We start from the raw sequence: 72,089 nt of genomic DNA on the forward strand, positions 1-72,089 counted from the left end.
GAATCCCTTTATGATTAGGTGGGCTATATAAATGTTTTTCTAACCACTTTGGCCACATGGTTGTCAAATGAGAGATTGCTATTAACTTGGGTCCCCAGGTCCCTAATTACTTCTTCTGTACTTAATGGATTACCACCTATGTGGTAATTTGTGGGCACTTTGTTTTTGCCAAAGGGGATGACTATACACTTTTTGGCGTTTAGCTTGAGGCCATGGCTCTGGCACCAGTTGTCTGTTTCTATGAGGCCCTTTTGGAGGATGCTTGTGTTGGCTGGAGAGTCGATTATGGCAGCCAGTTTGCAGTCATCTGCGAACTTAGTCAGCCACAGTCCTTCCGTGTTGGATATTTATCAGAGGAAAATGTTTAATAGTCACAATAAAACAAAAAATACATAGTCTAAATAACCTAAGATGGATTTAACTTTATTGTCTTTGAATATCAATGGCTTAAACAATCATAGCAAGAGATCAAATCTACTGAAATATTTAAAACTGAACAAAGCACAAATAGCCTTCCTTCAAGAAACTCATTTAAAAACAAATGACAATTACAAATGGAATCCCAAGGAATATATGAATCCTAACATGGTATAAAAAAATCAGAGAATGGGATTCTGAATTATTAGATCTACAATCCAAACTTTTGTCATTAAAAGCTGAAACAAATCAAAATCATTTGGAGATGAAAAAGAAAGTAGAAGTATTATACAATAAATACACATAAAACTAGTTTAGCTTTAGAGAAACTAAAAGTGAATACCTTGGCCTTTTCTCCCAAATATCTACATAATTTATCCCCAAGAATTAAAATACAATCAAAAGCTAATAACATTAAAAGTATCTTCCATGAAAAGAAAGGGAAAAATGTCTCGGATATAGGTGGCATCCTTGATGCCTACAGAAGTCACTATATGGAACATTTCCAAAACGAAAATATATATATACATTGATAAATTAAATCTAGATGAAAAATGTTCTAATATAAAAAAGAAATAAAACTAAGTAGAAGTATTAAACAATAAATACAACAAAATTTTAACACATAAAACTAGTTTAGCTTTAGAAAAACTAAAAGTGAATACCTTGGTCTTTTCTCCCAAATATCTACATAATTTATCCCCAAGAATCAAAATACAATCAAAAGCTAATAACATTAAAGGTATCTTCCATGAAAAGAAAGGGAAAAATGTCTCGGATATAGGTGGCATCCTTGATGCCTACAGAAGTCACTATATGGAACATTTCCAAAACGAAAATATATATATACATTGACAAATTAAATCTAGATGAAAAATGTTCTAATATAAAAAAAAATAAAACTAAGTAGAAGTATTAAACAATAAATACAACAAAATTTTAACACATAAAACTAGTTTAGCTTTAGAAAAACTAAAAGTGAATACCTTGGCCTTTTCTCCCAAATATCTACATAATTTATCCCCAAGAATCAAAATACAATCAAAAGCTAATAACATTAAAAGTATCTTCCATGAAAAGAAAGGGAAAAATGTCTCGGATATAGGTGGCATCCTTGATGCCTATAGAAGTCACTATATGGAACATTTCCAAAACGAAAATATATATATATATATATATATATATATATATATATATATATATATATATATATATATGCATTGATGAATTAAATCTAGATGAAAAATGTTCTAATATAAAAAAAAAATAAAACTAAATCTGCAAGCCCCCATATCCTACAAAAAAAAAATACAGATACAATAAAAAAGGTAAAAATAATAAAGCTTCAGTTGTAGATGGTATAATTATGGAAACATATAAACTTTTCCCTTCAAAAACACTATCCCTCTTCTATAAAACTCTATTAGAAATTCAGTCACAAGCTTTAATACCACCCTCTTGGAGATATTCCTTAATCACACCAATCCAAAAGGAAAACAAATCCCCAAATGTTTGTACCTCATATAGACCTATATCATTATTAAATAATGACTAAAAGATATTTATGACAATATTAACTATCAGAATAAAAATACCACTATCCAAAACAATAAATAATGATTAAACTGGATTTATATATCATACACACACACACACACACACACACACACACACACACACACACACACACACACACACACACACACACACACATGACAATATTAAAAGGATACTTTATCTTATAGATTATATTAATAAAGAAAGTAAAGAAACACTCATAATTGGCTTAGATATAGAGAAATCCTTTGATTCCCTAAATTGGGACTATTTATTTAAAATTCTGGTGTTATTTGAATTTCCTCCTTCCTTTGTTCATCTACTAAAGAATATATACACAAATAATTTAGTGTATGTTAAGTTAGGTCCTTTCACCTCTGAATCTATACATATAACAAAGGGTACTAAACAAGGATGTCCCATGTCACTGATTCTATTTGCTTTGGCTATTGAAATATTGGCAGATTCAATACATAACAATACAAAAATCAAAGGAGTAGATGTTTATGAACAATACAATTCTAAAGTAATGCTCTTTGCTGATGACATATTATTAACATTATCCAATACAAAAGAGACATTAGAAGAATTAGACATTTTAATTGACACATTTTACAGGACTTCAGGACTCCATTTCAATAAATCAAAATCAAAAATTTTAAATAAAAAAAAAAGAATTGCAGATGAAGGTGAATCACATTATAGGGAAACAAGAATCTACTTTAAAATATCTAGGAATTGAGTTATGCAAGGATAATAATGAATTAGTTTTAAAAAAACTACAATAGTATCATCAATACAATTAAAATCTCTGTGGAAAAGTAGAACAACATAATATTAACATTTGAAGATAGACAACAGTTAATAAAAATGGTTTTACTACTCAAGATTCTAGGGTTCCTATTATATGACCCTTCAAATGTGTCTTGATCAAACTTAAAAGCATGAAACAGCAAAACAGTGAAACGGCATATAAGAGATTTTTTTCCATGGGAAAGAAATCGCTTTGCCGCCTCTGTTACTTTGCCGTTATCGTCACTGTAGTGTGATCTCAGAGTTGATATATTTAAGTAGGGGGGTGTGGGGGCACAGCCCTCCACATCAGGGAGTGTGGGTTGAAGCTCCCCACTTTATGTAATGTTTTGATTTTTTTTGTTTTTTCTTTGTGGAACAGTGATTTTTTTTCCCCCTGGGAAAATTGCTGTTACGAGTGTTTGGGATTGTAAGATTTTTAAAAGGTTTTATAAGGTTTTGTGTCCACACACTTGATGTAAGTTATATTTTATACCTATTGAGTTATGGCATTAATATTTCCTGTTGATTTTATTAAATGTTTTTCTGCATGAATTTCTTTGGCCTATAATGTAGGGATTAGTAAAATGTAGTTGATTGATTAATTAATTTGCATTACACTTTATTAAGTCATTAAACCAACTGTGCTGGGTTTAAATAGAACTAACTCTTCTGGTTTGGTATTATCTGATGAAGTCCTGTGTGGTAGACATGAAAACGCAGTGACTTTGTTAAGCGTTAATACTTCTGCATTTGTGTACTTGAATAAACTGGGCTACTTGCAGGATGTGGAGTGATTTTTTTTCTACACTAGCCTTTCAGGTGCCTTGGTTTGCTTATTTGGAAGTTTGGTAAAGTTGCAAGACACCTTATTCCTCCATATGCTGTTTGTATTGTTTTTGTGGTTTGAGTATGGAGGATTTTGGGGCTAGTGCTGTTTTTTCAATCAGAGTTACCAATGAAGCAAGTCCCAATGAGCTGCAGGAGATGAGCGGTCAGCTCACTTGTATGGAAGGAAAACTCTCACAGCTCACGGCATTTTTACCCAGTTTAAAACTGGAGGATTGGTTACATCATCTTTTTCATCTAATGGGGACAACAACACCTTGAATTAACAACACCTTGAACTCGAACCCTGGCAATCAGGAGGCATGGCCTTGGGATAAGGAGTTGAACGAGGACGTTGGACATTATGTTGGGCTTGCAAGCAGGTAGAGGAAGGAGGCAGTTGAGCATGGAAAGTACAAATGCTCAACCATGTACTTCAGACTGGGTAGATATAACTTCAGAATTGGGTAGCGGTCACAGGAATATGACCGCTAGTAACCAAAAGGCTCACAATAGCCAACAAGGTGACTCTAATAACTCATTATCGAGCCACAATAGTGGCAACCACAGGAAATACTTAGACAATGTGAACTAGGGGGAAAATTATACTGTATGCAATTGGTGAAAAAATCACTGTTCTTTTCCTAACTATTGGAATGACACGCAAGTTAGGACTAATGATAAATGAGCAAATTCTTACAGTAAAAATGTAGATTGTCTTTATGATTTAACTTTGAAATATAAAATGCTGTACATTGATAATAGTTACTTGAGGGAATGTATTGGGAGGGGTATCGTCCGTAAGAGACTATGTATTTGTAAATACCCTAACAATGTTAAGGAAAGCAGTGAATTTCACAAGGAGCTTATAAGGATTTTTAATGTGTGTGGACTTGATGTACTGAGAGCAATTATTAAAAATAATGAAAGGCAAATGGATTCATTGTACACCGAGATTGATAAAACTAATAAGGATATTATGTCAGATTTGTTGTTCACTGTGGAGGGTGAAAAGGAGAAATACTACGGTGTGAAAAGACACATAGAAGAAAAATGTAAATATATTTTCAATAGGAAATGTAAAAAGTTGGATAGGGATGTTTTAGAATACAGAGAGCAGGATGCCATTTAAGAAATGCCATTCTAACTATGTGGAATGGGGGGGAAATGGTGATGGTGGTTATAGAGAAGGGAACCAAAAGGAGACAACTTGCTTCCACCTAGGGGAAGGGGAGCAAGGCTACAACCTAGATGACCCTTTAGACTTCCCAGCAGTGAGACAATCGGAGAGGATCAAACAGGATGCCCCGGTGAATTACTACTCTAAGAGGTGGGAGTAGCAGAACAAGAGGCGGTACTAAATTCGGAGAACCACGAAACAACCATGGATGATGATATTACTGTGAGGGGTGCTAGACATTTTTATCAAAATTTTAGCATATACAACTATAGTAGTTTGGACAATTGATACAACTTACTATAGTCTATTTAGTAAGGGACTAAAGTTTATACCTATTTCCAGTAGTCACACTACTAACACCCTCACTGATTTAAAACTGTTTTAAGGAAGAAAAATTTAGAATTGTTGTTATCTATTGAGGGGTATAACACTGATAATGTCTCTGTTAAAAGGAATAGTACATTCAACCCTCCCCTCCACCCACAGTTGAGAAATTTCGAAACACAGGTAGAAATGGAGCTTAGGCAAAACAGCAACAGAGTTAAAAAATATTACAACTTAAGTAAGGATGAATACCTACTTTTGGACACCTTAAAAAATACCGAAAATGTTAGGGTTATGAAACCCGATAAGGGGGGAGGGGTGGTCATAATGGACAGTATTATATACTCAGGTAAAATGTTAGAAATTTTGAACAATGATGATAGATACACTAGAGTATCAAGAAACCAAATTAATGTGGGGTACAGGACGATTGATTTTATTTTAAAAGAAATGTTGGATGAAGGGTTGATTAGTCAGGAGACACATGCTTATTTGACCATGGGCAAACTCAAAATACCATCCATTTTTGGGATTCCCAAGGTCCATAAGGACATTGAAAACCCACCTTTCAGACCAGTTTTAGTGGCTATGGGGTCCAAAACATACTCCCTTGCTAAATTGTTGGACCTGAAGTTAAAACATGTATGAACTGAAAAGGTGGGGATCCTTAAGGATTCTTGGGATTTCCTAAGGAGTGTCACAGATAATCTGTACCAAGATGATTTCACTTTTGTTACTTTGGACATACAGTACTTATTTAATGTTATACCCCACAAACTAGGGTTAGATTGATTTGAAGAGGCCCTGCGTAGTAGGGATGGTTTTGCTGAGGATGCACTAACGATCATTTTGGACCTTATGGAGATGGTGCTTAAATACAATTTTCTTTTTTTTTTTGAAGGTGAATTCTTCAACCAGTCTAGTGGGGTAGCCATGGGGCATGTTGTGCCCCCATGTATGCAAATTTGGTTCTATCTACTTGGGAGGAAAAGTTTGTGTTTCACTCTGAGTATATGCAATATTGGAACTATTCTAGATATTGTTTCAATGACATCTATATTTTCTGGACAGGGACCGAGGAATTACTCTATGAATTTATTGATTACCTAAATGCTACTACTGAATTTTTAAGGTTCACCCATGACATTTCTAGTAAAAAATTAGAGTATCTGGAGGTGCTGTTGGAAAAATTTCCCGAAGTAACAAAATTTAAGTCTAATGTGTTTAGGAAAAGTACATTCTCTAACTCCTATTTATTTTTTACTAGTGCCCACCCTTTCAAACAGAACAAGGGGATCTTGAAGGGTCAACTAATTAGGAGTTGTAGAACGACCATCCTAGACAGTGATTATTTGACAGAGAGTTTAAGGGTAAAAGACATGTTTCTAGAGAGAAAATACTCAATTGAGGTGATAGAAGAAATTATGGATGAGGTCCAGCAGGAAAGGAGGGGAAGGTTTGCACCCATATTGGGTGTCCCCGAGTGCATTAGCACCGATAGGGACCCGCACACTAGCAAAGAGTGTAATTAGGGTAGTAATCTGGTTTTGAATTTTAACAGAGATGCACCTATCATTAAGAACATTATCACTAGTAATTGGAACAGGTTTGGGAACTATTCAGATTTAGATAAACTATTCAAGGACCCCCTTAGAATTACCTACAGGAAAGGTAGAAACAAGAAGGAGATGTTGGAGGGCCATAAAAAGAAATCTAAGAGACAAAGACAGGGAACTTTTAAGTGTGTCTCTTGCTCCCAATGTTTACACATCATACAGGGGGAATCAGTTTTTTTTTAAAAGTGAGAAACCTGGAACTTAGGACCAATGCCCATTCAAACTGTGACACCATAGGGGTGATTTATATTGCCATTTTCAAAGAATGTGGTGCTTTCTATATTGGAAAGAGCAACAGGAAGTTTAAAAGGCATATATATGAACATTTTAATGATATAAGGAAACATGATGGAAACAAATGCCCTGTATAAACACAGTTTAACTTGTAGCATGGCATCCTATGGTTTCTATGTGGTAGAAAAAGTAAACATTGACCCTAGGGGATGTCCTTGGGAAGCAAGAATATAATTTTGAGAGCTGTTCTAGCAGTTAAAATTGGAAGCAAATAAGCTTCCAGGTCTTAATGAGCACATTTTCTTGCCTCCAGTGTGAATGCTTCAATCTGCCAAACTTTGATTTTACAATGGAGGGAGGGTTCTATGGGTTTTTTGAGATATTTTTTTAAAACAACTTGTAAAGTGTTTTATAATGTTTTGTGTGTCCACACACTTGATATAAGTTATATGTTATACATATTGAGTTATGGCATTAATATTTCATGTTGACTTTATTAAATGTTTTTCTGCATGAATTTCTTTGGCATATAATGAAGGGATTAGTAAAATGTTGTAGTTGATTGATTAATTAATTTGCATTACAATTAATTAAGTCATTAAACCAACTGTGATAGGTTTAGATAGAGCTAACTCTTCTGGTTTGGTATTATCTGTTGAAGTCTTGTGTGGTAGGGATGAAAACGCAGTGACTTTGTTAAGCGTTGATACTTATGCATTTGTGTGCTTGAATAAACTGGGCTACTTGCATGACGTGGAGTGATTTTATTCTACACTAGCCTTTCAGGTGCCTTGGTTTGTTTATTTGGATTGTAAGCTTTCACTTACATTGGGTCGATAAATTAGCATTCGCTTTTCAAGCGTTCGCTGATTTAATATAGACCCAGATTCTATATATAGATTTGGCAATGCAGCTGTTACCAGAAAGGAACGTGCTCAAAGAAATAGACTCATGCCTAATAAAATTGTTATGGTTTCCCAAAAGAAACAGAATAGCTTTAACATATCATATCAGACCATGGAAACAGGGAGGATTAAACTTTCCTGATATAGAAACATATATAAAAGCATCACTATCTAAAACAATCTCAGACTGGACAAGCCCAAATTATTCTACAAATTGGAAAGAATTACTAACTGTAATAACAATAAATGAATTCGATTTCCAAAAAAAATTTTCAAATAACAGATAAAAACAATTTGCCATGGCACATATTATGTATTAGTATGCAATATAACATAACTAAGCCCAGTAAAACTCGTATGATTAATTATTACATTCACTCATTTAGGAACATTATTAATGCAAATATAGATTTAACAATCTGGTTTAATCTTTTAACACCATTCATAGATACAAAAAGCTATCCACATAAAACATACAGAGAAATAATTAATTCCTGGGAACAGGAAGGATTTGCTTGTTGGTTTCAATGTATCAAAGAACTAAAAGTTCTGGATATGTAAACAATAGAAACAACATACAAAATTCCACAACAAGATTGGCTATCTGTACAAAGCATTCTGAAGTATTTGCAAGATTTATGCAGAATAATTACTAATTCTTCATTTAAAGAAATACCTAAACTTATGAAATGCCTATACGAAATCATATATAATGATTATGACATGGGAATAGCATTTCAAAATTTTACAAGATATTGATAAATTATAAAACAACACCCACATCCTCATATTGGAATTATATAACAAAATGACAGTCATTACAGCTAACTCTAGAAATTAAATCAGATATTTTATTATCAATAAAACATACATCCTTTACACAATACTGGAAAGTTTTTAATTGGAAAGGATTGCATTCTTAACTCCAGATAGAATTATTAAAATTAAGTCTTCCACAAAGGGAATATGTTGGAGGTGTTAGCAAATACACAATGCAGATTGGAATCACATTTTTTCGACTGTGTTAAAAAGCCATTTTGGAAGGGTATTAAAAACTTTTTACAAGCTTTATTTAATGAATTGTTTAATCTAAAGCTCTAGTATTATTAAATGTGTACGAAGGTCCTCATTTGAATGAGTCAAATATGTATCTAGTTTGGACAATATTTGCAATCTCAAGGAAGTGTGTAACAAAAAGATGGAATACAAACACAATACCAACTTTGGAAGACTTCTAAAGCCTACTGAAGTCCACCGCATCGTTGGAGATTAAAATTAAAGACTTAAAGATTCATCCTAAGCCATTTATTAACAATCCATGGAAAAAAGTCTTATCATTGATTGACACTTTACAATAACTGAACAGATGTTCTCTGATAACTAGATTGTTATACCTATAAAGTAATTGTATATATTGAGCTCTGTTATAGTGTCAGGCTGATGTAAATAGTGTACATTGTTATTTAAGATGTTATGTAGAAATATTATGGAATTTATTCAACTGTATTTGAAAAATAAAAAAGAATTTGAGAAGAAAAAACTGATTGCATGTATACATCTGCAATCACAGGACTGCATACATATCTGTTTACCTCATTAGATCCAAACATTGTGAATGTTTTGAAACATAAAGAGATCAAGTCTAAGATGACATCCCCACTTTGTTTAGCAGAAGCATATCATTGTCAAGTGGGGATGGAAACCAAACCAGAAGTAGACAGAAATATGTCAGCAACTGAATGTGCCGAAAAATAGAAATAATATATTCAGAAGGATCAGATAAGGAGGCAAGAAATGTGGAAAAGGCATAAATATTGTTGCATGTACAGAAAACGTTGTTCAGGATCTGATACAGGAATGGGTAAGGAAATGTGAATTTAAACCAAAAGATGAAAGGTTAGTATTCCCAGTCAAGGAATCTGGACTACATCCACATTGGTTTATATAGTTCATTGAACATTTTGGAGAGACAGACATGCAGATTTTGTAAAACAGAATTGGAAACAGTTCTGCATCTTGTTGCTGGGTGTGATACACTAATGGCAGAGGTCCTGTATACTGAAAGGCATAATAATGTCACAAGACTGTTACATTCGGGATTATGCAAATATTACAGTATTGAAGTAGCTGAGAAGCATTGGAAACATTAGCCTCAATGGATTATAGAAAATTATAAAGTTTGTTTACATGGGATCACCCATTACCAACAGTTCAAAAACTAGATGAGAGAAAACCAGATATAGTAGTTCATAAAAAGAAGAGAAAAGTAGCATTGATCATTGAAATTGCTACACCCAGTGACTACAGAGACACAAAGTAATAGTATACCAGAACTTGTAGACAAAAATGAGAGCAATGTGGGATAAAGATACCCAGACAGTTCCAATAGCAGTAGGAGCTATAGGTGTCATAAAAACGAATTTATAGTCTTATTTAGATATGCTACTGACACATGTAATCCTGTATGAATTGCAGAAGGAGTCAGTTCTGGGCATATTGTTGGTGCTGTGAAAGAACACTTTTGGCTAACATCAAAGACTGAAACAATACTAATTTCATGAACTTTAACCATACTTTGACTTTGGAATTGGATCTATTCCTGTCATGGTATTACAAACCCAAAAACTTGGAGAAATTAAAAAGGAGTGAGTGGAACATCAGTGTGACCAGCAATACCCCATGCCCACCACAACACTATAGGCACTAGTGTCCTGAATGGTATAGTTTCAACACCAAGCAAATGACCACCCTGACAGATGTTGGCAAGGAGGTAGCGCATATGCTGTACGACTTTGAGCATATTGTTTTGTGCCAAGGAGTAAGTCACTTGTAAAAGGATAGCCATCATTTACAGTGATGTCATCTGACAATGTACCAACTCAGCTAGGACAGGAATAAAACATTCGTTCAGTACTGAAGAGAATGACTGGCCTTATCAAGAGTTTATTCCTTACATGGCTGATTATATTACTCTTCATAATATATTGTCAATATCAGTGCAGCTAGTGTGCATGGATTTGCTGCTATATTCAAGGGCTGGAACAAGAAATATGGAAAAGGCATAAATATTGTTGCAAGTACAGAATACTCCTGAACAAGCTCATGTCAATCAGGATATGAAGCAGGCGACAATGATGATGATGATGATGATGATGGTGATGATGGTGATGATGATGATGATGATGGTGATGGTGATGATAATGATGATGATGAGGATGATGATGATCATGATGATGATGATGATGGTGATGATGATGGTGATGATGATGGTGATGATGATGATGATGATAATGATAATGTTGATGATGATGATGATGATGGTGATGATGATGGTGATGATGATGATGACAGCTCAACAAGGTATCTTGAGGTACTGGGAATTCTGTTTGGATGGTTAGTGGGATATATCACTGGGCTGCATCTTAAAGCCATTCAGGTCAGTCTTTCATCATGGCAGCCACAGCAGTGTAACTGAAAAAGATACAAAAGGTGCATCCCTGTGAAGCAGCACATGGAATATACCAGCTAAGGATCCGATTATCCAGATTTCTGCCCATCAGATGCTATAGTTTTTGTGCAGTCATCATGGAGCACAGTGTCAGTTGTTGTGTCACCAGAGAGCAGCATACTGATATTCTGAGAGATGTTTTAAATTAACATGGCGGTACAAATAAATGGCCAGTAAGTTATTCTGTCAAGATTTATTAAGGTTCATGTGATGCTTTCAGTTTTATTTTAGGTTTAGAAAATGTAAAACCAAAAAAGGAAAATAATTAGTAGATTCAACCTGCTAGAAAGAAGAAAAATATATTATATTTATGAATTTAACTCTTTGAAATAAATAAATATAAAAATAAATAATATTTTCACTTGTTGTTTAGGAGAATTTATCTCTGTGTCATCACTGTGTTTCACATAAGTATGACACAGAAGGAGAGCATCATCTCAAAGTCACATCTAACACTAGCATTAAAAGTTACTGACTGACTGATCAGAAGCAGAACAGGATATTCCAGGCCATGCATGAGTATCCAAGATACATAAGCTGTGGCTTGTGCAACTCAGTTAGTTTAACATATGCTGACATGTCATTGTTATTTAATGTGCCTGTGGATGTTTAGATGCCATGCAAGAAATTCTATAGTAACATGTTGTAGTACAAATTGTTATCCAGCACCCTGTGGTCACTGTTTGCACCAACATTACATCATTTGCAATTCACATAGTCTTTCAGCTACATAGCTTCATGATGCTTGTGCAAACCATATACTGCTATAAGTACACTGTCTTCACTCAGCCTTTATGTTGCTTTTGTGGCCATTATATCATTAGACCTTCCCTTATGTTGTGAGTTTAAACTATCTCCATAGCTCAGTATGATAAGCCTCACAACACGGGGCGTTGCACTACAGTTGCAGTTCAGTCCATCATGTTGACTGTCATCCAAGTGCCTGACCTTATATGTCATCTTGACATGGCAACCTGGCAGGAAGCAGTTGTTTGGGTAATTTGGATTCCATGGTTGCTCCTTATCTTTTGGCTGATGACACCTTGTGTTCTGCTTGGCTCATGATGGCAGCAGGTCTATTCTGAACCTTTTTTTTCTTTCCCATTTGTATGCAGACCACTTGCCCAGTGTCTGCTCCATATTACTCATAGTGTCCATGCTTGAGAACATATCATGGATTTGCTTTAGGTGAACAGATGCTGGATATGCTGGATGATGTTAGGTATGCACTTGATGTTATAGATGATCAGGGTGTATAGATGGTAACTTCACTTCATATTCCCAGGCATTTCATTGAAATTGTGGTCTATGGCCCATACATGTCAGCTGCTATGATTTAAGCATAATGCTATCATACTGGACCTCATATTTAGTCTTGCTCCAATTAAATGCACTCATTCTCTTCATAGAGACAAGACTGTTTACTTTATAAAATAAATAAAGACTATAGATTCTTTATCACCATTAGGATAGGGTCTACTATACAATGATCTTCTACCATGCAGAAAAAAGTGCTCCTCTTTTTTGACTCGCTGTTATGACTTGTAAAAGTCAGTGCTATGATTTCGTAATGCGCAGGGGTTGAGTTTTATGCCCTGGACTTCTGGGACCGAGGCCAAGGTTTGCAAACTATGTTATGTAATGTACAGAGCATCATGTCTGAATTCATTTAGGCATCTGAAGAATATCTTCATGTGTTAAAGACACACTCTATTACATTCTTCATGTCAAATGGCACTTCAGGGATATTGTCTACACACACACACACACACACACACACACACACAAACACACACACACACACACACACACACACAGTGAGTGTGCATGTTGTGTGGTTGTTCACCACCTGCATGTCACAGAGAGGTAACTATATACATTCACGCATGCAGGAGGGTAGTCTGTGTCTGGTGCACATACTGCAATATGTCTAGTATCTATGGATCCTTTCTGCTAAAACATGGTCCCTACATTTTATCTGTGTTTTTATGTATGTAGGGCAATGTTGCTCTAGACACATTAGTATCTCATTCAGAAACCCACCGGTATATGTCTTTCATATATCTCAATAGTATTCTTGACTGGCAGTTGGCAGATGTTCAAAAAACAGAGTGAATGTCATTATGATAACTTTGCTTTCTAGTAAGCTGGGCTACCAAATTCTATAAATTAGACTTCCATGGTACTACAAACCTACTACAAAGTTTATACAGCAGACCTAGAGTGTCATAATCCATTTTTAGAGGCCCATGTGCACAATTTGAAACCTGAACTGTCAGTGTTGGTATCTGTGGAGAACTGCACCAGCTGGTGAAAACCGCTTGCCTACTATGGCTTCCAGCATCTTTAATGCATTGCAGTCCATGATTGGCACTCACAGTTTGTATTAGCCCCATTTCAAAAGCTTGTGGCATGGTTTAATCTCTTTGTAAGGGTACTGTGTGACACATCTTTCCTGAACTGCACTCATGCTTTTGTCTTGTGGCATGGTTTAATCTCTCTGTAAGTGCACTGTGTGACATCTTCCCTGAACTGCACTGATGCTTTTGTCTTGTGACATGGTTTAATCTCTCTGTAAGGGTACTGTGTGACATCTTCCCTGAACTGCACTGATGCTTTTGTCTTGTGGCATGGTTTAATCTCTCTGTAAGTGCACTGTGTGACATCTTCCCTGAACTGCACTGATGCTTTTGTCTTGTGGCATGGTTTAATCTCTCTGTAAGGGTACTGTGTGACATCTTCCATGAACTGCACTGATGCTTTTGTCTTGTGGCATGGTTTAATCTCTCTGTAAGGGTACTGTGTGACATCTTCCCTGAACTGCACTGATGCTTTTGTCTTGTGGCATGGTTTAATCTCTCTGTAAGGGTACTGTGTGACACATCTTCCCTGAACTGCACTGATGCTTTTGTCTTGTGGCATGGTTTAATCTCTCTGTAAGGGTACTGTGTGACATCTTCCCTGAACTGCACTGATGCTTTTGTCTTGTGGCATGGTTTAATCTCTCTGTAAGTGCACTGTGTGACATCTTCCCTGAACTGCACTGATGCTTTTGTCTTGTGGCATGGTTTAATCTCTCTGTAAGTGTACTGTGTGACATCTTCCCTGAACTGCACTGATGCTTTTGTCTTGTGGCATGGTTTAATCTCTCTGTAAGTGCACTGTGTGACATCTTCCCTGAACTGCACTGATGCTTTTGTCTTGTGGCATGGTTTAATCTCTCTGTAAGTGCACTGTGTGACATCTTCCCTGAACTGCACTGATGCTTTTGTCTTGTGGCATGGTTTAATCTCTCTGTAAGTGCACTGTGTGACATCTTCCCTGAACTGCACTGATGCTTTTGTCTTGTGGCATGGTTTAATCTCTCTGTAAGTGCACTGTGTGACATCTTCCCTGAACTGCACTGATGCTTTTGTCTTGTGGCATGGTTTAATCTCTCTGTAAGTGCACTGTGTGACATCTTCCCTGAACTGCACTGATGCTTTTGTCTTGTGGCATGGTTTAATCTCTCTGTAAGTGCACTGTGTGACATCTTCCCTGAACTGCACTGATGCTTTTGTCTTGTGGCATGGTTTAATCTCTCTGTAAGTGCACTGTGTGACATCTTCCCTGAACTGCACTGATGCTTTTGTCTTGTGGCATGGTTTAATCTCTCTGTAAGTGCACTGTGTGACACATCTTCCCTGAACTGCACTGATGCTTTTGTCTTGTGGCATGGTTTAATCTCTCTGTAAGTGCACTGTGTGACATCTTCCCTGAACTGCACTGATGCTTTTGTCTTGTGGCATGGTTTAATCTCTCTGTAAGTGCACTGTGTGACATCTTCCCTGAACTGCACTGATGCTTTTGTCTTGTGGCATGGTTTAATCTCTCTGTAAGTGCACTGTGTGACATCTTCCCTGAACTGCACTGATGCTTTTGTCTTGTGGCATGGTTTAATCTCTCTGTAAGTGCACTGTGTGACATCTTCCCTGAACTGCACTGATGCTTTTGTCTTGTGGCATGGTTTAATCTCTCTGTAAGTGCACTGTGTGACATCTTCCCTGAACTGCACTGATGCTTTTGTCTTGTGGCATGGTTTAATCTCTCTGTAAGGGTACTGTGTGACATCTTCCCTGAACTGCACTGATGCTTTTGTCTTGTGGCATGGTTTAATCTCTCTGTAAGTGCACTGTGTGACATCTTCCCTGAACTGCACTGATGCTTTTGTCTTGTGGCATGGTTTAATCTCTCTGTAAGTGCACTGTGTGACATCTTCCCTGAACTGCACTGATGCTTTTGTCTTGTGGCATGGTTTAATCTCTCTGTAAGGGTACTGTGTGACACATCTTCCCTGAACTGCACTCATGCTTTTGTCTTGTGGCATGGTTTAATCTCTCTGTAAGTGCACTGTGTGACATCTTCCCTGAACTGCACTGATGCTTTTGTCTTGTGGCATGGTTTAATCTCTCTGTAAGTGCACTGTGTGACATCTTCCCTGAACTGCACTGATGCTTTTGTCTTGTGGCATGGTTTAATCTCTCTGTAAGTGCACTGTGTGACATCTTCCCTGAACTGCACTGATGCTTTTGTCTTGTGGCATGGTTTAATCTCTCTGTAAGTGTACTGTGTGACATCTTCCCTGAACTGCACTGATGCTTTTGTCTTGTGGCATGGTTTAATCTCTCTGTAAGTGCACTGTGTGACATCTTCCTGAACTGCACTGATGCTTTTGTCTTGTGGCATGGTTTAATCTCTCTGTAAGTGCACTGTGTGACATCTTCCCTGAACTGCACTGATGCTTTTGTCTTGTGGCATGGTTTAATCTCTCTGTAAGTGCACTGTGTGACATCTTCCCTGAACTGCACTGATGCTTTTGTCTTGTGGCATGGTTTAATCTCTCTGTAAGTGTACTGTGTGACATCTTCCCTGAACTGCACTGATGCTTTTGTCTTGTGGCATGGTTTAATCTCTCTGTAAGTGCACTGTGTGACATCTTCCCTGAACTGCACTGATGCTTTTGTCTTGTGGCATGGTTTAATCTCTCTGTAAGGGTACTGTGTGACATCTTCCCTGAACTGCACTGATGCTTTTGTCTTGTGGCATGGTTTAATCTCTCTGTAAGTGCACTGTGTGACATCTTCCCTGAACTGCACTGATGCTTTTGTCTTGTGGCATGGTTTAATCTCTCTGTAAGTGCACTGTGTGACATCTTCCCTGAACTGCACTGATGCTTTTGTCTTGTGGCATGGTTTAATCTCTTTGTGTAAGTGCACTGTGTGACATCTTCCCTGAACTGCACTGATGCTTTTGTCTTGTGGCATGGTTTAATCTCTCTGTAAGTGCACTGTGTGACATCTTCCCTGAACTGCACTGATGCTTTTGTCTTGTGGCATGGTTTAATCTCTCTGTAAGTGTACTGTGTGACATCTTCCCTGAACTGCACTGATGCTTTTGTCTTGTGGCATGGTTTAATCTCTCTGTAAGTGCACTGTGTGACATCTTCCCTGAACTGCACTGATGCTTTTGTCTTGTGGCATGGTTTAATCTCTCTGTAAGGGTACTGTGTGACATCTTCCCTGAACTGCACTGATGCTTTTGTCTTGTGGCATGGTTTAATCTCTCTGTAAGTGTACTGTGTGACATCTTCCCTGAACTGCACTGATGCTTTTGTCTTGTGGCATGGTTTAATCTCTCTGTAAGTGCACTGTGTGACATCTTCCCTGAACTGCACTGATGCTTTTGTCTTGTGGCATGGTTTAATCTCTCTGTAAGTGCACTGTGTGACATCTTCCCTGAACTGCACTGATGCTTTTGTCTTGTGGCATGGTTTAATCTCTCTGTAAGTGCACTGTGTGACATCTTCCCTGAACTGCACTGATGCTTTTGTCTTGTGGCATGGTTTAATCTCTCTGTAAGTGTACTGTGTGACATCTTCCCTGAACTGCACTGATGCTTTTGTCTTGTGGCATGGTTTAATCTCTCTGTAAGTGTAAGTGCACTGTGTGACATCTTCCCTGAACTGCACTGATGCTTTTGTCTTGTGGCATGGTTTAATCTCTCTGTAAGTGCACTGTGTGACATCTTTCCTGAACTGCACTGATGCTTTTGTCTTGTGGCATGGTTTAATCTCTCTGTAAGGGTACTGTGTGACATCTTCCCTGAACTGCACTGATGCTTTTGTCTTGTGGCATGGTTTAATCTCTCTGTAAGTGGTACTGTGTGACATCTTCCCTGAACTGCACTGATGCTTTTGTCTTGTGGCATGGTTTAATCTCTCTGTAAGTGTACTGTGTGACATCTTCCCTGAACTGCACTGATGCTTTTGTCTTGTGGCATGGTTTAATCTCTCTGTAAGGGTACTGTGTGACATCTTCCCTGAACTGCACTGATGCTTTTGTCTTGTGGCATGGTTTAATCTCTCTGTAAGTGTACTGTGTGACATCTTCCCTGAACTGCACTGATGCTTTTGTCTTGTGGCATGGTTTAATCTCTCTGTAAGTGTACTGTGTGACATCTTCCCTGAACTGCACTGATGCTTTTGTCTTGTGGCATGGTTTAATCTCTCTGTAAGGGTACTGTGTGACATCTTCCCTGAACTGCACTGATGCTTTTGTCTTGTGGCATGGTTTAATCTCTCTGTAAGGGTACTGTGTGACATCTTCCCTGAACTGCACTGATGCTTTTGTCTTGTGGCATGGTTTAATCTCTCTGTAAGGGTACTGTGTGACATCTTCCCTGAACTGCACTGATGCTTTTGTCTTGTGGCATGGTTTAATCTCTCTGTAAGTGCACTGTGTGACATCTTCCCTGAACTGCACTGATGCTTTTGTCTTGTGGCATGGTTTAATCTCTCTGTAAGTGCACTGTGTGACATCTTCCCTGAACTGCACTGATGCTTTTGTCTTGTGGCATGGTTTAATCTCTCTGTAAGGGTACTGTGTGACATCTTCCCTGAACTGCACTGATGCTTTTGTCTTGTGGCATGGTTTAATCTCTCTGTAAGTGTACTGTGTGACATCTTCCCTGAACTGCACTGATGCTTTTGTCTTGTGGCATGGTTTAATCTCTCTGTAAGTGCACTGTGTGACATCTTCCTGAACTGCACTGATGCTTTTGTCTTGTGGCATGGTTTAATCTCTCTGTAAGTGCACTGTGTGACATCTTCCCTGAACTGCACTGATGCTTTTGTCTTGTGGCATGGTTTAATCTCTCTGTAAGGGTACTGTGTGACATCTTCCCTGAACTGCACTGATGCTTTTGTCTTGTGGCATGGTTTAATCTCTCTGTAAGTGCACTGTGTGACATCTTTCCTGAACTGCACTGATGCTTTTGTCTTGTGGCATGGTTTAATCTCTCTGTAAGGGTACTGTGTGACATCTTCCCTGAACTGCACTGATGCTTTTGTCTTGTGGCATGGTTTAATCTCTCTGTAAGGGTACTGTGTGACATCTTCCCTGAACTGCACTGATGCTTTTGTCTTGTGGCATGGTTTAATCTCTCTGTAAGGGTACTGTGTGACATCTTCCCTGAACTGCACTGATGCTTTTGTCTTGTGGCATGGTTTAATCTCTCTGTAAGTGCACTGTGTGACATCTTCCCTGAACTGCACTGATGCTTTTGTCTTGTGGCATGGTTTAATCTCTCTGTAAGTGCACTGTGTGACATCTTCCCTGAACTGCACTGATGCTTTTGTCTTGTGGCATGGTTTAATCTCTCTGTAAGTGTACTGTGTGACATCTTCCCTGAACTGCACTGATGCTTTTGTCTTGTGGCATGGTTTAATCTCTCTGTAAGGGTACTGTGTGACATCTTCCCTGAACTGCACTGATGCTTTTGTCTTGTGGCATGGTTTAATCTCTCTGTAAGTGCACTGTGTGACATCTTCCCTGAACTGCACTGATGCTTTTGTCTTGTGGCATGGTTTAATCTCTCTGTAAGTGCACTGTGTGACATCTTTCCTGAACTGCACTGATGCTTTTGTCTTGTGGCATGGTTTAATCTCTCTGTAAGTGCACTGTGTGACATCTTCCCTGAACTGCACTGATGCTTTTGTCTTGTGGCATGGTTTAATCTCTCTGTAAGTGTACTGTGTGACATCTTCCCTGAACTGCACTGATGCTTTTGTCTTGTGGCATGGTTTAATCTCTCTGTAAGTGCACTGTGTGACATCTTCCCTGAACTGCACTGATGCTTTTGTCTTGTGGCATGGTTTAATCTCTCTGTAAGGGTACTGTGTGACATCTTCCCTGAACTGCACTGATGCTTTTGTCTTGTGGCATGGTTTAATCTCTCTGTAAGGGTACTGTGTGACATCTTCCCTGAACTGCACTGATGCTTTTGTCTTGTGGCATGGTTTAATCTCTCTGTAAGTGCACTGTGTGACATCTTCCCTGAACTGCACTGATGCTTTTGTCTTGTGGCATGGTTTAATCTCTCTGTAAGGGTACTGTGTGACATCTTCCCTGAACTGCACTGATGCTTTTGTCTTGTGGCATGGTTTAATCTCTCTGTAAGTGCACTGTGTGACATCTTCCCTGAACTGCACTGATGCTTTTGTCTTGTGGCATGGTTTAATCTCTCTGTAAGGGTACTGTGTGACATCTTCCCTGAACTGCACTGATGCTTTTGTCTTGTGGCATGGTTTAATCTCTCTGTAAGGGTACTGTGTGACACATCTTCCCTGAACTGCACTGATGCTTTTGTCTTGTGGCATGGTTTAATCTCTCTGTAAGGGTACTGTGTGACATCTTTCCTGAACTGCACTGATGCTTTTGTCTTGTGGCATGGTTTAATCTCTCTGTAAGTGCACTGTGTGACATCTTCCCTGAACTGCACTGATGCTTTTGTCTTGTGGCATGGTTTAATCTCTCTGTAAGTGCACTGTGTGACATCTTCCCTGAACTGCACTGATGCTTTTGTCTTGTGGCATGGTTTAATCTCTCTGTAAGTGTACTGTGTGACATCTTCCCTTAACTGCACTGATGCTTTTGTCTTGTGGCATGGTTTAATCTCTCTGTAAAGGTACTGTGTGACATCTTCCCTGAACTGCACTGATGCTTTTGTCTTGTGGCATGGTTTAATCTCTCTGTAAGTGCACTGTGTGACATCTTCCCTGAACTGCACTGATGCTTTTGTCTTGTGGCATGGTTTAATCTCTCTGTAAGTGCACTGTGTGACATCTTCCCTGAACTGCACTGATGCTTTTGTCTTGTGGCATGGTTTAATCTCTCTGTAAGTGCACTGTGTGACATCTTCCCTGAACTGCACTGATGCTTTTGTCTTGTGGCATGGTTTAATCTCTCTGTAAGTGCACTGTGTGACATCTTCCCTGAACTGCACTGATGCTTTTGTCTTGTGGCATGGTTTAATCTCTCTGTAAGTGCACTGTGTGACATCTTCCCTGAACTGCACTGATGCTTTTGTCTTGTGGCATGGTTTAATCTCTCTGTAAGGGTACTGTGTGACATCTTCCCTGAACTGCACTGATGCTTTTGTCTTGTGGCATGGTTTAATCTCTCTGTAAGGGTACTGTGTGACATCTTCCCTGAACTGCACTGATGCTTTTGTCTTGTGGCATGGTTTAATCTCTCTGTAAGTGCACTGTGTGACATCTTCCCTGAACTGCACTGATGCTTTTGTCTTGTGGCATGGTTTAATCTCTCTGTAAGTGCACTGTGTGACATCTTCCCTGAACTGCACTGATGCTTTTGTCTTGTGGCATGGTTTAATCTCTCTGTAAGTGCACTGTGTGACATCTTCCCTGAACTGCACTGATGCTTTTGTCTTGTGGCATGGTTTAATCTCTCTGTAAGTGCACTGTGTGACATCTTCCCTGAACTGCACTGATGCTTTTGTCTTGTGGCATGGTTTAATCTCTCTGTAAGTGCACTGTGTGACATCTTCCCTGAACTGCACTGATGCTTTTGTCTTGTGGCATGGTTTAATCTCTCTGTAAGGGTACTGTGTGACATCTTCCCTGAACTGCACTGATGCTTTTGTCTTGTGGCATGGTTTAATCTCTCTGTAAGTGCACTGTGTGACATCTTCCCTGAACTGCACTGATGCTTTTGTCTTGTGGCATGGTTTAATCTCTCTGTAAGTGCACTGTGTGACATCTTCCCTGAACTGCACTGATGCTTTTGTCTTGTGGCATGGTTTAATCTCTCTGTAAGGGTACTGTGTGACATCTTCCCTGAACTGCACTGATGCTTTTGTCTTGTGGCATGGTTTAATCTCTCTGTAAGGGTACTGTGTGACATCTTCCTGAACTGCACTGATGCTTTTGTCTTGTGGCATGGTTTAATCTCTCTGTAAGTGCACTGTGTGACATCTTCCCTGAACTGCACTGATGCTTTTGTCTTGTGGCATGGTTTAATCTCTCTGTAAGGGTACTGTGTGACATCTTCCCTGAACTGCACTGATGCTTTTGTCTTGTGGCATGGTTTAATCTCTCTGTAAGTGCACTGTGTGACATCTTCCCTGAACTGCACTGATGCTTTTGTCTTGTGGCATGGTTTAATCTCTCTGTAAGTGCACTGTGTGACATCTTTCCTGAACTGCACTGATGCTTTTGTCTTGTGGCATGGTTTAATCTCTCTGTAAGTGCACTGTGTGACATCTTCCTGAACTGCACTGATGCTTTTGTCTTGTGGCATGGTTTAATCTCTCTGTAAGGGTACTGTGTGACATCTTCCCTGAACTGCACTGATGCTTTTGTCTTGTGGCATGGTTTAATCTCTCTGTAAGGGTACTGTGTGACATCTTCCCTGAACTGCACTGATGCTTTTGTCTTGTGGCATGGTTTAATCTCTCTGTAAGTGCACTGTGTGACATCTTCCCTGAACTGCACTGATGCTTTTGTCTTGTGGCATGGTTTAATCTCTCTGTAAGTGCACTGTGTGACATCTTCCCTGAACTGCACTGATGCTTTTGTCTTGTGGCATGGTTTAATCTCTCTGTAAGTGCACTGTGTGACATCTTCCCTGAACTGCACTGATGCTTTTGTCTTGTGGCATGGTTTAATCTCTCTGTAAGTGTACTGTGTGACACATCTTCCCTGAACTGCACTGATGCTTTTGTCTTGTGGCATGGTTTAATCTCTCTGTAAGTGCACTGTGTGACATCTTCCCTGAACTGCACTGATGCTTTTGTCTTGTGGCATGGTTTAATCTCTCTGTAAGGGTACTGTGTGACATCATGCCTGAACTGCACTGATGCTTTTGTCTTGTGGCATGGTTTAATCTCTCTGTAAGGGTACTGTGTGACATCTTCCCTGAACTGCACTGATGCTTTTGTCTTGTGGCATGGTTTAATCTCTCTGTAAGTGCACTGTGTGACATCTTCCTGAACTGCACTGATGCTTTTGTCTTGTGGCATGGTTTAATCTCTCTGTAAGGGTACTGTGTGACATCTTCCCTGAACTGCACTGATGCTTTTGTCTTGTGGCATGGTTTAATCTCTCTGTAAGTGCACTGTGTGACATCTTCCCTGAACTGCACTGATGCTTTTGTCTTGTGGCATGGTTTAATCTCTCTGTAAGTGTACTGTGTGACATCTTCCCTGAACTGCACTGATGCTTTTGTCTTGTGGCATGGTTTAATCTCTCTGTAAGTGCACTGTGTGACATCTTCCCTGAACTGCACTGATGCTTTTGTCTTGTGGCATGGTTTAATCTCTCTGTAAGGGTACTGTGTGACATCTTCCCTGAACTGCACTGATGCTTTTGTCTTGTGGCATGGTTTAATCTCTCTGTAAGTGCACTGTGTGACATCTTCCCTGAACTGCACTGATGCTTTTGTCTTGTGGCATGGTTTAATCTCTCTGTAAGGGTACTGTGTGACATCTTCCCTGAACTGCACTGATGCTTTTGTCTTGTGGCATGGTTTAATCTCTCTGTAAGGGTACTGTGTGACATCTTTCCTGAACTGCACTGATGCTTTTGTCTTGTGGCATGGTTTAATCTCTCTGTAAGGGTACTGTGTGACATCTTCCCTGAACTGCACTGATGCTTTTGTCTTGTGGCATGGTTTAATCTCTCTGTAAGTGCACTGTGTGACATCTTCCCTGAACTGCACTGATGCTTTTGTCTTGTGGCATGGTTTAATCTCTCTGTAAGGGTACTGTGTGACATCTTTCCTGAACTGCACTGATGCTTTTGTCTTGTGGCATGGTTTAATCTCTCTGTAAGGGTACTGTGTGACATCTTCCCTGAACTGCACTGATGCTTTTGTCTTGTGGCATGGTTTAATCTCTCTGTAAGTGTACTGTGTGACACATCTTCCCTGAACTGCACTGATGCTTTTGTCTTGTGGCATGGTTTAATCTCTCTGTAAGTGCACTGTGTGACATCTTCCCTGAACTGCACTGATGCTTTTGTCTTGTGGCATGGTTTAATCTCTCTGTAAGTGTACTGTGTGACATCTTCCCTGAACTGCACTGATGCTTTTGTCTTGTGGCATGGTTTAATCTCTCTGTAAGGGTACTGTGTGACATCTTCCCTGAACTGCACTGATGCTTTTGTCTTGTGGCATGGTTTAATCTCTCTGTAAGTGCACTGTGTGACATCTTCCCTGAACTGCACTGATGCTTTTGTCTTGTGGCATGGTTTAATCTCTCTGTAAGTGCACTGTGTGACATCTTCCCTGAACTGCACTGATGCTTTTGTCTTGTGGCATGGTTTAATCTCTCTGTAAGTGCACTGTGTGACATCTTCCTGAACTGCACTGATGCTTTTGTCTTGTGGCATGGTTTAATCTCTCTGTAAGTGCACTGTGTGACATCTTCCCTGAACTGCACTGATGCTTTTGTCTTGTGGCATGGTTTAATCTCTCTGTAAGTGCACTGTGTGACATCTTCCTGAACTGCACTGATGCTTTTGTCTTGTGGCATGGTTTAATCTCTCTGTAAGGGTACTGTGTGACACATCTTTCCTGAACTGCACTGATGCTTTTGTCTTGTGGCATGGTTTAATCTCTCTGTAAGGGTACTGTGTGACATCTTCCCTGAACTGCACTGATGCTTTTGTCTTGTGGCATGGTTTAATCTCTCTGTAAGGGTACTGTGTGACATCTTCCCTGAACTGCACTGATGCTTTTGTCTTGTGGCATGGTTTAATCTCTCTGTAAGTGCACTGTGTGACATCTTCCTGAACTGCACTGATGCTTTTGTCTTGTGGCATGGTTTAATCTCTCTGTAAGGGTACTGTGTGACATCTTCCCTGAACTGCACTGATGCTTTTGTCTTGTGGCATGGTTTAATCTCTCTGTAAGTGCACTGTGTGACATCTTCCCTGAACTGCACTGATGCTTTTGTCTTGTGGCATGGTTTAATCTCTCTGTAAGGGTACTGTGTGACATCTTTCCTGAACTGCACTGATGCTTTTGTCTTGTGGCATGGTTTAATCTCTCTGTAAGGGTACTGTGTGACATCTTTCCTGAACTGCACTGATGCTTTTGTCTTGTGGCATGGTTTAATCTCTCTGTAAGGGTACTGTGTGACATCTTCCCTGAACTGCACTGATGCTTTTGTCTTGTGGCATGGTTTAATCTCTCTGTAAGTGCACTGTGTGACACATCTTTCCTGAACTGCACTGATGCTTTTGTCTTGTGGCATGGTTTAATCTCTCTGTAAGGGTACTGTGTGACATCTTCCCTGAACTGCACTGATGCTTTTGTCTTGTGGCATGGTTTAATCTCTCTGTAAGTGCACTGTGTGACATCTTCCCTGAACTGCACTGATGCTTTTGTCTTGTGGCATGGTTTAATCTCTCTGTAAGGGTACTGTGTGACACATCTTTCCTGAACTGCACTGATGCTTTTGTCTTGTGGCATGGTTTAATCTATTTGTAAGGGTACTGTGTGACATCTTCCCTGAACTGCACTGATGCTTTTGTCTTGTGGCATGGTTTAATCTCTCTGTAAGTGTACTGTGTGACATCTTCCCTGAACTGCACTGATGCTTTTGTCTTGTGGCATGGTTTAATCTCTCTGTAAGTGTACTGTGTGACATCTTCCTTGAACTGCACTGATGCTTTTGTCTTGTGGCATGGTTTAATCTCTCTGTAAGGGTACTGTGTGACATCTTTCCTGAACTGCACTGATGCTTTTGTCTTGTGGCATGGTTTAATCTCTCTGTAAGGGTACTGTGTGACATCTTCCCTGAACTGCACTGATGCTTTTGTCTTGTGGCATGGTTTAATCTCTCTGTAAGGGTACTGTGTGACATCTTCCCTGAACTGCACTGATGCTTTTGTCTTGTGGCATGGTTTAATCTCTCTGTAAGTGCACTGTGTGACACATCTTTCCTGAACTGCACTGATGCTTTTGTCTTGTGGCATGGTTTAATCTCTCTGTAAGGGTACTGTGTGACACATCTTCCCTGAACTGCACTGATGCTTTTGTCTTGTGGCATGGTTTAATCTCTCTGTAAGTGCACTGTGTGACATCTTTCCTGAACTGCACTCATGCTTTTGTCTTGTGGCATGGTTTAATCTCTCTGTAAGGGTACTGTGTGACATCTTCCCTGAACTGCACTGATGCTTTTGTCTTGTGGCATGGTTTAATCTCTCTGTAAGGGTACTGTGTGACACATCTTCCCTGAACTGCACTGATGCTTTTGTCTTGTGGCATGGTTTAATCTCTCTGTAAGTGCACTGTGTGACACATCTTCCCTGAACTGCACTGATGCTTTTGTCTTGTGGCATGGTTTAATCTCTCTGTAAGGGTACTGTGTGACATCTTCCCTGAACTGCACTGATGCTTTTGTCTTGTGGCATGGTTTAATCTCTCTGTAAGGGTACTGTGTGACATCTTCCCTGAACTGCACTGATGCTTTTGTCTTGTGGCATGGTTTAATCTCTCTGTAAGTGCACTGTGTGACATCTTTCCTGAACTGCACTGATGCTTTTGTCTTGTGGCATGGTTTAATCTCTCTGTAAGGGTACTGTGTGACATCTTCCCTGAACTGCACTGATGCTTTTGTCTTGTGGCATGGTTTAATCTCTCTGTAAGTGCACTGTGTGACATCTTCCCTGAACTGCACTGATGCTTTTGTCTTGTGGCATGGTTTAATCTCTCTGTAAGGGTACTGTGTGACATCTTTCCTGAACTGCACTGATGCTTTTGTCCATGTATCTGTAGGAGGTAGGTTACATTTGTGAGCGCCTTATGTTATATGCTACCACATGCCTGCTATTATTGTTGCTTCCATGTACAATTATTTTTGAATCGGCCTCTCATATGGACTAGCTCATCTGTGCATTATCCTTATATAGTGCATTAAATTTACTTCCATGTACAATTATTTGTGAACCGGACTCCCATATGGAATAGTCCATCTGTGCGTTAACCTTATACAGTGCATTGCTTTTATCTAATCTTTAGCTGATGGAATATTATACTGCACTGGTGAAAGGGTTGCTGGTGTGAAGTCATTTTTTAATTATTTTCTGTGATATTCAGTATGTACAAATGAAGACATTTTTACCTGTTGAGAATGTCTGTTTAGGTAATTTAGCCATAGGCTATAAAAAGCACGTATGATCTGATAAGAATGAACTGTATCTCTGCTTTATCAGATAAGTACTGACTACTAATCATGAGTTATTAATCGGGTTTTGTTGATCTGATTGTAGTGTGCTAGAGAGAGTTAGATATATCCTCTAGCATGTGACTAATTGCCTTTGCAGTCTCATTGCCACGTCTTAAGTTGAACTTGAATCAATAATTTCAAACTCGCTGAGCCTCTGTTTTTAACTTTAGGTCTAATTAAGACAGTCAGATCTGTTAAGCTTGCTGCAATCCATTTCGTTTAATCAATCTTAGTCTTATCATGAAAGTCAGCTAAGATACCAGACTGACTTGGAAGTGTTTTCTCTTTTTTCAAGGCTTCTTTACTGGCCAGCAATCTCACGGTAACTTTGCTCTGTTCCTGTTTATTATGAAGGCTTTATGACAGTCTTAATGTGGGAAAAAGCATTCTCAAAATCATGATGGAAGGTTTCAAATTTTGATCAGCAACTTTCATATTTGGAAAATAATTTCTTATGATGAGGTGCATAATGTGGGAAGATAAAGAAAGGATTACTTGTTGAGGTGCCTAAGCCTAAGTACTTCACATTAAAACAAAAGCTGAAAACAGTGTAATAAAAAGGTGGTAAATAAAAATGTGGTAAAACAACAAATCAGGTAAACTATAATAACTCTAATTTATAGTTTTCAGATAAGTATTAACAGTAATGACTATACATTAGAAAGCTGATATACCATACTTCAGATATACCTTATTTTGTGTTTAACAAATTGATTGAATGCCTTGTTCACATAATACTCCTCTCACAGAAGGTAACAGCTATATTTAAACAGGCAGCACTTTATACCAGCCCCTTACTGTAAAAAAAACAAAGAATGCTATAGGAGTTTATTTACATTTTATTGAATAATGCTAACTATACAATACTTCTTATTTACAAGGATCAAAGCATGCAGCTCACAACAGGACATATACCTTATTTTTTATCTTATTTGTATTTATTAAATCAAGTAGATCCTTCATCCTAAAGTACAATTTTTAGGTTCAATTTGACCAAGAAACCAATAAAAAAAAGAAAAAAGATATACGTCAGAAAAATATTTGTCAGTCCCAGTCCAATATGTAGATAGAAAAGAAAAATTCTGCACCAGAGATTGCGTAATTTAAAGGTAATACGTCCTAAAGCATTACTGTACATTTCCAATACATGCAGCATTTACATTTTACATTTATGTTACATGGAAGACCCCATAAATGAGTACATTACATATGTTTAGGTTAGACTGAGGCATGGTGGGGGAAGGGGAAGTGGAAGTGTGTGAAGTGGAAGGGGTGCAGGAGAGGGTAAGGGATGAGCTGTGCTGAGTAAGTACCCTAAAGTGATAGCATGAGAGGTAAGGAGTTGGGAATGAATATGTGAGGGGTAACTGGAGACTCTAACGATAATTTTGAGTGGATATGTTAATTGCAGGGACTTAATGAGATAGGTGTAGTGCAAAGTATAATAGAATAAGAAGAGAGTAAGGGGTAGTCAGTGCTAGGTTACAACTGGGGAGTATAGAAGGGAGAGGACTTAAGGTAGCATGATAGGGACCAAAGGTGAAGGAGAAGCTTTGATATGTTGTAAGCAGATATGTATGTTTAGGAGGTAACTGTTCAGTGTTGAGCTGCTATGGAATTTACATAATACCTTGATTAGTTAAGCATTTATATGTTCTTTCTTCTTCAAGGGCAAAATTCAGTTTACTGAGTATTTGGTAAGATAATCTTGTTCTCAGTTTTGCTAGTAGTGATTCCCATATTTGCATAGTTATTACTGACAAGCATTGCTCTGTGTAGTAGAGTTCTTTTGATTTATTATTTTATTTTATTTTATAGATTTGTTGACCATGCATGCCCAAATGATATAATTATCACTTTCAGGGCTGACCCAGAGCACCGTCTGTTTAAGTGACTTAGAGTCACTCAAATGGATGTGGAAGGAATCACACCCAGGACTACACTAAATAGATTGTTACAACTCAGGTCCTTAATCATCAGCACTAATTCCTACTTGGTGGGCAGCTTTCATATTCAAAATGGCTACCTATTGGGTTATAACCATAAGAGTGCTTATGATAAGGGTGGATTGTGACATTGGGCTATAAGCAGAAGTCCGTTTAGTAAGGAGGGTACCAAAGAAATGAAATGTTTCTTAGTGCATTACTTTGTAGGTAAGGGAAGTGATATGTAATGTACATCTTTGTTTTATTGGTAGCCTTTTTGCTTTTGTGAGGAAGGAACAGTGGTGTTGCTTGTGAGAGGCAGATAAAGTGGTGAATTTACATATGTGGTTAGTTATGGTTTCTGCCTTTTTAAATCATCCATATGTTTTGAGTTCCTAACACCATGGCAGGAATTGACCCCACTCCTCAGCCGAGGTATGATTCAGCCTTGATGTTTGCCAAGAGTGTTCTTTTCAACATTCACAATGTACTCAGAATTGCCTTCTTATGTAGTTCATATGGAATTACATGTATTGGTAGCATATTTAAGTATGCTTGTACATTCTTTTTGTTATTAGCCCTGCTATTCTTACTGCTATTAGAACAGTGTGTGTGTCTTTTTCTCTGGTATTGCTCTTATTTCTGCTTTCATATGCTGGTGTTTTATGACTTACATAGGTTAAGGTAATCACTGAGTATAGCTATTTTAATGATTAATTATGCTTTTCTCCTTTTTGCTTGCTTATCTTTGACTACTACATCTGTTTTTTCTTTTTTCCTCAACATTTTTTTTATTTTTCAAATACAATTGAATATATTTCATAGTATTTGTATATAACATCTTAAAGAACTATGTACGAGTGTATCTGTTCAGTTATTGTAAAGTGTCAGCTAATGATAAGACTTTTTTCCAGGGATTATTAATAAATGGCTTAGGATAAATCCTAAATTCTTTAATTTTAATTTCCAACAATGCTGTGGTCTTCAGTAAGCTGTAGAAGTCTTCCAAAGTCAGTATTGAGCTTGTATTCCATCTTCTTGTTATACACTTCCTTGAGATAGCAAGTATTGTCCAAACTAGATACATATTTGACTCATTGAAATGAGGACCTTCATACACATTTAATAATACTAGAGCTTTAGATAAATTAAATGATTCATTAAATAAAGCTTGTAAAAAGTTTTAATACCATTCCAAAATGGCTTAATTTTAACACAGTCAAAAAAATGTGATTCCAATCTGCATTGTGTATTTGCTCACACCTTCAACATATTCCCTTTGTGGAATTTTACTAATTCTATCTGGAGTTAAGAATGCTCTGCACAAGCATTTCCAATTGAAAACTTTCCAGTATTATTATTATGTAAAGGATGTATGTTTTATTGATAATAAAATATTTGATTTAATTCCTTCAGTTAGCTGTAATGAGTGTCATTTTGTTATATAATTTCCCATGTCATAATCATTATATATGATTTCATATAGGTATTTCGTAAGTTTAGGTATTTCTTTAAATGAAGACTTACTAATTATTCTGCTTAAATCTTGTGAATACGTCAGAATGCTTTGCATAGTTAGCTAATCTTGTGGTGGAATTTTGTATGTTGTTTCTATTGTTTGCATATCCAGAACTTTTAGTTCTTTGATACATTGAAACCAACAAACAAATAATTTCTGTTCCCAGGAATTAATTATTTCTCTGAATATTTTATGTGGATAGCTCTTTGTAACTATCAAGGTATTAAAAGATCAAACCAGATTTTAAAATCTATATTTGCATTAATACTTTTCCTAAATGAGTCAATGTAATAATTAATCATACAAGTTTTAGTGGGCTTAGTTATGTTATATTGTGTACTAATACATATGTGCCATGGCAAATTGTTTCTATCTCTTATTTGAATTTTTTTTGTAAATCAAATTCATTTATTGATGTTACAGTTAGTAATTCTTTCCAGTTTGCAGAATAATTTGGACTTATCCAATCTTAGATTGTTTTAGATATTGATGCTTTTATATGTTTCTACATCAGGAAGTTTAATTGTCCCTGTTCACATGGACTGATATGCTGCATTAAAGCTATTCTGTTTCTTTTGGGAAACCATAAAAATTTTATTAGGCATGAGTTTATTTATTTGAGTATATTCCTTTCTGGTAACAATTGTTTTTACCAAAGCTATATATAGAATATAGGGTAGTACAACCAATTTTATTAACTTCAAATGTTAATATTATTTTGTTCCACTTTTCCACAGAGATTTTAATTGTATTAATGATATTATTGTAGTTTTTTGAGACTAATTCATTATTATCCTTGCATAACTCAGTTCCTAGATATTTTAAAGTAGTTTCTTGTTTCCCTATAATGTGAAACCCCTTCATCTGCAATTTTTTTCTTTTTTTATTTAAAAATAAAAATTGTGATTTTGATTTATTAAAATGGAGTCCTGAAGTCCTGTAAAATGTGTCAATTAAAATGTCTAATTCTTCTAATTTCTCTTTTATATTGGATATTGTTAATAATATGTCATCAGCAAAGAGCATTACTTTGGAATTGTACTGTTCATAAACATCTACTCCTTTGATTTTTGTATTGTTGCATATTGAATCTGCCAATATTTCAATAGCCAAATCAAACAGAATTGTTGACATGGGACATCATTAATTAATGCCCTTTGTTTTATATATATAGATTCAGAGGTGAAAGGACCTAGCTTACCATACACTAAATTATTTGTGTGTGTATGTATATATATATGGTTCCCTATCAGAAGCTTGAAACACTATAAGCCTGAAAATCAAAATCCTGAAAACTATAGACTGAAAGTTCAAAATCCTGAAAGCCCCAAATCCTGAAACTCAAAATCCTGAAAACACAAATAATGCTAATATGTCGCTATAAAGACACTAATATCTACCAACTGACCCTGACCCTAACTCTAACCCTAAGGTCCGTCACTATCGCACACTCACCTGACCCGTGCCCTAACCCTAACTCACTTAAACCACCCATATCCCCAATATTTGTCACTATTGCATACATGCCTAACCTGCGCCCTAACCCTAACTCACTTAAACCGCCCCTAACCCTAACATAAAACCAACCGCACACTTACCTGAACTCAACGCATGACCCAACATCACAGGGCTAACAATAGCAAAGCCACAATGACGTCAGTATGTCCATTTTGTGTTTTCAGGATTTTGAGTTTCAGGATTTTGAACTTTCAGTCTTTAGTTTTAAGGATTTTGATTTTCAGGCTTATAGTGTTTCAGGCTTCTGATAGGGAACCACACACACACACATATATATATATATATATATATATATATATATATATATATATATATTGTTTGTCTTTTGGCTAATGATTGGTAGTAATTTTTTTTTTACAAAACGCCGAAGTGCCTGCTCGATGCCCAACCTTCAATGAAGGCACACCCATTTACGCACACATGTCTTTCGAATGCTACCCAACCACGGGGAAGACATGCAGACTCCACACAGAAGGTACTCCCAAGCCAAGCCGAGAATCGAACGGGAGAACCTCTTGCTGTGAGGTAACAAATATATATATATATATATATATATATATATATATATTCTTTAGTAGATGAACAAAGGAAGGAGGAAATTCAAATAACACCAGAATTTTCAATAAATAGTCCCAATTAGGGGAATCAAAGGCTTTCTCTATATCTAAGCCAACTATGAGTGTTTCTTTATTTTCCTTATTAATATTAATCTATAAGAGAAATTATCCTTTTAATATTGATATGTGTGTGTGTGTGTGTGTGTGTGTGTGTGTGTGTGTGTGTGTGTGTGTGTGTGTGTGTGTGTGTGTATGATATATAAATCCAGGTTGATCATTATTTACTGTTTTGGATATTGGTAGTTTCATTCTGTTCGTTAATATTGTCATACATATCTTATAGACATGATATAGGTCTATATGAGGTACAGAGGTTTGGGGATTTTGTTTTCCTTTAGGACTGATGTGATTAAGGAATATCTCCAAGAGGGTGGTATTAAAGCTTGTGGCTGAATTTCTAATAGAGTTTTCTGGAAGAGTGATAGTATCTTTGAAGGGAAACGTTTATATATTTCCATAATTATGCCATCTATACCTGGAGCTTTACTATTTTTACCCTCTTTTATCGTATCTATAATTTCTTTGTAGGATATGGGTGCTTGCAGATCTAGTTATAATTTTTCTGTTTTTTTATATTAGAACATTTTTCATCTAGATTTAATTGATCGATATGTATATTTTCTTTTTAAAAATGTTCCATATAGTGATTTCAATAGGCATCAATAATGTTACCTATCTCCAAGACATTTTTCCTTTCTTTTCATGGAAGATAATTTTAATGTTATTAGCTTTTGATTTTATTTTGATTCTTGTGGATAAATTATGTAGATATTTGGGAGAAGTGGCCAAGGTATTAATTTTTAGATTTTCTAAAGCTAAACTGGTTTTATATGTTAAAATTTTGTTGTATTTATTGCTTAATACATCTACTTTCTTTTTCATTTCCAAATGATTTTGATTATTTTCAGCTTTTAATGACAAAAGTTTGGATTGTAGATCTGATAATTCAGAATGCCATTCCCTGACATTTATTATACCAAGTTAGGGTTTTACCATATATGTACACTTTTAATGAGTCCCATATCATTATTTTATTAATCTCTGTGGAGTAATTAATATCTAACAAGAACTGTAATTCATATAATAACCAGGGTCTGAACTCTTAATTTTAGTTTTATATGCTGGAATTCTGGTGTTAAAGATTAATGGTTTGTACCCATTTTGAAGTTTTAGTATTAAAGAATTGTGGTCTGAAAAGGGGTAGCGAGTGAATGTGAAATTAATGATTTTAGAGTGTAAGTCATGGGCAGCAAATATTTTATCTATTCCAGTTTGGGTGCCAACTCTGTGATCTTGATGGGAAAACAACAAAGAATTATCTTCTTTAAATTTGAAAGTATCTACAAAATGAACTGATTCTACCCACTTGTTTAAAGCTTTTGATACAGCAGATGTATACAGCGGTCTTTTATTTGCAGTTTCAGAAATATCAAATATACAGTTAAAATCTCCTCCTAATATTAAGTTGCTTTTATAATTGTTGGAAATGAAATCCAAGTGTCTTTAACAGTTCCTGATCCAATGCCTGGGAACCAGTATAGCTTGGCTAGGGTCCATATTTATTTATTTTATTTTATTTTATTTTACATTTGTTGACCGGGCTAGTCTAGCTGGATATATGTCCATTTTCAGTAGAGGCCTGGGGAGAAAAGCTCCATGTGCAAAACAATATGAATAATACAATAGACAACATATGATAGACCAAAAATAGAATAAAAACAATATATAATAAAAAACATTTAAGTATGGTCATAAAAAAAGTCTACAGAATAATAGAAAAAAAAACCACATTTAAAATATAGTCATGAAAAAGTCTACAGAAGAATATATGCAATGTATACGATGGTAAAGCAGCTAAACAAAGATGATAATAAAGAAGTAGTTATGAAGAATTCAGTCACAGGATTCATAGTAAGCAGCTTTAGAAGGGAAGGGTAGCTGATGCAGGTGGTTGTAGGGAGAAGAAACAGCAGTTAGTCAGGGATAATACAGGAACATAACCAGTGCTTCTTGAGATGAAGCTTGAGCTTCTTTTTGAAAAGTTTATGAGAGCAGAGAGTAGTAAGTTCAGTGGGTAGAAGATTCCATAGCTTACCAACGGTGTTACAGAAGAGGGAGTCGCCTGCTACATTGTTAGCTCTGCTGGTGTTAAAGAGTAGTTTATTAGCAGAGCGTAAGTTTTTAGGATTATGGTAGAGGGTGAGTAGGCTTGAGAGTATAGGAGTATTAGAGGGTTGATACATTCTTTTATCGGCAATAGTAAGCTGTGAAAAATGAAGATGCTGCAAAAATTCTAACCAATCAAATTGTGTAAGATTTAGACAGTGGTGAGTTCGGAAAGGAGAGGCAGCAGCAAATCTGGCAATATTATTATAGGATACAGTCAGCTTGTGTATATTGGTTTTAGAAAGGTTTGTATAGATGGGTGAGGCATAGAGTAGAGTAGAAATGAGATGAGTTCTGGCTATAGCAGTCCTGGCTGTTGGAGTAAGAAAGGGTTTGATTCTATAGAAGGGATCCAAGTTTCTTGTTGACTGTTTTTATTGTACTATTAATATGTGTGTCAAAGTTGAGGTTATTGTCAATAGTTATTCCTAGGAGCTTGGTAGTTGGGTCTGGAGGGATAACAGTGCCATTGTTAGATGTAAGTGTATATTCTGTTATTATATTTAACTATTACTAATGCCATCATGCCTTCTTTATCTTCATACTTATAAAGATTTCTTGGTTAATCACATTTGTTTTCCATAAAATTGTTACGCCTTTTGTCTTTGTCTTATAAGTGGATTGTGCCAATATCATATATTCCTTAGGATTCCATTTGTAATTGTCATTTGCTTTGAATGAGTTTCTTGAAGAAAGACAATTTGTGCTTTGTTCAGTTTTAAATATGTCAGTAGATTTGATCTATTGCTAGGATTGTTTAAGTCATTGTTATTTAAAGATAATAAAATTAAATCCATCTTAGGTTATTTAGACTATGTATTTTTTGTTTTATTGTGACTATTAAAAACATTTTCCTCTGATAACTATAAAATATGTGTTTGATCTTTTAAAGGGAATTATCAGTTTTATACTTTGAGTGTTTACCAATAAAGTCATGTTTTGGTCAGGCATACTAAAAATGTTTTTGTGAAATAAATTTAAATTAATAAATGTTAAAAAACTAAGATCTGCACTATCATTGGAATGAAAATCATTCCTAATCTGATGGATAAACCCAAGTCCATCAGATTGTCACTCATACCGTGACAGTCCAGAACATCTGAGCTCCATAAATTGAATTATCATATGAAGAATATTTGTAATAGGAATAAACCATATTAATATTATTTTGAACAGATATAGTACTATTGTAGATTAGACAGAATTCTAATACAATATAAATGTCTACTTATTGTATAAGCAATTAATATTTACATGAAAGATAGATGACAAGCAATTCAATCATAGTGAAGTAGGATGTATCATATATAAAACCTCAGTAAAAGATTATAGCACACAGTTATTTAACATATTCACCCTTACTGATGAAGTCTTTCAAACTTATCACTTAATATAAATAGATGGTAATAATATTTATACCTAATGTTTATAATACAATGTTTTACTGGATATATCAGATGTTATATTTCATTGTTCACCAGCATTTAAATAATCAGTTTGATTGTTAACTTACTTAAAGCATCAAGTTTGTTTTATGTAAACATTAATGAAAGTTAGTGCATTTATACCATTGGTTCATACTGGAATAAACTTCCCATAGAACTGACCACTCTAGGCTCATCACAACTTTTCAAAAAACAACTAAGAAACTATTTTAAAACTCACTGGCTATGCCCTTGCTCGAATCCTGACTGACCTCAGCTTCCATCTCTCTTTTCAGCTCTTTCCACTACTCTTCCTCATGTCCCTATCTCTACCTTTACCCCTCCTCTGTAGTTCACCTACCATCCACTTGGATATTACTTTTCCCATAAATTTACTTCTCCTTATATTACTGCAACCTATCATCTCACCTTGTATCTAAATCACCCAGCTGATGAAATCTGTTTCTTAAAACTAGTGCCCTGACACAAAATGTTTATCAAAATTGTTAATACTGTAAATAGTTGAATAGAGTCTTGTGTGAGTCATTGTTTTATTTCTTCTTTAATTACTCTTGCAAAGATTTTGAAATAGAAATCCTCACTCTATGTTTAGTTTTAATATATTACTTTTGCACTGTTACTATGCTACTTGGGAATAGTTCTTTACATACTTATAATTTCTATCTTATTGTGCTATTTTTGTCTATTTTATCATTATTATTTACTAGTATATAGTGGAGCTTTTCTCCTCAGGTCTCTGCTGAAAATGGACATGTATCCAGCCAGACTAGCCCAGTCAACAAAAGTAAAATATCTTCCCCCGTTTCCTACAAATAAGGATTTTCATATCTGTCATTTCTTATTATAAAATGAGTGAAATTATAGATTAAAAACAACAAATTCACTTATTGTGATTAATGATTACAAGTTCCCATTCCATATTCATAAATTGCCATTTTATGTCATATACCGAAAGTTTTTAGATTTAAATGGCAACATTTATTTTGTATAATCAGCAAAGGTTAAACTGAGTGATTATTGTCAATTTAATACTATTTGTTCAGAATATGATTGTTACATTCTGTAACATTTCAAGTTCACCTTCTATTGTTTCTCTTGAACAACTTTGTCAGTTTGATGTGTATAAAACACTAGTTACCTTGGTAACCACTTAAGTAATATATATGGTCAAGATGGGTTACAAAAACTGCAATTCAGGTTAAAGCAATTGCATGACTTGTTATGCATAATTACTTATATGAGAAAATCATCATGCTTCCCCTTGATGTTCAATGTAGTTTATGTAATTTATAACAAGTTAAGATAGTAGTGTTATTATACACAAGCCCATGTTATTAAATCCTGTCTTTAATATCTAAATTCAGCATACTGCTTCATCTTTTATGAAGATTATATATTTTATGTCTAGATGTACTAAAATCATACATTACATAACTATTGTGTGTGTGTTTTTTTATCAAGAATCAACTTAATGAGCTAAATGAAGTGTTGGGAGACCATAAATATGTGTACATGTGATTTAAAACAAACATTTTATTATATATTTTTAAAACCAAAAACGTAATTGCCGAGAATCATCTTGGAGGTTCCTCAGAGTCGTTAAGCATAACGGCAACAAATAATATCTGCCAGACAGAGTTGCATCCACATACACCATTGGCCAGATTCAGCAAGCTCTGCACAGAGTGCCTGAATAGTGCAAGAGCAGCTGCATGCAATATGTCCACTGAGCGTCTTAGGAACGAGGCCCTGAGAAGCGCACCTACACTATTCCCACACGGGCACCACTGCTATATGCTAATTACCTAATTTTCTAGTGAAATGCATGCAAATGAGGTGAATTAGTGATCCAGGATGCAGGCAAGTGTTTGTGCAGGAATAGAGTAACCTGAAGAAATTTATTCGGCTACTAACCGAATACATTTCTGCAAATTACAAAACGGAGGCATTACAGCTCTAAAGAAAGCATGTACTAAATGAAGTAGGCATGCCAATGGTCAAATATATGGCTATTGGCATGATAAATAGTTGCAAAATTATAAAAAATAACTCTTTTTATTTTCACCGATTTCAGACGTTTAAAGGTAGGGCAGTGGTGTGCAAATGGAATTGGGCTGAAAATAAGAAAAAAAGTTGGAAGTAAACTTTTTAACCCAAATCAGCATTTTGCCATAATAGTCAATGGCATGCATAACACAACAATACCAGCGAATAGTGGTTGTTAAGAGGGAAGGCTCAGTGTGAGTGTGGTAACTATGAATTAGCATTCTGTTTTATGCAAATGAGGGGATTGCTAATGAATCACAGATTTTCTCTCAGTTTTAACTTGCACCCAACTGAGTAGGTTCAACAACACCATTGTATATGTGTAAGAGGTAGATGCCCTCATAAGGGGGAGTGTCATACATGCTGTAAGCTTATTGGAGCTGTGTGGCCCATGTTTGCCCTTAGCTAAGCACAGCTAAGGAAGGGGGGTGTCTGAGGCTTCCTAGCAGTGTTTACATTGCCTAAACAGTTGTGAGTGCCACGCACTGGGTTTCAAATCAAAAAAAAAAAAAAACCAAGAAATAACAGCTCTGTTCACATCTGAGCAATGGGTATGTGCAGCACGCCTCGGGGTTTAAACAAGAAGGCAATAGGAAGGGAAAACAGCTGTAGGAAGACAATCAAGCAGAACTAGCATAGCTGGCCAGTGAAATGTATCAGAATCAGCCAATTACACATGGAGTAGCCTAGCCCACTACTATTAACTATGCAAACACCTCCCAGTCTGTTTTTTCCCACAAATTCTACACCACTGTTGTACCAGGCAGGAAAAAATTTACCTGACAAAACTAACAAAATGTTAGGGGCTGCTGTTGCTGTCATACATCAATATGTGCAAGATGCTGAGGGTTTTGAGGATGTGAATACTGATGATCAACCCACAGTGAGAAGGAGGAGAAGAGTGTACAGACCCAGGGTAACCTACCAGGGCCTACATGAGCTGGAGATAGTGGAGTGCTATAGGGTGGACAAGGACCTCCTACAGCAAATTGTTGAGCTGTGGTGGCCACGCCTCATACACAGAACCAACAGAGGGGAACCCATCCCAGTGGGTACCAAGGTATGTGTAGGATTAAGAATATTAGCCACAGGTACCTTCCAAAGGGCAACTGGGGATATTGTGGGGATCACACAAGCATCAGCATCCAGGGTATTCCACCAGTTCCTGGATGCCATGTCAGCACATGCCAATGAGCACATATATTTCCTCAACACCTGTGAGGCGTTGACCAGCAATATGCATCTCTTCCACCAAATAGCAGAATACCCTGAGGAAGTGGGTGCTATAGACTGCACACACATACACATCAAGGCATCATCCGGTGAGCAGGGTAGGGTCTACATAAACCACAAGGGCTTTCCCTCCATCAACTGCCAGTTCATGTGCGCTGCCCAGGGCATTATCCAGAATGTGTGTGCTGGCAGACCTGGAAGCTATCACAACTCCCACATCTGGCATATGACACAGCTTTACCAGTCATTTGCCAGTGGGGACATCCTATATGGCCAACTAGTGGGGGATGCTGGCTACGCACTAGAGCCGTGGCTGATGACACCCCTCAGAAATACACACACACCTGAACAAGAACTCAATAATGAGGAATATGCACAAACCAGAATCATAACAGAACATGTTTGGGATGCTCACATCATGGTTCTGGTGCATTTACATATCCAGTGGAGCCTTGCAATACTCTCCAGCTACATGTACACAAATGTACATAGTATGTGCCATGCTACACAATATGATCCTGCAGAAACAACTGCAGCAGGAACAGCATGGGGCAAGTTCACACAGCACCCCCCCCCACCATTGCCAAGGCCATCACAGGCACAGAGGGACTTGGAAGAGGAACTACCTGAGAAACCCATGTTGGCAGAAGGAGGAGTGCCCAGTATGCCCAGGCCTTGGCAAAGAGACAACGCATAGTACATACACTGACACAGTAGGGACCCAGGGAATGACACCTCTCTCTTACTCGCACTTACAAGGGATGCCAAGCAAGACAGTACCTGTGCTTTACCATGTATAGGGAGTGTACTATGTGAATCCAAAATAGTCAGCCCTCCAACACTATCCTCAATACTGACACAGCCACAAGGTAAGTCAGTCTTCCTATCATTTGCTGAATGGAGTATTATATTCTGATAGTTGTATCTATGGTATGGACATGAGCATGCAAGGGAATTGGGTGGTGGCTGAATGGGATGGCAGCAGGTTGTGTACACCTATATGGGCAGCATGAAATTCATAACAAATACTGCTGTCAGCATGCTAGGCAGTACTAGACAAGGTGACAAATCCCACTGCAGTACATGTGGTGGCCCAAATGTGTGTCCATAGGACACACACATGCTTGTCAGTGCAGCTCACATACCTGCCACCAGCCTAGCCATTAGCACAGGTGTAGATGACCATAAAGAAAGGCTGGGCTAAGGCCTCCAATTGATGGCAATGGTTAACAGCCCACCTCCAGACCTATACAGACAGACTACAATGGGTCTGGCAGTTGTATGTCAGTTCTGAAGTGTAAGAAGTCTGAAACTGAAATGTAGGTCAATAAAACCTAAGATCTGTACACTATTGATATGCCTCCAGTCTGCATGATAGGTCAGAATACAAAATGAAATGGAAGCCAACGGAGTACCTAAAATACCAGTACAGTCATAACAAATGTTTAAAGATGTCAAGTGTGCCCCCCCCCCATAATCTCATGTAGAAATGCAGTAACATGTAAGTGTGAGGTGTTATAACAGTGGACCACAGATTACCTGAGCTGGCCCAATCTACAGGATAGATTGCTGCATGTGTACAATATGCAGGGGGCCACGTGTTAGGTTGTCATGTGCTCAATATTGTGTGGAAGTGGTCAGCATGTAGGCATAGAGGGCTGCGTCTCGGTGGTTTTTAGGCAGTACTGTGGAAGACAGGGCCATGTTCTGACAACTGCAGTGCCAACCACAATGCTTCTCAGCAATATCCATGTCAGCAGTCATCCATACTCACTGTGCTGATGTCAATATCTGTCACTGTTTGAAAGATGGACATGTCATGAATGTGGGCTCATATATACACACAGTGCGCAGGTGGAAGTACTCTAGACAGAGTACATAAACTTTAACTGTCAACTGCACACAACGTTGGAATTGTACATACAGGTTAGCCGCACATTAGTTGTCTGTGTAGTATGGAATACTGATATAGTTTGGACAATCACTGGCAGACCACAAAAGGCAAATTTATGAAGTAATGAGAGACTGCCTATGTCCCTGCACAAGTCAGCATAAGGGGAATGTCCCAGGTATATATGTGAGTCAGCTGCAAGTAGCTTCCATATCACACATGCACTTCACTCACCCCACCATCAGCCACAGGTGTATCACAGGTCATATCCTTGCTGTTGGGAATGAGTACAGTATGACCCCACTTCTGTATGGGAATACCCACAGAATGCAGCATGCTGAAGAGGTGTCCTATTCAGGTGTGTCCCTAGCTGTAAGCAGCACCCTGCATGCATCTGGACCAATGGGTAAATATGTACAGGAACTATTTACATTAACACCTCGCACAATTACCCTGTCACCCCAGGGGAATCCACTGGCTCGCAGCCTAGGAATGTAGGAGTGACAGAATGCACTGGCCTGCTACAGATGGCCTGCATCACTACCAAATGGCCTACAGTCCTCTGTCAAAGGCCTGTGCCTCACCTGTAGTGCCAATGTATGGTATATCATGGGGTCCCAAATAACAAACTAACACAGTCAACAGAACACAAATGCAAGGCCATATTGACAAATTCCAGTACCATGCCCCCCATGTCCTACTGCATGAACTGGGGACCAATCCATAAATACCGCTGTCATGAAGGGCCAACTATAGGGATACTTCCCAGATATTGCTTGCATAATGTTAGAACAAGGATAGAATAACAGATTGGGGGGTGTAGATGGATGGATGTCATGGAGTGTGTGAAGTCTGAAACATTAATGTGTGCCCATACTACCCCTGCCTGCAAACCCAGTAATGGGTGGCTACAAACCACAATGTGAAGGGGAACCTGACCAGATATACGAGCCCTGCCTCTGGGTAACCTGGGTGAATCTGTACAGCTCAGAGGCATGACCACAGCAGGATATGGCCATTCTGTTAAGTTGATATATGTACAACAAGGGGATCATCAGCCACCATACTACCAAGGTGCTGGACCATTTACACAGACCTATGAGCAAGTCTCTGCAGCAACCCCTCCAGAATGGCAGGAGTATGCAAAAATGTGTAGGCTGTGGACCACAATACTGGACTCAGCTTCATTCATCTTGTATTTCCCAGTAAATAACTGTGAGCAAATAATTATATATGTCAGTAGTTGATGACATAATACATCACAGTGCAAAACAGTACATATGTCTGAATATCTTGGCTAACACCAACCATGTAACACAAGCAGCACAGACAGCAATAGTTACAGTATCCCTCTATCTGTTGCCCATTGTGACTCCATATTGTCACCCTATCTACAGATATCCTGGATAAATAGGTTGTTATCTGTAGGTTGAGAACACCAAACCATGGACTGGAGTACAACCCTACCTGAATGGATTCATACACTCAATACAGAAGGTCATACTGGGCATGCTCCTACACATGAAGCCCATGTCTGACAACACATTACAATATACATATCTGTAATTTGCAGATGTCTGTGCACACACATCAAATTATGCACCATTTACATACACATTGGATAGGAATACTCACACATATCCAAGGCCAACACACTATAATATGTCAATCATACACACACAGAGATGTGTGGAAACAGAGATAGACATTGACAGATGCAATTCCATTACAAGGCCTGTCCCAACCACTACACATCCAATTGGCTGATATTGCATGATGTTCTGATGTCAATCACTGTAGACATTCATTGGTAGCCCTCAGCCCTATAGTGTCTGTGGTGCTTGTGATAACTGTGTAACACAATAGTAAAAACCAGAATTCATGTAGCATTTGTATACTCAGTCCTGTCAATTGTAAAGTTGTGTGTGTGTGTGTGTGTGTGTGTGTGTGTGTGTGTGTGTGTGTGTGTGTGTGTGTGTGTGTGTGTGTGTGTGTGTGTGTTTCCAGAGGAATTATTTATGGCCCATTCACTCACACTGCACTTCCCATTGCCCATGTTAGCACTCCTGCTGATGTCATTCACCTTGTAATAACCCTTTGGCAAAGTCTCAGTCCTATAAGCTCCATGGCACCTGCACCAACTGTGTAATGCCACAATATAGCAAACTAGTTAGGTAGGAGTTCTAATCTAAGTCCTGGAAACTGTGAAAATGTGTGTGAGAGTGTGTGAGTATTTGTTGACACCTGCTTTTGTGTTCATTCACACTTACTGCACTTCCCCACTTTAGCACCACAGCTGATGTCACTCACCTTCAAAGATACCTTTGGACAGTTCTTTAACATGTAACTGCTGTGGTGCTTGTGTTAACTGCATAATACCACAGTGTAGCAACCTAGTTAGGTAGAAGATCTAATCCTAGTCCTGGCAACTGTGAAAATATCTGTGTTTGTGTCAGTCTTTGTTGACACCTGCTTTTGTGATCATTCACACTCACTGTACTTCCCTCATCCTTTCTTTAGCACTGCAGCTGATGTCACTCACCTTCAAAGATACCTTTGGACAGCTCTCCAACGTATAACTGTCATGGAACTTGTGATAACTGCATAACACTATAGTACCAATACATAGGTAGGGGTCTGAAACTTAATACTGGCAAGTGTGTGTGTGGGACATCAGTATCCTGGGTGGGTGTTGGTGTGATTGTGTAAATAACAGGATCCATTGCCGGGTAGATTTTTCTACATTTTCATATTGAGGACCCATATGTCCCAATGTCACATTACAAGGCCAACAGTTGTTAAACACCATAGAGGTTGTTGCAGACAATATACAGCCATACATTTATATATAAGCAACCATTATAATACCTAGAGACCTCTCTTTACCCACAGATCATACACAACATGCTTGGCTGTTTCTCTCTTCCTTTCTTTCTTTCCCTCTATCTCACTCTCTCTCTCTCTCTCTCCCCCCTCTGGTAGGTGTGGGAAAATGCATCTGTTTTGCATTAGGCAGCATCTTGATTTTGGTAGGTAATGCTTATGATCAGCTGATGGCCTGTGCATGAATTGGAATCCTCCACTTGGTAATTGCATGTGGAATACCTGTGGTATCATTCCTATAGCCAATTGCATGGAAACACACTTCTATAAGTAAGCAATGCAAGTGGGTGTTGGACCTTCTCTCTCACTGTGAGCATGACTTCATGTGGGTATGTGAAAAATAGCATCACAGAGGTTAGTTGGAAATAACTCTTACAACAAACACTGTGGAGACAGGCCACAAACTAGAGGGGGATGTCCCAGACATGGGGTCAGAAAGTAATTATTGCTGTTCTACATTTGAAGTAATGTTGGTTTAACAGGGTTTGTGTGGATATGGCTGTTCTGCATGATTTAAAATCTAGCATGACAGCGTTATGTGGTTGAGAAAGTTCTCATGTGTAGGGCTATCTGCAGATTGGCCAGAGTTTGGAGTCTTAGATGTGGTGTGTTACTCGCACATTTTCTGTCTTCATAAATCCAGTAGCATGCTCTGATGTTTGTACTCAGGAAATGGGAACATCCATGTGTGTTACTGACTTCATATCCCTCAGAAGAGATATGTCACAACAAACCCTGTTACACCAGCAATGTTCTCAGTTTATAACTGCAATATGTCAATATTGGCCCTATGTTTGTGCCTTTGTCCCCCAAGTTTGTCACCCTTTGTTCATATGTCATGCAGTAAGAGGTGGATATGTACAGTATGCCATTATTTACTGACATAATTCCTGATATCAAGCCAGTGTTATATCAGGCTACCAGACATGTAATGTATAGGAGGCCTAATAGTTGAGGACAAAACCTGGATATTCTGTGGTAGTCTGTACAGTAGTGAGGTCCGTGTACTCATGGTGATTGTTGACAGAGTGTCTGTATTATTTAGCAGTGTATTGTGATCATGTTATTTGGCCTGTGTACAGACTGGGGTAGATGTCAGTGTTCTTGGTCCTATTCTATCTGACAGTGCAGGCTGCTCCAGTTTCTGATACCCTATCAGTCTACATATTTGTAGGGCCAGACTGAAACATGTTGCATACCACAGTCAGGTGCCAGACTACACTGTGAATTGGGCCAGTATATGTAGGATTAGTGTGTGAGTGGCAAACATGATGATGGTTTTTGTTCACACAGTCCATATACTGTACTATTTCTTAGGCTTACCATTATGGGACTCTGACTGTGTTGAGATCGGTTGTAGGTATGGACTTTCACAATGGTGTCTGTTACTCCATGCTGTTACATGTCTGTAGTGCCTGCTATATTTGCAATTACATGTGTACTCTCCCATAGGTAAATTGGGTTAGTGTTGTGGCAGTCTGCCTGTAGTGTAGACAGTGCTTGGTGACATGCCTAGCTGTGCAGTGTATTTACCCTAGTGTGATGTTATGTCCAGATATTTGTCAGTTGTACTGTTGCTTGGCCACCATATGTGTTGTGTATTTCTGACAAAGCAGTGGGCTGGTATGAAGTTGTATGTCACTAACTAGTGTGAAGTATGGGGTTTGGGATCTCTGCACCTCCAGTTAATATGTGTTAGGACAGACAGGAGGGTGTGAATGCATCAAATGTGTGAGCTTATCTAGTCCAGTATTTTTGATATATCCCCATTTTTATGGCTTTAAACATCCCCTTTGTCAGGCTTGTCCCACATTTCTTGCACTAAGGTGTTCTGTGTATACCTCCTGACTGACCAGATTGTTTCAGACTGTCCATGTTTATTGCTCATATTGCTTCTGCATTCCATAGGATCATTACTATGATTTGTGTGGTACTACAGTAAGATGATTTTATGATCTCTGTCAGCAGCCGAAGAGCCTTCCTTCACAACATATATGTTGACACACACCCTGTCACTATAGCAGCATTCTACATTTATAACTGCAATACATACATTACATTCCCTTGCACTAACAGGATGAGAGTTATGGTAATGAGGTATGACTCCACTACATGTCATGGGCATATGTTTTATATATTTATATATATATATATATATATATATATATGGTTCCCTATGAAACCATCGAAGTTACACTACATCGAGAATGACTACATCGAGACTAGACCATCGAAAGTACATAACAGCGAAAACAGAAATCGTCGACATTTAAAACACCGAACACCATAACACCGACACACGGAACGTAAACAACACACTACACTACATAGAATACACACTAGCCCTGACCCAAACCCTAACCCTAAGGTCCGACACTATCGCACACTTCACCTACCTGCACCCTAACCCTAACTCACTTACCCACCCCTAGCCCAAGCTCCGACACTATCGCACACTTCACCTACCTGCACCCTAACCCTAACTCACTTACCCACCCCTAGCCCAAGCTCCGACACTAACGCACACTTCACCTACCTGCACCCTAACCCTAACTCACTTACCTGACCACTCCCACCTCCGTCACTGTCGCACACTTACCGGGTCGCGTTAAACATACACCAGTGCTGTAACATTCCATTTCGACGCTTTGTAAGTCGACGATTTCCGTTTTCGATGGTTTGCAATTTCAATATTGAAGTCCCGATCTTCTCATTTTCGATGTAGTGTAACTTCGATGGTTTCATAGGGAACCATATATATATATATATATATATATATATATATATACACATATATACAATTTACTATTTGTTTGAATGGCAAAACATTTTCCATTCGAAACAATGAATAGTAAACACAAAAAAACACATTCCGACCTGCCATAATGTTGACAGAAATGATCGTCACATATGAGTCGACATTGTGGCCGAAACCATCACATGATAGCCATATAGGCCCAGGTGTAAATCAGAGTCCTATATGACAAATCACATTTTTGCAGGGGAGCATGCCTGCCTGCAGCTTCCTGTGGGGGACTGCACCCTCCACACCCCCCTACTAATATAATCTAGCTCCAAGATCGCACTACAGTGGGGAAATGGATGAATTTCCAATCCCCACTGTACCGCGATCTCCGTGCAGGTAGTCAAACACACTTATGCGAATGCACTACTGCATTCACATAAGTGTGTTCGACTATCCCATCCATTAATGTTTTGTGTACGACATTCTGATTTTCAGCAGCAAGGCTGTAGTAAACCTATACATGCATATATATATATATATATATATATATATATACACACACACACACACACACATCTAATTATATATATATATATATATATATATATATATATATATATATATGTGTGTGTGTGTGTGTGTGTGTGTGTGTGTGTGTGTGTGTGTGTGTGTGTGTGTGTGTGTGTGTGTGTGTGTGTGTGTGTGTGTATATATATATATATATATATATATATAGAGAGAGAGAGAGAAAGAGAGATAGAAATATATACAGATATATATCTAGAGAGAGATGTAGATATATATGTGTATATGAATATGTATATATATATATATATATATATATATATATATATGTGTGTGTATAATATATGTATGTTTAAACATATATCTATATCCTTTTATGTGTAAACATGCATGTTGTATATACCTTCTCAAATGTATCCCACCATATTAATCTGATATGTGTATATTTACATATAAGGACATGACTGATTCCACACCATTTAGACTTACAAGTACTAAACAATTGTTGTAGTCAAAGCAGTTGTTCACTACTATTCAGTATATGTACTGAATGATATATTTAAAAAACAGCAGATATCTTTGCAGTTCAGATGGCTTAGTGGTTAACTGCTGTGACTATAGTTTTCAGGGTCCTTGGTTCAAGACCTACAAGGGTTGTTTATTTTGTTGCAGGGCAGAGCAGTTCAGCTGTGGAGGATGGTATATGGGCAATAATTACAAGAGGTCACTAGTTTAGGCCTCTTCACCCCATTTACACAGCCTTTGCTCATTTATTGCAGTGAGAGGTTCAGAGTGTGGATCCGATGTCAGAATGCACTACATATATATATATATATATATATATATATATATATATATATATATAGAGAGAGAGAGAGAGAGATATGGATCTACTTCACAATGCCAACAACCATATGGCCGACACCATATGACCGACATCCAAAATCTCGACATTGTAAGTAGACCATGAAAAAGGAAAATAAAATTTCCTTTCAAATGCTAGCAGGGGGGGCTATGCCCCCTCCACCCCTTACCCCATTGTAACTTTAATATACCAACTCCAAGATCGCTCTATAGTGCAGGAATGGAAATCTTTCCATTCCGCACTATAGTGAGATGCCGGTTCCGCATTCTCGGCATTCCAAATGTCGATCATATGATGTCGGCCATATGGTTGTCAGCATTCTGGACTGTCGGCAGTGTCAGGTAGATATATATATATATATATATATATATATATATATATATATATATATATATGTATTTTTATATAAATATATATATATATATATATATATATATATATGTGTGTGTGTGTGTGTGTGTGTGTGTGTGTGTGTGTGTGTGTCTCTCTCTCTCTTTCTATATATATATATATATATATATATATATATATATATATATATATGTGTATATACTCCTTTTTAGACTGATTGTGGCTAGTAGTGGATGGCTTACCAAGCCACTAAGTATATATGTGGAAAAACAATTGAGACCAGTATTGGAATACCATCCATATGTATTACATGACACTAAACAAATGTTACAAGATCTCTATGGATTTGTGAATGATTCAAATGGTATAGTGAAGGGGTGTTTAATGGCTACTTATGATGTGACCTCACTGTTTACCGTGATTCCTAACAATGTAGGTGTATCAATGGTAAGGAGTTTTTTAATAAGATATAGCTCCTATACTGGGGATCATATTAATTTATTGTGTGATTTACTTGACATGATTCTACATAATAATGTATATGTATTTAATGGGCATACCTCTCAAGTGTACCTCATTACTAGGAACTTACCTCATTTGGGGTCTTACAAACTTCTTGTTCCTCGATGTTCCTCAAAGTTCCACATTGAAAGACTCTGTCACACATTCAGTGTTAGGAATTTTTTAAGTGAAATCTATTGTAAATAGAAATGAATCATATTAATTCATTAAAATATATTTTTATAAGTAAAACCAGTATATTTTAACCATCCTATGACCTTCCTAGCTGAAACTGTTAGTAAGCCATTAGTACGTGTCCACATTTTGCCCATTTGTTCCACATTATGAGGACTAGTGTTCCTCATTTTGGGCATGCAAGGTTGAGAGCTATGTTAATGGGAAATACTATCACCAGTTGTTGGGTGTACTTATGGGCACTCCTTGTGCCAATAGCTATGCCAACATGGTGATGGCTGAATGGGAGACACATTTAATGCTTCTGCATCCCTTAGCTCAGAAACATTTATTGTTTTACAGGAGGTTTGTGGATGATCTTTGTATGTTCTGGAATGGGCGTGTGGTTGAATTTTTTAGAATGTGTGGACTATATTAATAAGAGTTGTAAATTCTTAGAATTCACTGGAGAGTGTTCCACTAATACTTTCCACTTTCTGGATATTTTGATTAGTATAGATGCAGATGGGTGCATACATACTGAGAGATATGTGAAGGATTGTCATTGTCCATCTTACCTCCATAGAACTAGTATGCACCCCACACATATTTTTACAAATATATTGAAGGGACAATTGATGCAATGTTCTTGATTGACTGACAGAGATTGTAATTTACAGAAGGAGGTTAAGAACATAAGTACTGATTTTAAGAACAGGGGATATGATGAATCTGAGGTTAATGGAATAGCCCATGAGGTTATTAAGATGAGAAATGACAGGGCTAAACCTTATGTTTCTAAACCCTTTAGGTCTATACATGCCCCTAATAGGACTATGAACAGGATTCCTTTTGTTTTTTTCTTTTACAAGAGATAATATGATGATAAGGAACATTCTGCTGTATAACTGGAATATTCTATGCACTGATAGATTTTACAGATGGTGGGTGAGAAACCTTCTATTACTTTCAAGAACACTAGAAATCTGGTTGTGTTATCCCAAGAATATTGTACACCAAGTGAGTTCTAACCTGGGAACTGGAACAACTAGATGTGGTTGTTGTAATTTTTGTAATTACATACAAGATGTTATTGAATTTAGACACCCTGACACAGATATAATACACAGATTTTTGGCTAGTGCTGATTGCAATAGTAAAAATCTGGTTTATTTGGCTCAATGTATAGTGTCTTTCATTCTACATTGAGAAAACTAATAGACATTTACGTGAACATATCAGAGATCACAGTGTATGGCTTTGTCCAAATTTCTTGCTCTGAGGTTGAGAGGTATAACAAATGTGTCAGGGCCATCACAGTCAGCCAAAGACATTTCAAATTGTGATATACTTGTTGCACCCCACTCTCCCATGTAGTGACTCTGGATGTGTCCAAGCAAGGCAAGGAGCAGTTATACAGTGTAAGTGTTCAGAATACCCCCCCATCCAAGGTAGACACAAGTACTACAGTGGCTTTTCATCTGTCCTTGCTAGATTTTGCAGAATGTTCTGGTTTTCTGTCATATTTTTATACTGTTGATTTATGCTTCTTATTATTCAGAAAGTGCCCGTTGCTGTGTGATTAAGTAGCAATGTTTCATGACCATCAGGTAAGCTTGTCTGAGATTGTAAGATGCAAGTAAGCTTCAATAAGCATACTGTTAAAGAATTACCAACATTGAAAGCCTTTTTATTGTTGCCATGCAGAGAATACTTACATAACTAGATAACGTATAAGCCTTGGGTATTGAAATGCATATGACAGTATTAGTAAAAAAGGACAAGATTACATTATTTTAAGAATCTCATTACCTTTGTTGGAGACTTTCAGTCATCTTTGCAGGTTTTACCCGTAAACTAAACAGAATGCCAATCTATCATGTGTGGTCCATAACTTGTGCAGTAATCTTTTAAGCAATGTATTTTGAGCTTGTTTCTTGTTTTTTTCTGTTCAGTTTTTACTTTGATCATGTTTTCCCCATGAAACAAGTAGATAGTTGTTTTCAGGCAGGAGGTCTTTTTTGGATAAGAAACATATTTACAAGTGGGGGTATCACAGAGATTGCTACTTTCAGCATGTTCACACAAAAGTTCCTGAAGTCCACAACACAACTCACAACTTGTAAGCCCAACACAGCTCAACGAGTCAGGAACCACGATAGTACTGCAGTTAGTTTCTTTTATTAAAAAACCATGCACCAACGATGACACTATTAGTTGAGCGCTTTCATCTAGTGAATCTAGATTTCTTCAGAACATCAGACAAACTGTTTGAATACACTTTAAATACCTTAATTTCCCGCCTTTTTCTGAAAACAATTACCCAATTACATACATTTAACCCTATGCATCACTTATGCAGTAAAATATCCATCTCAAACTTGATTAACCATCTTATCCTTTAACTCTATTGCAAACTTACTGCATAATGTGCTGTTGTTAAAATATAACTTGGAAACACATCAGTATTCACAAATGAATCATATTATTACTGTATGTGCAAATACTGCTGTTATGGATTAAAAAATATATAACTAAAATATATATGTTATACTAAAAAAATACAAAATTTGATAAATAATTTGATAAAAATGCAGTACAAAAAGAATCAACCAACACAATAACTGTTGTTACATACATAGTGATAGCTTATCTTGTATAATATCTAACATTTTATGGCCTTTGTATTACCTAGTAACTAGACATGTGGTATATCTAGCTATTTGTGACACATGTCAAAGTTATTATGTTGGAATGACGGACCGGTTTCTTAAAAATAGAATTTATGACCACACCTATTGCATTAAGAGAAACGATACCAATAACGCATTGTCCCGTCACATACTCAATAGCGAGACATGGACGGGTTTTAAATTTTGTATTTTGGATGTGGTCAGTATAAATCCTAGAGGAGGTAATACAAAGGCCATTGTGGGAGAAAAAGAAATCAAGTGGCAGCTGCGGCTTGAGGCTGCCACACCACCTGGCCTAAATGAAGTAATTCCTACTAAACCCTTAGTGAGGGTATAATCTTGATTTTGTGGAAATATTGAGGCAAATAAAAAATGTTAGATATTATACAAGATAAGCTATCACTATGTATGTAACAACAGTTATTGTGTTGGTTGATTCTTTTTGTACTGCATTTTTATCAAATTATTTATCAAATTTTGTATTTTTTTAGTATAACATATATATTTTAGTTATATATTTTTTAATCCATAACAGCAGTATTTGCACATACAGTAATAATATGATTCATTTGTGAATACTGATGTGTTTCCAAGTTATATTTTAACAACAGCACATTATGCAGTAAGTTTGCAATAGAGTTAAAGGATAAGATGGTTAATCAAGTTTGAGATGGATATTTTACTGCATAAGTGATGCATAGGGTTAAATGTATGTAATTGGGTAATTGTTTTCAGAAAAAGGCGGGAAATTAAGGTATTTAAAGTGTATTCAAACAGTTTGTCTGATGTTCTGAAGAAATCTAGATTCACTAGATGAAAGCGCTCAACTAATAGTGTCATCGTTGGTGCATGGTTTTTTAATAAAAGAAACTAACTGCAGTACTATCGTGGTTCCTGACTCGTTGAGCTGTGTTGGGCTTACAAGTTGTGAGTTGTGTTACTTTCAGCATGTTACTTGGTACTTTTATAAAGCAGAATATAAATTATAATTAGAACTGCAGTGCAATACACACACACACACACACACACACACACACACACGCACACACGCACACACTTACACACACACACACACACACACACACACACACACACACACACACACATGCACATATACATATATATATATATATATATTGTGATATCGCACACTCACAATAACGAACGACACATAATCGACTCAATGTAAGCTAAAGCTTACAATGTTGATACCTCAAAACAGCAATGTTTTTCCAAGGGAAAAACAATCACTTTTCCGAAATAAAAAAAAAACTGTAAAACATTACCCCCTGACATGGGAGGTTGTGCCTCCCACACACCCCCATTTAAATATACCAACTATGAGATTGCACTACAGTGCAAAAAATGGCAAAGTAGCAAGAGTGCCAAGTGACTTCTTTCCCATGGAAAGAATTCGCTGAAAAGCCACTTCCCTATTTTGCCTTTTCACGCCTTTTGGTTCGATGAAGATGCATTCGACAAACTGCATCTGTGACGGCGTAATAGGGAGCCATATATATATATATATATCATCGAAGTCTTTAAACATCAAATGTTATAATATTGAACCCGTAATGTCGAACGCTGAAAACAGCGAAGGTACAGGACACCGTATTCTTTCACAGGGAAAGAATTTGGTGGGTCGTTGCTGTGGCTTTGCTGTTTTCAGCGTTTGATAAGTTGGAACATTACGGGTCAGGTTCAGGTAAGTGTGCAATTGTGTGTAGGTTAGGGTTAGGGGGCGGGTTAGGTGTGTTAGGATCAGGGCGTGGGTCAGGTAAGTGTGCAATTGTGTGTAGGTTAGGGTTAGGGGTGGGTTAGGTGAGTTAAGGTTAGGGCGCGGGTGAGGTGAGTGTGTTATAGTGACGGACCATAGGGTTAGGGTTGGGTTAAGGTAAGTGGATAGCTAGTAGTGCATGCAAAGTTTAGTTTAGGTTTAGGTGTAGGATTTTAAGTGTATGTGTGTGGATTGCTGTGTTTTGTGTGTGTTTGTGTTGTGTGTATGTTTCTCAGAATAGCAATATTTTTCCCTGGGAAAAAATTTGCTATTCTGACTGTTCAGTGTTTTCAGATTTCGGTGTTTGGGGTTCAATATTATAACATTCAATGTTTAAAAACTTCGATGATATAATATAGACCCATTCCATCAAAACCGACTTCACTGACATGGCAGATCATCGACAACTGAAGAGCCGACATTTCCACATGGTAAGTAACCATTTGACCATCACCCGTCAAAAACCACCAACAAAACAAAGACAACAATGTGGGGGGCTATGCCCCCACACTCCCCTTGGTGGGGGACTTCACCCCCCACCCCCTTTGTAATTATTCCAACTCTGAGAACGCACTGCTGCGGGGGTAAAGGAAATGTTCAGGTTGATGGCCAAACAGTTACTTACCATGTGGGAGACGTGGGCTCTTCATTGTCGATGATCTGCCATGTTAGTGAAGTTGGTTTTGATGGAATGGGTTGTCGATGTACTAATGGTAGCCTATATATATGTATGTATATATATATATATATATATATATATATATATATATATATATATATATATATACACATACATATACGTATATAAATATATTTTTCCTTACTGTTGAATGACTGTGCTGCATGATATTTTTGAGAAAACATGAACCATGTCTACAGCTCAGATGGCTTAGTGGTAAATTGCTGTGGCTATGATATGCAGGGTCCTGGGTTCAAGTCTTGCATTGGTTGATTATTTTGTTGCAAGGCAAAACAAGGGCTGTTGGATACAGAGTGATTAAGGCACTTTTAAGCAGTTGTAAGCAGGTTTGCATGGCTTTGCGTGGTGGTAAGCAATGCTGACTTCTGGTTAAATATGCTTACAGACAGCCTTAAAAGTGCTTAATCTGTGTAGACATTGCTTAACACCATGCAAACAGGCTTAATCCAGTTTACTACTGCTTAAAAGAGCTTACTCCCGCTTACCCCTGTGCTAATTTCTTTAAAAGAAAAGAAAAAATGGTGATAGGAAAGTGGTGAAAAAGGGGGCACACAGAGGGAAAGACAATAGGGAAAGTAGCTAGGTATGTACAGGACGGGAGTAGAGATGGTCCATAGCCGTCCATTTCTTCTACAGCAACAGCTGTGCATATATACTGAATTTGGAGGTATATTTGGACAAGCAAACCTCTGAGAGAGGGGTGAGGACAACAATAATGTATTGTGAAGCAAATTAGCCCAGATTACATGTGTCCAGTGGACACGTGCGCAAAATGGACAGCTATGTATGGGGCGAGATTTTTGGGGGGGGAACAGCTTGCCCTTTTCTTTTAAGGTGAAAGTGGGATGTTGGGGAAATATAGTAGGTATATTTGGGGAAGTAGGTAGGGTAGGAAGACAGACAATACAGACAAGACAGCATACAGGGGCGGTATATGACACATGTGGGGGTAAACACCTTGGATGGGGAGAGCTGTTTGGAAATCGTAAGCCCATGAGCCCCCAAATGAAAACAGTGGGACTGACATCCCCACCAATAGGCAGTTACCACTGCACCTTCATGGCCCCGAAGGTGGCTGTGCTGGGGGCTGACAGGAGTGACAGTCTTACCCTCTGATTGCACCTTGCGGCCCTCAAGCTGGCGTAGCTTATCTCCCATTTCTCTATGGAGCTCACTATGCACCACACCCCAGACCTGGCTTCGGGTGACAGGATTCTGTCCATGCCCACTCCCGGGCAGGGGACAAGCCCCATCCCCTGAGCCGGTTCCACCCAAAGGTGGTGCAGGACCAGTGGATGAGGAGGTCCCACGGTGTGTCCCAAATGTGCTGGGTCTCGGTTCCACGGCCAGATGAGGTGGTAGAGGTCGATCCGCTGGGACTGGCCTTCCCATACGTGCTATGGTGTTCCAATTTTAGAACATATGTGGGTTAGTAATTGTCAACACAATCCAAGATTAGTTATAACAGCATGCATAGATATCCCCATTATCCCAAAACAACAGATTTGGAACAGTTGCATAACAAACAGAATACATGCATATATGGAACCGCAGTGGCCATTATAATGGCATGCAGGCTACATTGATAGAAACAGGCCACCAATGATAATATTTCAACATGGAATATTAATAGAAACACATTTCAGTATTTGTTGAACAACAGGACATATGCCCCAACAGTAGGTTTGGTGTAAGACATACCCATTGATTTGTGTGTTTCAATTATTGTTGCAGATATGGTGGGGGGGGGAGATGTCAATTAACAACTTGTATATCCTTGCAGTACTTACAACTTTAATGATCATTGCTGTAATCATTACTCTACAGGTATTATTACTATACCCTATGGCCTTGGTTTGGGCAGTGGTATGTTTGTACACAGTGTATACTTCAACTATCTTATAGATAAATTCTACTTGTCTTACCTGATAGACCTGTGAAGGGAATGTTTGTTAACACTACCTGACTGTTTCTACACATATTTCCATATTCCTAGTTATAATTCTGCACATACCTCTCAACCTCTCAATGCAAAACATCTGTACTGAACTTGACAAACTGAGGGTACAAATAGGGACATATTTTAAATATTGCTCTTATAAACTTTTATAAAGTTGCTAGAGTAACAGGATTTGTTTTAATATACATTTTCTGAAGGATCTGAAGTCTGAAACTCAAATGTATGTCATTATTTTGTGACTACAATCCTGAGATCATCAGAGTGATTTGCCAGGAAAATAGAGGAACAGGCCAAAAATATGAGGTAAATATCTGGACATTTTGCACAAATCTGTGCAGTTGAGAGGTATGATTATGCATACAGCTTACTACCACTCCTGGGATTCGAACCACGGCTGTGTGTGCTAAAAATTCAACAATTTGTGTTTCATCAGACTGAGCTCTTTAGAAACTGCAGTCACTTCCTTAACTGTTTTCTTTCTAAATCTCTCTTGGTTGCACAATCTGACCTTGTAATTACAGTATTCTTATACAGACATTCCTAGACATATTTTTTTATGTAGCACAGTGTGAGAAACAGTTGACACAACAGTACTATTCACGTATCAGATCTTGATGAATGCAACATGTAAGGCCATACAATACCAGAGTAAATGCAATCATTCCAGGATTTAGAACTGTATTGCCAGGCAGTTACACTTTTATTTAAATATGACCTATATGGGACTATGACTGTCATGTTGTCTGGTTTATTCAGTGGAAACCATACACATTTTTTTTATAGTGCCAGGTGACATTTTACTCCTTTATATTTATTTGGTATGACTACTACAAGCAGGATTGTTACTCACCAGCCTTGCAACGCAGACTTTGCAATCTTATGGAATGGGCTTCTGGGTTCACAACCCACTCAGCTGCAGCCGTGATGAGAATAAAGAAACATTTATGCATACCTATCCATCACATACACAGGCTGGACTTTGGTAAATAATTATTGCTATGAATACTTACACACTACTGGGACATCTCCCCTGTCTCTTGCCTCTTAGACCCACTGTTTTAAGAGCTCCATCTTCCTCTGTTTCAAGTTGGCATAGTGATGCCTGACCTGCTCAACAGTCCAAGGGATACCAGTGGCACTGGTGAGATCACAGGTGAAACTTTCTCAGGCTTCCGCTTTATAATGGGAGTCCTGGTACTGGTCCTGTAGCAGTCTCATGTCATGGTATTTTACCAGGAGTCCTACCATGACCTTGGAATCCTGTATGCCCCAGCGCTGTATCCAAAAGTGCATGCCCTCTCCAACTCCTGCCATACTGCCTACAGTGGAGAGCTACAACCAGTTATGAGCTGTATTCCCACCTTAGGGGTTTAAATACAGCTGATTTCCCACCCTTTGCCATGACTGTATGATTTTGAAAATGCTGAGCTAAGCTAAGCTACAGGCAAACCTGCTTAGTTAAAGTTGGCAGTGCTTAAAGGGGTAAGGCTATCAATAGGCAACTCCACTTAGCTAGGCTATTCATTGCTTAGTATTCCTATATACACATGCTTACACCCATTCATCATTGCTGGGATTGCTTCATCATTCATTACATAATATAGATTTATTGACTGTCCCTGACATCCCTGAATGTGCTGTGACTAATTTATTCTTGTCTGACTATACTGCATGGGGAACTTATGTTTATATGAGGGTTTCACTACTTTATAATGGATGGAATTCGATGTAAGTTAAATGAAGCAATGCATAGTGACTGAGTAGAACTTCAACATTTATCCATGAGCCGGTGTAAGGTGTAGAGATTTCCACGTAAGTTAAATGAAGCAATGCATAGTGAATTAGTAGGACTTCAACATTTATCCATCAGCCGGTGTAAGGTGCATGGATTTCCATATAAGATAATGAAGCAATGCATGGTGAATGAGTAGGACTTCAACATTAATCCATCAGCCGGTGTACGTTGCATGGATTTCCATGTAAGTTAAATGAAGCAATGCATAGTGAATAAGTAGGACTTCAACGTTTATCCATCACTCAATGTAAAGTGCATGGATTTCCATTTAAGTTAAAAGAAGCAATGCATAGTGAAAGAGTTGGACTTCAGCATTTATACATCAGCCAGTGTAAGGTGCATGGAATTCTATGTACATTAAATGAAGCAATGCATAGTGAATGAGTAGGACTTCAACATTTATCCATCGGCCAGTGTACGGTGCATGGATTTCAATGTAAGTTAAAAGAAGCAATGGATGGTGAATGAGATGGACTTCAACATTAATCCATCAGCCAGTGTAAGGTGCATGGAATTCAATGTAAGTTAAATGAAGCAATGCATAGTGACTGAGAAGGACGTCAAAATTTATCCATGAGCTGGTGTAAGGTGTTAAGGTGTAAAGATTTCCATGTAAGTTAAATGAAGCAATGCATAGTGAATGAGTAGGACTTCAACATTTATCCATCAGCCAGTGTAAGGTGCATGGATTTCCAAGTAAGTTAAATGAAGCAATGCATAGTGAATGAGCAAGACTTCAACATTTATCCATCAGTCAGTGTAAGGAACATGGATTTCTATGTAAGTTAAATGAAGCAAGGCATGGTAAATGAGCAGGACTTCAACATTTATCCATCAGCCAGGGAAAGGTGCATGGATGTCCATGTAAGTTAAACAAAGCAATGCATAATGAATGAGTAGGACTTCAACATTTATGCATTAGCCGGTGTAAGATGCATGGATTTCCCCAGATGTTAAATGAAGCAATGCATGGTGAATGAGTAGGACTTCAACTTTTATCCATCAGCCAGTGTAATGTGCATGGAATTCAGTGTAAGTTAAACAAAGCAATGCATAGTGACTGAGTAGGTATTCAACATTTATCCATCACCCGCTGTAAGGTGCATGGATTTCCATGTAAGTTAAACTAAGCAATGCATGTGTGAATGAGAAGGACTTCAACATTTATCCATCAGCCGGTATAAGGTGCATAAATTTCCAGGAAAGTTAAACAAAGCAATGCATAGAAAATGAGTAGGACTTCAACATTTATCCATCAGCCGGTGTACGTTGCATGGTTTTCCATGTAAGTTAAATGAAGCAATGCATAGCGAATGAGTAGGACTTCAACATTTATCCATTAGCCAGTGTAAGGTGCATGGATAGCCATGTAAGTTAAATGAAGCAATGCATAGTGAATGAGTAGGACTTCAACATTTATCCATCAGCTGGTGTAAGGTGCATAAATTTCCAAGTAAGTTAAATGAAGCAATGCATGTTGGATGAATAGGACTTCAACATTTATCCATCAGCTGAAGTAAGGTGAAAGGATTTCCATGTAAGTTACAGAAAGCAATGTATAATGAATGAGCAGGACTTCAACATTTATCCATCAGCCGGTATAAGGTGCATGGATTTCCATGTAAGTTAAACAAAGCAATGCATAGTGAATGAGTAGGACTTCAACATTTATCCATCAGCCAGTGTAAGGTGCAGGGCTTTCCATCTAATTTAAATGAAGCAATGCATGGTGAATGAGTAGAACTTCAACATTATCCAACAGTCAGTGTAAGTAACATGGATTTTCATGTATGGTAAATGAAGCAATGCACAATGAATGAGTTGGACTTCAGCAGTTATCCATCAGCCAGTGAAAGGTGCATGGAATTCCATGTATATTAAATGAAGCAATGCATAGTGAATGAGTAGGACTTCATTTATCCATCAGCCAGTGTAAGGTGCATGGAATTTAATGTAAGTTAAACGAAGCAATGCATAGTGACTGAGTAGAACTTCAAAATTTATCCATGAGCCAGTGTAAGGTCTAAAGATTTCCATGTAAATTAAAAGAAGCAATGCATAGTGAATGAGTAGGACTTGAACATTTATCCGTCAGCCAGTGTAAGGTGCATGGATTTCAATGTAAGTTAAATGAAGCAATGCATGGTGAATGAGTAGGACTTCAACATTTATCCATCAGCCAGTGTAAGGTGGATGGAATTCGATGTAAGTTAAATGAAGCAATGCATAGAGACTGAGTAGGACTTCAACATTTATCCATGAGCCGGTGTAAGGTTTAAATATTTCCATGTAAGTTAAATGAAGCAATGCATAGTGAATTAGTAGGACTTCAACATTTATCCATCAGCCGGTGTAAGGTGCATGGATTTCCATGTATGATAATGAAGCAATGCATGGTGAATGAGTAGGACTTCAACATTTATCCATCAGCTGGTGTAAGCTGCATGGATTTCCATGTAAGTTAAATGAAGCAATGCATAGTGAATGAGTAGGACTTCAACATTTATCCATCACCCGCTGTAAGGTGCATGGATTTCCATTTAAGTTAAAAGAAGAAATGCATAGTGAATGAGTTGGACTTCAGCATTTATCCATCAGCCAGTGTAAGGTGCATGGAATTCCATGTAAGTTTAATGAAGCAATGCATAGTAAATGAGTACGACTTAAACATTTATCCATCAGCCTGTGTAAGGTGCATGGATTTCAATGTAAGTTAAATGAAACAATGCATAGTGAATGAGTAGGACTTCAACATTAATCCATCAGCCAGTGTAAGGTGCATGGAATTCAATGTAAGTTAAATGAAGCAATGCATAGTGACTGAGAAGGACTTCAACATTAATCCATCAGCCAGTGTAAGGTGCATGGATTTCCAAGGAAGTTAAATGAAGCAATGCATGGTGAATACGTAAAACTTCAACATTTATCTATCAGCTAGTGTAAGATGCATGGATTTCCTTGTAAGTTAAATGAAGCAATGCATGTGTGAATGAGAAGAATTTCAACATTTATCCATCAGCCAGTGTACGTTGCATGGTTTTCCATGTAAGTTAAATGAAGCAATGCATAGCGAATGAGTAGGACTTCAACATTTATCCATTGCCAGTTTAAGGTGCATGGATAGCCATGTAAGTTAAATGAAGCAATGCATAGTGAATGAGTAGGACTTCAACATTTATCCATCAGCCGGTGTAAGGTGCATGGATTTCCAAGTAAGTTAAATGAATCAATGCATGTTGGATGAATAGGACTTCAACATTTAACCATCAGCTGAAGTAAGGTGCAAGGATTTCCATGTAAGTTACAGAAAGCAATGTATAATGAATGAGCAGGACTTCAACATTTATCCATCAGCCAGTGTAAGGTGCATGGATTTCCATGTACGATAATGAAGCAATGCATGGTGAATGAGTAGGACTTCAACATTTATCCATCAGCCGGTGTACGTTGCATGGATTTCCATGTAAGTTAAATGAAGCACTGCATAGCGAATAAGTAGGACTTCAACATTTATCCATCACCCAATGTAAAGTGCATAGATTTCCATTTAAGTTAAAAGAAGCAATGCATAGTGAATGAGTTGGACTTCAGAATTTATCCATCAGCCAGTGTAAGGTGCTTGTAATTCCATGTATATTAAATGAAGCAATGCAGAGGGAATGAGTAGGACTTCAACATTTATCCATCAGCCAGTGGAAGGTGCATGGATTTCTGTGAAATTTAAACAAAGCAATGCATAGTGAATGAGTAGGACTTCAACAATTATACATCATCCGAAGTAAGGTGCATGGATTTTCAAGTAAGTTAAATGAAGCAATGCATGGTGAATGAATAGGACTTCAATATTTATCCATCAGCTGGTGTAAGGTGCATGGATTTCCATGTAAGTTAAAGAAAGCAATATATAACGAATGAGCTGGGCTTCCACATTTATCCATCAGCCGGTATAAGGTGCATGGATTTCCATGAAAGTTAAACAAAGCAATGCATAGTGAATGAGTAAGACTTCAACATTTATCCATCAGCTGGTGTAAGGTGCATGGATTTCCATGTGCGATAATGAAGCAATGCGTGGTGAATGAGTAGGACTTCAACATTTTTCCATCATCCGATGTACATTGCATGGATTTCCATGTATGTTAAATGAAGCAATGCATAGTGAATAGGTAGGACTTCGACATTTTTCCATCAGATGCTGTAAGGTGCATGGATTTCCATGTAAATTAAATGAAGCAATGCATGGTGAATGAGTAGGACTTCAAAATTTCACCATCTGTCAGTGTAAATGCATGGATTTCCATGTAAGTTAAATGAAGCAATGCATGGTGAATGAGTAGGACTTCAACATTTATCAATCAGCCGGTCTAAGTTGCATGGATTTCCTATAAGTTAAACAAAGCATGCATAGTAAATTAGGAGGCCTTCAACATTTATCCATCAGCCGGTGTAAGGTGCAGGGCTTTCCATGTAATTTAAATGAAGCAATGCATGGTGATTGAGTAGAACTTCAACATTATCCATCAGTCAGTGTAAGGAACATGGATTTCCATGTATGTTAAATGAAGCAATGCATAGTGAATGAGTTGGACTTCAGCATTTATCCATCAGCCAGTGTAAGTTGCATGGAATTCCATGTACATTAAATGAAGCAATGCATAGTGAATGAGTAGGACTTCAACATTTATCCATCAGCCAGTGTAAGGTGCATGGAATTCAATGTAAGTTAAATGAAGCAATGCATAGTGACTAAGTAGGACTTCAATATTTATCCATGAGCCAGTGTAAGGTGTAAAGATTTCCATGTAAATTAAATGAAGCAATGCATAGTGAATGAGTAGGACTTCAACATTTATCCATTAGCCAGTGTACGGTGCATGGATTTCAATGTAAGTTAAATGAAGCAATGGATGGTGAATGAGTAGGACTTCAAAATGTATCCATCAGCCAGTGTAAGGTGGATGGAATTCAGTGTAAGTTAAATGAAGCAATGCATAGTGACTAAGAAGGACTTCAACATTTATCCATGAGCCGGTGTAAGGTGTAAAGATTTCCATGTAAGTTAAATGAAGCAATGCATAGTGACTGAGTAGGACTTCAACAGTTATACATCATCCGGAGTAAGGTGCATGGATTCCCAAGTAAGTTAAAGAAAGCAATGAATAACGAATGAGCAGGACTTCAACATTTATCCATCAGCCGGTATAAGGTGGATGGATTTCTGTGAAAGTTAAACAAAGCAATGCATAGTGAATGAGCAGGACTTCAGCATTTATCCATCAGCCAATGTAAGGTGCACGGAATTCCATGTACATTAAATGAAGCAATGCATAGTGAATGAGTAGGACTTCAAAATTTAGCCATCAGCCAGTGTAAGGTGCATGGAATTCAATGTAAGTTAAATGAAGCAATGCATAGTGACTGAGTAGGACTTCAACATTTATCCATGAGCCGGTGTAAGGTGTTAAGGTGTAAAGATTTCCATGTAAGTTAAATGAAGCAATGCATAGTGAATGAGTAGGACTTCAATATTTATCCATCAGCCAGTATAAGGTGCATGTAATTCAATGTAAGTTAAACAAAGCAATGCATAGTGACTGAGTAGGAATTCAACATTTATCCATCACCCACTGTAAGTTGCATGGATTTCCATATAAGTTAATCTAAGCAATGCATAGGGAATGAGACGAACTTCAACATTTATCCATGAGCCGGTGTAAGGTTCATGGATATCCATGTAAGTTAAATGAAGCAATGCATGGTGAATGAGTAGGACTTCAACATTTATCCATCAGCCGGTGTAAGGTGCATGGATTTCCATGTAAGTTAAATGAAGCAATGCATATGTGAATCAGTAGGGCTTCAACATTTATCCATCAGCCGGTATAAGGTGCATGGATTTCCTTGTAAGTTAAACAAAGCAATGCTTAGCGAATGAGTAGGACTTCAACATTTATCCATCAGCTAGTGTAAGGTACATGGATATCCATGGAAGATAAATGAAGCAATGCATAGTGAATGAGTAGGACTTCAACATTTATACATCATCCGGAGTAAGGTGCATGGATTTCCAAGTAAGTTAAAGAAAGCAATGAATAACGAATGAGCAGGACATCAACATTTATCAATCAGCCGGTATAAGGTGCATGGATTTCTGTGAAAGTTAAAAAAAGCAATGCATAATGAATGAGTAGGCCTTCAACATTTATCCATAAGCCAGTGTAAGGTGCATGGATTTCCTTGTAAGTTAAAAGAAGGAATGCATAAAGAATGAGTAGGACTTCAACAATTATACATCAGCCGGGGTAAGGTGCATGGATTTCCAAGTAAGTTAAATGAAGCAATGCATGGTGAATTAATAGGACTTCAACATTTATCCATCAGCCGGTGAAAGGTGCATGGATTTCTGTGAAAGTAAAATGAAGCAATGCATAGTGAATGAGTAGGACTTCAACATTTTTCCATCAGCTGGTGTATGGTGCATTGATTTCCATCTGAGATAATGAAGCAGTACATGGTGAATGAGTAGAACTTCAACATTAATCCATCAGCCGGTGTACGTTGCATGGATTTCCATGTAAGTTAAATGAAGCAATGCATAGTGAATAAGTACGACTTCAACATTTATCCATCAGATGCTGTAAGGTGCATGGATTTCCATGTAAATTAAATGAAGCAATGCATAAAGAATGAGTAGGACTTAAACATTTATCCATCAGCCTGAGTAAAGTGCATGGATTTCCGTGTAAGTTAAATGAAGCAATGCATGGTGAATGAGTAGGACTTCAAAATTTAACCATTTGCCTGTGTAAGTGCATGGATTTCCATGTAAGTTAAATGAAGCAATGCATAGTGAATGAGGAGGACTTCAACATTTATCCATCAGCCAGTGTAAGGTGCATGGATTTCTGTGTAAGTTAAACGAAGCAATGCAGAGTGAATGAGTAGGACTTCAGCATTTATCTATCAGCTGGTGTAAAGCACATGGATTTCTACTTAAGATAATGAAGCAATGCATGGTGAATGAGTAGCACTTCAGCATTTATCCATCAGCCTTTGCACGTTGCATGGATTTCCATGTAAGTTAAATGAAGCAACGCATAGTTTAAATAGGATGTCGTCATTTATCCATCAGACGCTGTAAGGTGCATGGATTTCCATGTAAGTTAAACGAAGGAATGCATAATGGATGAGTAGGACTTCAACATTTATCCATCAGACTCTGTAAGGTGCATTGATTTCCATGTAAATTAAATGAAACAATGCATAAAGAATGAGTAGGACTTGAACATTTATCCATCAGCCAGAGTAAAGTGCAGGGATTGCTGTGTAAGTTAAATGAAGCAATGTATAATGAATGAACAGGAATTCAACATTTTTCCATCAGCCAGTGTAAGGTGCATGGATTTCTGTGAAAGTTAAATGAAGCAATGCATAGTGAATGAGTAGGACTTCAACATTTATCCATCAGCCGGTGTAAGGTGCATGGATTTCCATATAAGATAATGAAGCAATTCATAGTGAATGAGTAGGACTTCAACATTTGTACATCAGCCTGTGTACATTGCATGAATTTCCATGTAAGTTAAATGAAACAATGCATAGTGAATAAGTAGGACTTCAACATTTATCCATCAGATGCTGTAAGGTGCATGGATTTCCATGTAAATTAAATGAAGCAATGCATAAAGAATGAGTAGGACTTAAACATTTATCCATCAGCCGCAGTAAAGTGCATGGATTTCCATGTAAGTTAAATGAAGCAATGCATGGTGAATGAGTAGGACTTCAACATTTATCCATCAACCAGTGTAAGGTGCATGGATTTCCCTAAAAGTTAAACGAAGCATGCATAGTGAAAGAGGAGGACTTCATCATTTATCCATCAGCCAGTGTAAGGTGCATGGAATTCCATATTAATTAAATGAAGCAATGCCTAGTGAATGAGTAGAATTTCAACATTTATCCATCAGCCAGTGTAAGGAGCATGGATTTCAATGTAAGTTAAATGAAGCAATGCATGGTGAATAAGTAGGACTTCAACATTTAATCATCAGCCGGTGTAAGGTGCATGGATTTCCATGTAAGTTAAATGAAGCAATGCATGGTGAATGAGTAGGACTTCAACATTTATCCATCAGCCAGTGTAAGATGCATGTATTTCCGTGAAATTTAAATGAAGCAATGCATAGTGAATGAGTAGGACTTCAACAATTATACAATATCCGGGGTAAGGTGCATGGATTTCCAAGTAATTTAAATGAAGCAATGCATGGTGAAAGAATAGAACTTCAACATTTATCCCTCAGTTCGTGTAAGGTGCATGGATTTTAATGTAAGTTAAAGAAAGCAATGTATAACGAATGAGCCGGACTTCAACATTTATCCATCAGCCGGTATAAGGTGCATGGATTTCGGGGAAAGTTAAACAAAGCAATGCATAGTGAATGAGTAGGACTTCAACATTTTTCCATCAGCTGGTGTAAGGTGCATGGATTTCCATGTAAGATAATGAAGCAATGCATGGTGAATGAGTAGGACTTCAACATTTATCCATCAGCTGGTGTACGTTGCATGGATTTCCATGTAAATTAAATGAAGCAATGCATGGTGAATGAGTAGGACTTCAAAATGTAACCATTTGCCAATGTAAGTGCATGGATTTCCATGTAAGTTAAACAATGCAATGCATAGCGAAAGAGTAGAACTTCAACATTTATCCATTAGCAGTGTAAGGTGCATGGATATCTATGTAAGTTAAATGAAGCAATGCATGAAGAATGAGTAGGACTTGAATATTTATCCATCAGCCAGAGTAAAGTACATGGATTTCCATATAAGTTAAATGAAGCAATGCATGGTGAATGAGTAGAACTTCAAAATTTCACCATGTGCCAATGTAATTGCATGGATTTCCATGTAAGTTAAATGAAGCAATGCATAGTGAATGAGTAGACCTTCAACATTTATCCATCATACGGTCTAAGGTGCATGGATTTCTCTCTCAGTTAAATGAAGCATGCATACTGAATGAGGAGGACTTCAACATTTATCCATCAGCCAGTGTAAGGTGCAGGGATTTCCATGTAATTTAAATTAAGCAATGCATGGTGAATGAGTAGAACTTCAACATTATCCATCAATCTGTGTAAGGAACATGGATTTTCATGTATGTTAAATGAAGCAATGCATGGTGAATGAGCAGGACTTCAACATTTATCCATTAGCCAGTGTAGGGTGTATGGATGTCCATGTAAGTAAAACAAAGCAATGCATAATGAATGAGTAGGACTTCAACATTTATCCATCACCCGATGTAAGACACATGGATTTCCATTTAAGTTAAAAGAAGCAATGCATAGTGAATGAGTTGGACTTCAGCATTTATCCATCAGCCAGTGTAAGGTGCATGGAATTCCATGTACATTAAATAAAGCAATGCATAGTGAATGAGTAGGACTTCAACATTTATCCATGAAACGGTGTAAGGTGTAAAGATTTCCATGTAAGTTAAATGAAGCAATGCATAATGAATGAGTAGGACTTCAACATTTATCCATCAGCCAGTGTAAGGTGCATGGATTTCCATGTAAGTTAAATGAAGCAATGCATAGTGAATGAGTAGGTATTCAACATTTATCCATCACCTGCTGTAAGGTGCATGGATTTCCATGTAAGTTAAATGAAGCAATGCATGGTGAATTGGTAGCCCTTCAACATTTATCCATAAGCCAGTGTAAGTGCATGGATTTCCATGTAGGTTAAATGAAGGAATGCGTAATGAATGAGTAGGACTTCAGCAATTATACATCAGCGGGGGTAAGGTGCATGGATTTCCAAGTAAGTTAAATGAAGCAATGCATGGTGAATGAATAGGACTTCAACATTTATCCATTAGCTGGTGTAAGGTGCATGGACTTCCATGTAAGTTAAACAAAGCAATGTATAATGAATGAGCAGGACTTCAACATTTATCCATCAGCCGGTGTAAGGTGCATGGATTTCTGTGAAAGTTAAATGAAGCAATGCATAGTGAATGAGTAGGACTTCAACATTTTTCCATCCGCTTGTGTAAGGTGCATGTATTTCCATGTAAGATAATGAAGCAATGCATGGTGAATGAGTAGGACTTCAACATTTATCCATCAGCCGGTGTACATTGCATGGATTTCCATGTAAGTTAAATGAAGCAATGCATGGTGAATGAGTAGGACTTCAAAATTTAACCATTTGCCGGTATATGTGCATGGATTTCCATGTAAGTTAAATGAAGCAATGCATGGTGAATGAATAGGCCTTCAACATTTATCCATCAACTGGTGTAAGGTGCATGGATTTCCCTATAAGTTAAACAAAGCATGCATAGTGAATGAGGGGGACTTCAGCATTTATCCATTAGCCAGTGTAAGGTGCATGGAATTCCATGTAAATTAAATGAAGCAATGCATAGTGAATGAGTAGAACTTCAACATTTATCCATCAGCCTGTGTATTGTGCATGGATTTCCGTGTAAGTTAAACGAAGCAATGCAGAGTGAATGAGTAGGACTTCAGCATTTATCTATCTGCTGGTGTAAGTTGCATGGATTTCTGTGAAAGTTAAACAAAGCAATGCATAGCGAATGAGTAGGACTTCAACATTTATCCATCAGCCGGTGTACGTTGCATTGATTTCCATGTAAGTGAAATGAAGCAATGCATAGTGAATAAGTAGGACTTCAATATTTATCCATCAGATGCTGTAAGGTGAATGGATTTCCATGTAAATTAAATGAAGCAATGCATAGTGAATGAGTAGAACTTCAACATTTATCCATCAGCCAGTGTAAGGTGCATGGAATTCCATGTAAATTAAATGAAGCAATGCATAGTGAATGAGTAGAACTTCAACATTTATCCATCAGCCAGTGTAAGGAGCATGGATTTCAATGTAAGTTAAATGAAGCAATGCATGGTGAATGAGTAGGACTTCAACATTTATCCATCAGCCAGTGTAAGGTGCTTGGAATTCAATGTAAGTTAAACAAAGCAAAGTCTTCAACATTTAATGATCCGCCGGAGTAAGGTGTATGGATTTCCATGTAATTTAAACAAAGCAATGCATAGTGAATGAGTAGGACTTCAACATTTATCCATCAGCCGGTGTAAGGTGCATGGATTTCTGTGTAAGTTAAACAAAGCAATGCATGGTGAATGAGTAGGACTTCAACATTTATCCATCAGCTGGCATAATGTGCATGTATTTCCATGTAAGTTAAACAAAACAATGCACTGTGAATGAGGTGGACTTCAGCATTTATCCATCAGCCTGTGTAAGATGCATGGAATTCAATGTAAGATAAATGAAGCAATGCATGGTGAATGAGTAGAACTTCAACTTTTATCCATCAGCCAGTGTAAGGTGCATGGAATTCAATGTAAGTTAAACAAAGCAATGCATAGTGAATGAGTAGGACTTCAACATTTATCCATCACCCGCTGTAAGGTGCATGGATTTCCATGTATGTTAAATGAAGCAATGCATAGGGAAAGAGTAGAACTTCAACATTTATCCATCAGCCGGTGTAAGGTGCATGGATTTCCATGTAAGTTAAATGAAGCAATGCATGGTGAATGAGTAGGACTTCAACATTTATCCATCAGCCGGTGTAAGTTGCATGGATTTCCTTGTAAGTTAAATGAAGCAATGCATATGTGAATGAGTAGGACTTCAACATTTATCCATCAGCTGGTATAAGGTGCATGGATTTCCATGTAAGTTAAATGAAGCAATGCATAGCGAATGAGTAGGACTTCAACATTTATCCATCAGCCAGTGTAAGGTGCATGGATATCCATGTACATTAAATGAAGCAATGCATAGTGAATGAGTAGGACTTCAACATTTATCCATCAGCCAGTGTAAGGTGCATGGATTTCCATGTAAGTTAAATGAAGCAATGCATGGTGAATGAGTAGGACTTCAACATTTATCCATCAGCCGGTGTAAGGTGCATGGATTTCCCTATAGGTTAAACAAAGCATGCATAGTGAATGAGGAGGACTTCAGCATTTATCCATCAGCCAGTGTAAGGTGCATGGATTTCCATGTAAATTAAATGAGGCAATGAATAAAGAATGAGTAGGACCTAAACATTTATTCATCAACTGGAGTAAAGTGCATGGATTTCTGTGTAAGTTAAATGAAGCAATGCATGGTGAATGAGTAAGACTTCAAAATTTAACCATTTGCCTGTGTAAATGCATGGATTTCTATGTAATTTAAACAAAGCAATGCATGGTGAATGAGTAGGCCTTCAACATTTATCCATCAGCCGGTGTAAGGTGCATGGATTTCCCTATAAGTTAAACAATGCATGCATAGTGAATGAGGAGGACTTCAGCATTTATCCATTAGCCAGTGTAAGGTGCATGGAATTCCATGTAAATTAAATGAAGCAATGCATAGTGAATGAGTAGAACTTCAACATTTATCCATCAGCCAGGATGTGGTGCATGGATTTGCATGTAAGTTAAATGAAGCAATGCATAGTGAATGAGTAGAACTTCAACATTTATCCATCATCCTGTGTAAGGTGCATGGATTTACGTGTAATTTAAATGAGTCAATGCAGAGTGAATGAGTAGGACTTCAGCATTTATCTCTCAGCCGGTGTAAGTTGCATGGAATTCCATGAAAGTTAAACAAAGCAATGCATAGTGAATGAGTACGACTTCAACATTTATCCATCAGCTGGTGTAAGGTGCATGGATATCCACTTAAGATAATGAAGCAATGCATGGTGAATGAGTAGCACTTCAACATTTATCCATCAGCCGGAGTACGTTGCATGGATTTCCATGTAAGTGAAATGAAGCAATGCATAGAGAATAAGTAGGACTTCAATATTTATCCATCAGATGCTGTAAGGTGAATGGATTTCCATGTAAATTAAATGAAGCAATGCATAAAGAATGAGTAGGACTTAAACATTTATCTATCAGCCGGAGTAAAGTGCATGGATTTCCATGTAAGTTAAATGAAGCAATGCATGGTGAATGAGTAGGACTTCAAAATTTAATGATTTGCCAGTGTAAGTGCATGGATTTCCATATAAGTTAAATGAAGCAATGCATGGTGAATGTGTAGGCCTTCAACATTTATCCATCAGCCAGTGTAAGGTGCATGGATTTCCCTAAAAGTTAAACGAAGCATGCATAGTGAAAGAGGAGGACTTCATCATTTATCCATCAGCCAGTGTAAGGTGCATGGAATTCCATATTAATTAAATGAAGCAATGCCTAGAGAATGAGTAGAATTTCAACATTTATCCATCAGCCAGTGTAAGGTGCATGGATTTCAATGTAAGTTAAATGAAACAATGCACAGTGAATGAGTAGTACTTCAACATTTAATCATCAGCTGGTGTAAGGTGCATGGATTTCCAGTTAAGTTAAATGAAGCAATGCATAGTGAATGAGTAGAACTTCAACATTTATCCATCAGCCAGTGTAAGGTGCATGGATTTCCATGTAAGTTAAATGAAGCAATGCAGAGGGAATGAGTAGGACTTCAAAATTTATCCATCAGCCAGTGTAAGATGCATGGATTTCCGTGAAATTTAAATGAAGCAATGCATAGTGAATGAGTAGGACTTCAACAATTATACAATATCCGGGGTAAGGTGCATGGATTTCCAAGTAATTTAAATGAAGCAATGCATGGTGAATGAATAGGACTTCAACATTTATCCCTCAGTTCGTGTAAGGTGCATGGATTTTGATGTAAGTTAAAGAAAGCAATGTATAACGAATGAGCCGGACTTCAACATTTATCCATCAGCCGGTATAAG

The sequence above is a fragment of the Protopterus annectens genome, chromosome 15.part0 (assembly GCF_019279795.1).
Source record: "Protopterus annectens isolate FY-2018-M chromosome 15.part0, PAN1.0, whole genome shotgun sequence".
In the NCBI taxonomy this organism is placed as follows: domain Eukaryota; kingdom Metazoa; phylum Chordata; order Ceratodontiformes; family Protopteridae; genus Protopterus; species Protopterus annectens.